Genomic DNA, 72,089 nt, shown 5'->3' on the forward strand with positions numbered 1-72,089 from the left:
TGGTGCTGCCCACAGGGGACATTGGGACATATCACTTGGCCTTGCACCTAGGTAATGTATGTTTTCTGCCTTGCATTAGTGCTACTCACAGGGGTGTTGTGATGTATTGCTGGGTCCCACATCCATGTTATGTGACTCTTCTGCCTGTGCCCAGTCCACAATGGCCATTTTGACATATTGTTGCATCCAAAACCTAGATGATTTACCTCTCCTTCCTGAGCTTTGCCTAAGGGGACATTGTGAAATATCTATGAGCCCATCACCCATGTGGCGTGATTTTCTTCTCCTGCCTAGTCCCTGCTTAAAGAAAGGATTGTGACATATCACTGTGCCCAGCACCTATCTCATGTTACTCTTCTTTTGTTTTTTAGGATTTGTTTGGAAGGAGATTGTGATACATTGGTGGGTCCAACTTCTCAGTGACATTACTCTGTTGACTGTGCTCTGCAAGCAGAAAGCACTGTGACACATTATTGGGCCCAACACCAAGGTGAGTCTCCTGCCTGAAGCCTGCCTACAGCAATTTGTAACATATGGCATTGGGACATATCTCTGAGCCCATCAACTATTTGACAAGATTCTCCTTTTTTAACAAAGGCTTTGCCCATAGGAGAGATTGTGACATAATTCTGAGCCCTGAAAATAGGGGATATTTCTTTTGTTTTCTGCTTGAGCCCCACATTGTGATGTATTTCTCCTCCCAACAACTGAGGGAAGGGAAAGTCCTGCCTGGGTCTTGCCTATGGGGAGCCTTGTGAAATCTTTCCGTGTTCATCACCTTAAATATGTGACCCTCATCTTCTGCCATGGCCATGTTTACAGAAGGGAGAGTGGGTTATTCCTAGACCCAGCACACAGGTCATGTGATTCTGCATCCTGGTGTCTCCAGAGGGGTCATTTTGACATATCTCTAGACTCATCAACTAGATAATGTAATGCTCCTCTTCCCCCTGAAACCTATCCATAGTGGAGATTGTGAAATACAGCCTGGCACAGCACCTACATGATGGTACTCTCTTCTCATGCTTGGGTGCTGGCCACAGGGGTGATTAAGACTTATAGCTGGGTACAGTCTTCAGGTGATGTAACTCTCCTCTATTTTTGGGCCCACACACACAGGGAACTACCATATAGCTCTGCTCCTCAGTCTTAGGTGATGTGACTCTGCTGTCTGTTACCTCCTCTTAGGGGGAATTGTGATATATTGCTGGGCCCAGAACCGAGGTGATGTGGCCTTTTCTCTTGCCTGGGCCCTGCATACATGGTGTACAGTAACATATATCTGGGTTGAACACATAGGTGATGTGACTCTTCTGCATAGGTCTTGCCAACAGGGGTATTATGACATACTCTTCTATTCATTGCCTAGGCGATGTGACTCTCCACTCTTACCTGGGCCCTTCCAAAAGAGGGGATTGTGACATATCACTGACCCTAACACCAAGGTAATGTGACTGTTCTCTTTTGCCTGGGTTTGCATATTTTGGGTATTGTGACATATCCCTGGGCCCAACACTTAGGGAATAAGAGGTTTATTCCTCTACCTTACGTGCAGTGAAGCTTGTGACATATTTCTGCATTCATCACCAAGAAGATGTGACTCTTCTGCCTGCATCCTGACCACAGAGAGGATTGTGAAATATTGCTAGATCCAGCATGCAGGTGATGTGTCTCTGCTGCCTCGTTCCTAATGTGAGGAGTGGATTGCAACATACCAATGCCTGAACATTCAGGTAATGTGACTGTTGACTGGTCCCTGTCCTCAGGGAAGCGACATATCACTGACCCAGCATCCAACTGATTTTACTCTCCTGCTCTCTTCCTATATGCAGGTGTAATTGTTACATATATCTTGGAACACAACACACAGGTGCAATGATGACATTCATATGTCAAACCAGCCAATAGAAGAGATACTGCTTCTCCTAGCTACACTTAGGGAAATGAAAAAAAACCCTGGGTCTCCTCGCTAAGATCATCCACTCTCTCATATATTACAGAAAGTCCTCAGGTGGTAGAGAGTCTTATCACAGGGCCCAGCACACAGGTGAAATTTGTTACTCCTATGCGCACCCTGAACCCTCCTGACCATTATGATTTTCACCCTCACATATAAACAGAACCCACTGGTGAGGTCCTGAATTTCACACATGAATGCAGTTTATAGTTGGAATTGCGAATCTCATATGTAAAGATCTGGCCAGAGTTGGAATGGGAACTTCGTTATAAACCCAGCGCATAGAAAGCTGATGACTCTCTTATCTGGACCCCGCCAATTGTAAAGATGTTGACTCATATATAGGCTTAGGGCCACAGGTTTGATCATGGGTCCATACCAGCATGAAAATCTCTGAAAGAATTGAGACTGTCATGCATACAACATAAAGCCGTCAGGTGCAACACAGAAAGTCCTAATAGGGCTCAGCACACAGTAATATAATGACATTGGGATGCACACCCAGCCAACATTAAAGATTGTCGTTCTTTCACATGATCATAGTTCACTTTTGAGGCTCTGAATCCCATACCCAAAGGCAGATTGAAAAGTTGAAAAATTGACTCTCATATTTGAGAGTCACAGATGTGTTGATGACTCTCAGATCATGAGTCAGCACACCTAGGAAGCTGTGATTTCAATTAGGGGACAAAGTACGCAAGAGAAAATGGGGCTGCCATGCACAAATTTAGTCCACTATTGAGATAGTGACTTGTGTACTTAGATCAAACATACAGAAGGTGTTCACTCTCATGCATAAAACCAGAATATGTGCGGGATTCATCCCATATCTGGACTTTCCTGCAGGTGTCATTGTGACAAGCATACACATTTGTCCAGCACCTGAGTGATTAGACTCTTCTGTTTAAGCCCAGCTCACAAATAAAATTGGGACATATCATTGGACCTAGAACATAGGTGATGTGGCTCTATTCTCTTGACTTCGTGCTGCCCACAGGGAGCATTGTAACGTATCACTGAACTTAACACCTAGGAGATTAGAGGCTCCTGCCTGAACTCTGTCCACAGTGAGCCTTGTAGCATATTTCTGCTTCCAACACCAGATGATGTGACTCTCCTTTCTGCCTGCACCTTGCCCACAGGAAAGATTCTGACATATCACTGGGCCCAGTAATCAGTAATCAGGTGATGTTTCTCTCCTGCTATGGCCTTGCCCACAGGGAGTGTGGTGACATATCACTGAGCTCAATATTCAGGTGATTTGACTCTGCTGCTTGTACTCTGATTTCAGGAGGGGATTGTAACATATCCCCTGTGAGCACACAAGTGATGGGACTCCCCTCCTAGCCTCTGACCTCAGAAAACATTGTTACATATCCCTGGCCCAGCCTTAGGTATGTGACTCTCCTACCTGTTCCCTGCCATCAGGGAAGATATTGACAGATCTCAGGCCAAGCATCCCGGTGACGTGACTCTCCTGCTCACTCCCTTCCCACAGAAGAGATTGAAACATATATCTTGGCCAGCTCACAGGTGTAATAATGACTCTCATACCTCAAACCTGCCACTAAGAGAAATACTGTTTTTCATAGGGAGGCTTTGGAAAACCGGTAGGTCTTAACTCTTCGTTTTGTATGAAGGTCTTAGAGGAATACAACTCTCTCATATTATATAAAGCTCTTAAATGGTACAAAGAGTGTTATCACAGGGATATGTTGCATAACCTATGGGAGGGGCCCAGTTATATGTCACAATTAACCCAGGGGGCAGGGCACAGGCATGAAAAGAGAGTCACACCACATATGTGCTGGCCTAAGTGATACATCATCATCCCCACTGTGGACAGGTCGCAGTAAGAACAGGAGAGTCACATCATTCTAATAATGGTCTCAGAGATACATCACAATGACTCCCCTGGGCAGAAACAAGGGATAAGGTTCACATCACCTGTGGGCTAGGCCCAGAGATGTCACTCTTACTTCTGTGGGCATGTCTCAGGCTGGAGAGGAGAATCACATTACCTAAGCACTGGACCAAGAAATACTTCACAATCTTTCTCATGGCGAAAGCCCAGGTAAGAGAATAGAGCCATATCAAATAGTTCATGGGCTCAGAGATATGTCACAATGCTCCCTGTGGGCAGGGTTCAGGTAGGACAATCACATTACCTTGGTGCTTGTTCAGCAATATATCCCAAAGCCTTCTGAGGGCAGAGCCAAGATAAAAGAGTAAAATCATTTTGGTGTTTTACAAATCGATATGTCACAATCTCCCCCGAGGGCAGAACCTGAAAAAAGGGAAGAGTCACATTAGCTAAATGCTGCGCCGGGTGATAAGTCACAATTCACCCTGTAGGCAGAGACTAGACAGAAGATAGAGTCACATCATCTAGTGGCTGGTGCAGAGATATGCCACCATGCCCTCTCTAGGCAGAGTTCAGACAGGAGAGTTATGTCACCTGTGTTTTGGACCCAGAAATATGTCACAAAAGCCCATGGACAGAGCACAGGAAAGACAGGCACATAACCTGAATATCAGCTTCAGTGGTATGACCCAATGCCTCCTGTGAGCGTTCCAAGGCAGGAGAGGAGACTCACATTACCTGTGTGCAAGGCCCAGTGATACGTCACACGGAGGAGTACCACTGTCTTGCATATTGTGTAAACTATGGTAGAGAAATTGTCACCACAGGGCTCGCCACACTGGTGAGATTATACTTCTCAGATGCACACCACACCAATATTCAGGATGGTCTCTATCACACGTGGAGAGAGCCCACTCTTGAGGTCCTGAATTACACATGCAGACACAGTCCACAACTGGGATTGTGACTTTCATATGTGAACATCCAGCCACAGGTGGGATGGTGACTCATTTTTAAACGCAGCTCATAGGCAGTTAAGAACTCTTATTTGGACCCATCCAAGTAGAAAGATGTTGACTGTCATACCAGGGCTTAAAGCTAAAGGTACAAGGAGGGGTCCGTGCCTGCTTAAGGTTTCAGAGAGAATTGTTACACTCATGCATACTCTATAAAGGCTGCATATGGTGAAGAGAGTGTCCTGACAGGGCCCAGAACAAAAGTAGATTGTGACACTCATATCTACGCTGAGCCAAGAGTAAAAATTGTCATCTTTTCACATGAACACAGCCCATTGTTGAGGTTCCAAATCTCACACCTGGAGGCGGTTGAGAGATGAATAATTGACTCTCATAAGTGGATGCGATCCATGTTTGAGTCAGTGACTCTAAAACCAACATTCAGCAAACACGTGAGGCTGTGACTCCATTAAGGGGCCACGGTCCTCGGGAAAGACTGAAGCTGCCATGCACAGATCCAGTGCACCATTGAGACTGTGACTTCTACACTTAGACCCAACAAACACAATGTGTTTGCTCTCACACCTAGATATGGGACATGTGCAGGATTGTCAGTCTCAGCCCTGGACTTTCCTGGAGGTATAACTGTGAAATATATCTCGGCCCAGCTCGTGAGTGACTTGACTCTTCTGCGTAGCCCAGCCCATGATAAAATTGTGACATTATTGAACCCAGCACCTATGACCCCCCTCTTCTGCCTGGGTCCTGTCAAAAAGAGAGATTGTAACAAATCACTGGGACAAGCACCCACATGATGTGACTCTCCTCTTTTCCCTGGGCCCTGCATATTTTGTATATTGTGACATACTGCTGGGCATAATACCTAGGGAATTGATGGCTACTGCCTGAGCCCTGTTCACAGGGGGCCTTGGGACATCTCTCTGCATTCACCACCTAAAAAAAGTGTGTGCACCCTGCCTACAAAGAAGATTGTAGCAGATCACTTGTCTTAGCAACCAAGTGATGCGAGTCTCCTGTCCTGCCTTGGTGCTGCTCACAGGGGACATTATAACATATACTTGGTGCTGCACCCATGTTTTGTAATTTTTCTGCCAGGGGTCTACCATATAAGCTATATTGCTGGGTCCAACACCCAGGTTATGCAGCTCTCCTTTCTGTGCTCTGCCTACAGGGGACATTGTGACTTATCTCTGCACCCATCACTCAGGTGATGTGACTTGCTTCTGCTGACTGATTCCTGTTCAAGTGGAGATTGTGACATATCAATGGTGGCACCATCTAGCTGATGTAACTATTCTCTTCTGCCTAGGTTCTTCCTGCAGTGGAAATTGTGATGTATCACTGGGCTTAACACCAAAGTGACATTAATTTTTTGCCTTGGTTCTTCCCTCAGAAGACATTGTAATATATTGCTGGGCTCAGCACCAAAACGATGTGGATTTCCTGTCTGGACCCTGCATACAGGAGTCCCTGTGACATATCTCTTGACTCATCAACTATTTGATGTGACTCTCCTCTGTTCCCTGAGCTTTGCCTATAGGAAAGCGTCAGCCTGGACTCCAGAGTCAGCCACCCACCCCTGCACAGACAAGGAGAGGTCTCATTAAGCTTCAGCACAGTCTGGGACCATAGCTTTTTTTGTAACGATTTGTTCGGCATGAGGCCCACTCACAAGGGCCCTTCGTGACTGGACTCAAGGAAAACGAAAAGGCCTACTTGTTTTTGCGATTTTCTGTTGTTTTTCAATAACTATTTCTCAGAAACAGTGCTGGATGAATTCCACAAGGGGTTCACACAACCTGTTCCAGGACTTAGTGACCATTGTTTCTGTCCATGTTCATTGAGTTCAAATTTAATATTTAACTTTTCCTCCTCATTCAGCCTCAATTTGACACTGAATCATAGGAAAATATTTTTACAGTTATACGGGGAAGTCACAACTGGTATAGATTACAGATAGAGCAGAGGAGAATTAAAAGCACAATTAATAGAAACCACACCCACCACGGCCAACGCCAATGCTAGTTTGACAGCCAGTCCATGATGGGGTCCTGATGGTTAGATTCTAACTGTTTTACTTGTCCTTGCATGTCTTCGGCAAGGAGAGTAATACTGCGAGAACTGTCAGGGATACACACAACATTCAGAATGCAGCAAGACTCAAACCCCTCCTTGGGCTGCGGTAAACATACCTAATGCCATTCGATTTTGCAACACAACAGTACACAGCTGAACAAGTTCTTCTGATAACAACAGAAGTCCAGTGCTACTATCTTAGGAGCTTTTACTATATGTGGACTTAATATTTTAATTTGTTGCTGAAGCAGGATTGTACGAGGGGCAAGGGAGAATACTGTGATAGTTTTCCACCACCAGGGAGTCTGGCACGTTCATAACCAGCTACCTTTGTAAGCATCTAGATTATTGGGGAAGGGAATATTATCCCGGATGGTGAATGGAATTAATGGCACCCCCAAGTGAATCTCCCCATCCAATAAGGGGGCAGATAGGCCACCCATAGGGTCTGCATACCCAGAGGGCCCCCCAGGGGACAGCAATGGTTATACTACAATTATAGTGTATTAAGATGTTATTAAAGTAGCAAAGGAAGTCCAGGTTGGATTGCAAGTGTTGTTGTTTTGGCCCCATTTGTAGTGACAGAGCCATTCAGAAATATTGGCAAGGACAACTCTGCAAGGCAGTCCATTTCCTGTGGCCTCTGGCAATTTGATGCATAGCCAGCATTGACTGCGGTTAGCTTCTGTCGCAGTGGTTGCTGCCCAGTTGATGAATTCACTCTCCACCTCAGACCTGATGACCCAGGTACTGATTACTAGTAGACAGGTTATTCTCTGTAACAACAAAACTGAAGGGGAACATAATATTGTTTTTCATTTTTAGGAAACTGTACTACCCTTTTATTTTCTGCTCCCATACCTACAAGGTCACAGCCTTAGGGGCGGGATCTGATGGAGGCTGTATCCATATTTTCGTTCCAGGATTTAAGCTACCTATACCAGTGGATCTTAATTTCCCAGTTCTGTACGTAGCCTCTGTTGGGGCAGAGATTTCCTCAGGGGTTAATTGTTAACAAGGTACCAGGTACCACTGACAATTGAGCAACCCGAATCTGCGGTCTTGTAACAAAAGAATGTGGAGTGGTATTGTGTAAAGTGAACTTTAACTGTTCCTGGTAATCATTATCAATTATACCACCATACATTATAATGTGTCTCATCGCCAGGCTTGAATGTGTTGTAATCCATTCACCCACATTCAAGTTTGCATTTATGCTGGAAATTTTGGCCTGTTGATCTACCTGCTGTTTAGTCTGTCAAGAGAATGCAGAGATGCATGAGAATCAATATGAAAAACAGCAATAATAGTAATGTGCATCAGGATTCAGGTATCTTCCTAGTATTGTTTTCTCCAAACCTCTTTATTCATTATTCACTATTTGTTTCATTGCCATTCGGGCAACTAGGTAGTAAGACCATTTTCTGCTGACCAACAGTCGGTATACAAGCAACAAATTGCTCTGGCCTCCTCCTGAATAGTTCGGAGGATGGCTTCTAGTTCAGCCAGCTGGCTGCTCACACCCCTCCCTTCATCAGAAACGCTTATGTTTTTAACAGGATTATAAGCCACGGCCTCCCAGCATCAGGTCCCATCAATGTATTTGGTGGAACTATCAGTAACCAAGCGTGTTTCTGATCCTCTGGGCTTAGTTCTTTAAAGGATTTGCCCCATTGGGCAGGGGAGGTTTCCTTCCCTATATGCAGGACTTGCCCTGTGGTTTCCTGAGTTGGCAAGTTTTGCACATCTTCAAGTAAAAATGATACCGCTTTTAGTTCTGGCTTATCCTGGTCTTGTATGTACCATTTCCATTTTATGATACTACATTCTTGAGTGTACCCTATCCAATGGGTTTTGAGGGAGCTCATGACCCAAGTCATAATAGGAATTTGGGGCCTCATAAAAACATCATGATTAAAACAAAGGTGTTCTGCTTCCTTCAAGCGCAGTAGAAGGCCAACAGCTGCTTCTCAAAGAGTATAAGCTTTGCCAGCCTCTGGCAGCTTCTGGGTCTAAAACTCCAAAGGTATCTTCTTCCCATCTTGTTTCTACCTAAGGCTCCAATTAGCATGTTGATGTAGGACAGTTACTTGCAGTTCTGTTGACTCATCCTATAAGGGCCATAGATCCAGGGCCAGTTGCTCAGCTTGTTTTGCTTGTTGAAAAGCCAGGCTGTCTTTCTCTCTCCAGTGATATTCATAGTGTTTTCTAGTGACTGCATGCAGAGGTTGTAATATGTTACCCAAGTGGGGAATATGATGTCTCCAGAATCCAAACAAGCCAATACAATTTTGGACCTCCTTTTCAGTGGTAGGGCTGCAAATTCTAGTATTTTAGCGTTAGCCTTTGGTAAAATGGACTGTTTCCCTGCAGTCCATAGGATGCCAAGGAACTTTACACTTTGTGCAGGCCATTGAATTTTATTAGAGTTAACTTCCCATCCTTGAGATAGGATTTGGGTTTTTACCCTCTTCTGCCCTGAAAACTGACTAGTTATTCAGTTTTACCCTGACTGGGCAACTCGGACAGCTGCTTTTTCAGCAATAGGCTGATAGCTTTGAGCCTGATCAGTCAAGACAGGCCTGGCATGGTACCAGGGTCAGTCTGGAAGTCAGATTAAAATTTTCCTTTTCCAGCTTACATTTCTCTTGTAACAACCAGTCCCTACATTGACACTTTAACTTATAAGAAGTAAGCAAGCATCATCAATGCTGGGAAATTCCCTCAGCATTACAATTACCAACTGGGACTCCCTGCTGCACCTCACGCACAGCCAGTGATTCAAACAAACTTTATCCCACTTAAATGGCAATGCAGATATAATAAGCAAATATATAAGCAAGTTGCAATGGGACGGGGAGAAGGGAAAAGATATATATATATATTTAAACTCACCAAACTATGGAGGATTCACCACAAGACTGTGAAGCAACAGCCTGGGCTCCAGATTGGCCACTCATCCGTCCACAGACAACGTGAGATCTCATGAAGCTTTGGCGCAGTCTGGAACCCCAGCTCTTTTTGTAATGAGTTATTTGGCATGAAGTCCGGTCAGGAAGGCTATTCACAACGGGGCTCAAGGAACACAAAAAGGTCAACTTGTTTTTTTGATTGTCTATTGTTTTTCAATAACTAAGATATAGGAATAAATTGAAATAGAGATTTATCTGAAACAGCGCTGGATGAGGGCTTCAAGGGGCTCACACAACCTGTTCCGGGACTTGGTGACCATTGTTTGAGTCCATGTCCAATTTAGTTCAAATTTAATATTTACCTTTTACTCCAAAAAGTGTCAAAAGTAATTCCTTCAAATGCAGGAAATTATGTAGCTACTCACAAACTAAACTTCTCAAACAAAAGTCATAAATAGAGTACAGAGATAAAAAATAAAATAAAATCTAACTACATCTGTCTACAGGGGATTCAATTTATTTATTTATTTATTTATTTTAGAGACATGGTATTGCTTTGTTTCCCAGGCTGGTCTCAAACTTCTGGGCTCAAGTTAACCTCCCACCTCAATCTCCTAAAATGCTCGGATGACAGATATGAGCCATCTTACTATATAGTAACAAAAACAGACTAAAAGTGGCAAGATGCATCAAAACAATTTTATGCAAATCGTAATGAAATGAAGACAACGTCACGAGCACATTATGCAAAATACTTTTTAAATAACTGTCTTAGTTTATAAAATAAATTATAAGTTAAAACTGTCAAAGAAAACAAAGGACAAAATAATAAAAAAGTTTATTCACTGGAAACCTAGGAAAATTATATACATTTATATAATATACATTTATATAATTGTGTGTATTTATCTAATTATGTATACAGACACACATATATATGAACCTCACATGAAGATTTTAAAATAAATCAATAATATTTTGTCAGAACATAAACAAAAAACTGCAATATACTGAGAACAATATTTTAATACACCAGTTCTGTAATTAATAATAAAGCCAGAGAGAATGTTAAGAAGAAAACAGAGGACATGAAAATACTGTAAAACAGTTAGATGTAACAGATGCATAGAGATCACTCTACACAACAACAAAACTCACAGTCTTGTCAAAAGCTCATAAAACATTGTCCTAAAAATAAATATAAGGAAAAAAATTTTTTAACAGAATTAAAAAAAATTGAATGTTACAGAAAACACTTCAAAAAATCAATCAACCCAGGAGCCGGTTTTTTGAAAAGATTAACAAAATAGATAGACCACTAGTAAGACAAATAAAGGAGAAAAGAGAGAAGAATCAAAGAGACGCAATAAAAAACGACAAAGGGGATATCACCACGAAACCCACAGAAATACAAACTACCATCAGAGAATACTATAAACACCTCTACGGAAATAAAGTGGAAAACCTAGAAGAAATTGATAAATTCCTGGAAACATCCACACCTCCAAGACTAAACGAGGAAGAAGTTGAATCTCTGAGTAGACCAATAGCAGGTTCTGAAATTGAGGCAATAATTAATAGCTTATGAACCAAAAAAAGTCCATGACCAGACGAATTCACAACGGAATTCTACCAGAGGTACAAAGAGGAGCTGCTACCATCCCTTCTGAAACTATTCGAATCAAGAGAAAAAGAGGGAATCTTCCTTAACTCATTTTATGAGGTCAGCATCATCCTGATACCAAAGCCTGGCAGAAGCACAACAAAAAAACAATATCCCTGATGAACATCAATGCAAACATCCTCAATAAAATGCTGACAAACCAAATCCAGCAGCACATCCAAAAGCTTACCCACCACGATCAATTCAGCTTCATCCCTGGGATGCAAGCCTGGTTCAACATATGCAAATCAATAAACATAATTCATCACATAAACAGAACCAATGACAAAAATCTCATGACTATCTCAATAGATGCAGAAAAGGCCTTCAACAAAACTCAACAGCCTTTCATGATAAAAACTCTAAATAAACTAGGTATTGATGGAACACATCTGAAAATAATAAGAGCTATTTATGACAAACCCACAGCCAATATCATGCAGAATGGGCAAAACCTGGAAGCATTCCCTTTGAAAACCAGCACAAGACAACGATGCCCTCTCTCACCACTCCCACTCAACATAGTATTGGAAGTTCTGGCCAGGGCCATCAGGCAAGAGAAAGAAATAAAGGACATTCGATTAGGAAAAAGAGGAAGCCAAATTGTCTCTGTTTGCAGATGACATGATTGTATATTTAGAAAACCCCATTGTCTCAGCCCAAAATCTCCTTAAATCTGATAAGCAACTTCAGCAAAGTCTCAGGATACAAAATAATGTGCAAAAATCACAAGTATTTCCATACACCAATAACAGATGAACAGAGAGCCAAATTATGAGTGAACTCCCACTCAACAATTGCTACAAAGAGAATAAAATACCTAGGAATCCAACTTACAAGGGATGTGAAGGACATTTTCAAGGAGAACTACAAACCACTGCTCCATGAAATAAAAGCGGACACAAACAAATGGAAGAACATTCCATGCTCCTGGAAAGGAAGAATCAATATCATGAAAATGACCATGCTGCCCAAGATAACTTACAGATTCAATGCTATCCCCATCAAGCTACCACTGACTTTCTTCACAGAATTGGAAAAAACTACTTTGAAGTTCACATGGAACCAAAAAACAGCCTGCATAGGCAAGAAAATCCTACACAAAAAGAGAAAAGCTGCAGGTATCACACTACCTGACTTCAATCTATACTACAGGTCTACAGTAACAAAAACAGCATGGTACTGGTACCAAAACAGATATATAGAGCAATGGAAAAAAACAGAGGCCTCAGAAATACCATCACACATCTACAACCATTGGATCTTCGACAAATGTGACAAAAACAAACAATGGGGAAAGGATTTCTTATTTAATAAATGTTGCTGGGAAAAATGGCGAGCCATATGCAGAAAACTGAAACTGGATTTCTTCCTTACACCCTATACATAAATTGACTCAAGATGGATTAAAGACTTAAATGTAAGACCCAAAACCATAAAAACCTAAGAGAAAACCTGGGCAATACCATTCAGGACATAGGCATGGGCAAAGACTTCATGACTAAAACACCAAAAACAATGGCAACAAAAGCCAAAATAGACAAATGAAATCTAATTAAACTTAAAAGCTTCTACACAGCAAACGAAACTATCATTAGAGTGAACAGGCAACCTACAGAATGGGAGAAAATTTTTGCAATCTACCCATCTGACAAAGGACTCACATCCAGAATCTACAAAGAATTTAAACAAATTTACAAGAAAAAAACGAGCAATCCCATCAAAAAGTGGGCAAAGGATATGAACAGACACTTCTCAAAAGAAGACATTTATGTAACCAACAGACATGAAAAATTGCTCATCATCACTGGTCATCAGAGAAATGCAAATGAAAACCACAATGAGATACCATCTTACGCTAGTTAGAATGGGGATCATTAAAATGTCAGGAAACAACAGATGCTGGAGAGGACGTGGAAAAACAAAAACGCTTTTACACTGTGGGTTGGAGTGTAAATTAGTTCAAACACTGTGGAAGACAGTGTGGTAATTCCTCAAGTATCTACAACCAGAAATACCATTTGACCCAGCAATCCCATTACTGGGTATATATCCAAAGGATTATGAATCATGCTACTATAAAAACACATGCACACGTATGTTTATTGTGGCACTGTTCAGAATAGCAAAGTCTTGGAACCAACCCAAATGTCCATCAATGATAGACTGGATTAAGAAATTGTGACACATATACCCCATGGAATACTACGCAGCCTTAAAAAAGGATGAGTTCATGTCATTTGCAGGGACATGGATGAAGCTGGAAACCATCATTCTCAGCAAACTATCACAAGGACAGAAAAACAAACACTGCATGTTTTCACTCATAGGTAGGAGTTAAACAATGAGAACATGTGGACACAGGACAGGGAACATCAAACGCTAGTGCCTGTTTGGGGGTGGGGGGCTATGAAAGGGATAGCATTAGGAGAACACTTAATGTAAATGTTGAGTTGATGGGTGCAGCAAACCAACATAACACATGTATACCTGTATAACAAACCTGTACGTTCTGCACATGTATCCTAGAACTTAAAGTATAATAAAAACTGAAGGCTACAGACTATAATTTCTGACCAAAATGGATTAAAACTAGAAATCAATAACCGAAGAAAATTCATAAAATTCACAAATACATGATAATTAAACAATTTATTCTTCAACATGTTTTTGTTCAAGAGTTAAAAATTTAATATTTTGAACGTGTCTATAATGCCCAAAGTGAGCTGCAGATTTAATACAATCCCTATGAAATTCTTAATATTATTTTTGACAGAAACAGAGAATGTGACTCCCCAAAGTATACGGAATTTCAGGGGACCACATAAAAAAAGTTGGAAGCATTACAATTCCTGATTTCAAGACATGTTAGAAATCTACAGTAATCAAAATCTTATGTTACTAGCATAAAGACAGACAATTAGACTAATAAAAAAATCTTTGCCACTGCTGCAGACAGTGCCTGCATCATCCTGCAGACTGACAATGATCATTTTGCTGCTGATGACTTTAAAGTGTGAGACAGACCTGGCCATGTGCCAGTTTGTGGAGTGCGACATTACTGATAACACCAGTGTCAGTCAGCCTCTGCTGGAGACAGAGATGGAGGCCCTCAAGGAAGAGCTGCTCTTCATGAAGAATCATGAGGAGGAAGTTAAAGGTCTATAATACCTGATTTCCAGCTCTTGGTTGACCATGGAGGTAGATGTCCCCAAGTCTCAGGACCTTGGCAAGATCATGACAGGCATCTGGGCCCAATATGACGAGATGGCTGAGAACAGCTGAGAGGAGCTGGACAAGTACTGGTCCCAGCAGACTGAGGAGAGCACCAGAGTAGTCACCATGCAGTCCGCTGAGATCGGAGCTGCTGAGAGGATGCTCAGGGGGTTGAGATGTACAGTCCAGTCCTTGGATATCGAACTGGACTCAATGAGATATCTGAAAGTCAGCTTGGAGAACAGCCTAAGGGAGGTAGACGCAGATGGAGCAGCTCAACAGGATCCTGCTGCACCTGGAGTCAGAGCTATCCCAAAACCGGGAAGAGAGGTACCACGCCCAAGAGCACGAGGACCTGTGGAACATCAAGGTCGAGCTGGAGGCTGAGATTGCCACTTACTGCCGCCTGCTAGAAGACGGGGAGGATTTCAATCTCCTGGATGCTCTGGACAGCAGTAAATACCTGCAAGCTATCCAAAAGAACAGCCCCCGCAGGATAGTGGACGGGAAAGTGGTGTCTGAGACCAACAATACAGACTTTTTGTTGTGCTAAGCCATCAGAAGCAAGGTCCCTTTGGGGAGCAGGAGGCCAGTAAAAAGTTCAGAGGTAAAAAAAAATTAACTTCAAATCACAGAAGTGTTTCCTTCAACACAAAAGTAATATAGATTCATTAATATATAGAAGTGGAAATTAAGACAATTTCCACAACTACTCACCCAGAGAGGATTAAAAAAATAATTGACCACCAACTAATTAAACAAATACACAAGTCATAAATAAAGTATGAGTAATGTTTATACAAGCAAATGAACAGAGAATTATGTTGGCAATAGACGTGTGGTTGATTCATATTTGACTGATTCATATTCAACTGTACACAGTTGAATATAGTCATACAAAATTATAATATATAGGCAGAATCTAAAAACACAATTAAATAATGTAAGGCAGCCTATCCTAACAAGGAAATACAAGAATATATAATATTAGAAAATAAAATTAAATAAACATTAGCCTGTGAAATACCGAATAAACAAAGCATGCAACGGAAGAAGACTCTTTCCAGATAACTAGCATGTTCAACCATAACTGGGCTCCCATAAAGAGCAGATTTTGAATTCTTAGCATATGGTTAGAGTAACAAAATTGCACAACAAATACATTATAATCTCCCATAAAGAGCATTTAGAAGAAAATTTTAATAAAGATTTCAATGATATTAGAGACACTTTTTATTATGTTCTTAATATATTACTCCTCTTTTTATACAAATGGAAAGGCTATAATTTATTTATTTTTTTTAATTTTTTGAGATGGAGTCTCGCTTTGTCACCCAAGCTGGAGTGTAGTGGCGAGACCTCGGCTCACTGCAACCTCCACCTCCCTGGTTCACGCCATTCTCCTGCCTCAGCCTCCTGAGTAGCTGGGACTACAGGCGCCCACCATCACGCCCGGCTAATTTTTGTGTATTTTTAGTATACACGGGGTTTCACCGTGTTAGCCAGGAAGGTCTTGATCTTCTGACCTCGTGATCCACCCGTCTCGGCCTCCCAAAGTACTGGGATTACAGGCTTGAGTCACCGCTCCTCGCCGGCGATATTTTTTGTAGTTTTAGTAGAGACAGGATTTCACCATGTTGGCCAGGCTGGTCTTGAACTCCTGACCTCATGATCCACCTATCTCGACCTTTTAATGTGCTGTGATTACAAGCATGAAACACAGCACTGGCCTATAATTTATTATTTTTAAAACAAAGAAAAGCCTTACATTTTTACATATGGGAACAACATGAATATTGTAAAATATGCTGTGGAAAACTACAATATAATAAGCAATTAGAAATAAATTATACTATCATTCAGATAAATGTTGAGGAAAGTAAATGGAAACACTAATGATAAGTTTTTCTATGCAGTGAACTTAGACACAAACTAAAACTTTTCTTAATGTGATGTGCATATCATCCAATTCACTTTTTATATAACACATAAATTCAAGTATGTTTTCTGAAACCCCTGAAGCTAAAGTTATAGGCTAATTTGACATACGTAAAAACAGGACAGGGAAAACATACAGATCACAGTCCCACTAAGCTTTATATAAGATTAATTAATAAAATAACTCATTAAGAAATAATGTAACAGTTAAGAATTTGTTCTATTCCTGGCATGTTTCTAAGTTTTTCTATGGATTAAGGTCCTTAAAAATTCTTTGAGATGAGTAGATACAATAAACTATTCCATAGGTGATATGTTTGGCATAGAGAGTTCACATTTCTAAGTTAGTTTCTACTAAGGGAAAGAAAACTTTTTGACCTACATTACCAGAGATGAAAAAAAGAATAAAGTGAAATAGAAGATTCAACTTTATCATATCTGCTGAGGTGCTTTGGGCTCTGATAAATTTTTTTTCTGATTTTTTTGCAGGAACACATTTGAAATAATAGGACTGAAAATTATGAGGAGGAAACATTTGTCCTTGGTGTTTCTGAAATATGTGAACCAAACCCCAATGCCTGCACTTTTGCTCTCACAAACTTCTGACATGAGGCACAGATTTTTACAAAACAGCTTAACATAGAAGTCTCACAAAATGTGCAGATTTCCTCAGATCCCAAAAACAATGGAAAAGCACTCAGACCACAAGAGCTTCATGGGAATAGCAGAAAGAAGAGGTGAACTTTGGCTGTCACTGTGAATGCCCTGGAATGTTAGTGGATGAACAGAGAAGCCTTAGAAGATTTAAGAGCATAATAAGCATAGGGTAGGAAATTTCCACCTGTGGCAGCAAAAGAAGTAAATTTAGAATTTTCCAGAACCAATTTCTTTGAAGCAGAACTTCCAACACCACATTTTTAAGGTTTTCTCCTTGGCCTTTGCACCTCTCATCTTTGTTATTTGTTTATTCTTCCCTATTGGGGTGTTGCCTATTATTCTCTCTCTTTTTACATTCCAAAGACATTTCCTTTACTGTAGGACAGGGGCATCCACGGGAGACTACAGCCATGAGTTCTTAGTTTCTGTTTCTGGTTGAGCCAGTAAGGCCCTTTCCTCATCCCCCTTTTCCACTTATCACTAGACACAGAACCCAAAAACCATTGCTGCAGGCTGCTAAAAACCTAAAACAAAACAGAGCCATAACAAAAACAAAACAAGGCGGGTTGGAAAAGCTTGCTGTACGAGGCAACCAGGTCTGGCTTATATTCACCACATCCCTTCTTCTTTCCCAGAACAGCAATTGGGCTCAAGAGAAAACGTCCAACTTTTAGTATATCCCTCAGTATAGAATGAGAACAGTGGAACATATGTTCAAAGGTTTGGCTTTGTGGGCTACCGCTGATGACTAGATTCTGTCTCCCCAAACAGGGAATGCTAAAGGAAATGGCAGAGTAATGAGAATGATAACTTATGACTGCTGAGAAGAGAAGTTACATGCTTACCACAGCCTCAGAGAAACAAACACTACAATCAACTGCGGAAGCAAAGGACCACAGTGTCTGGAAAACAATGGGAAAAAATATCTTTACCTTAAAAATCCACACACAAGCCCAGAGAAGACACATTGAAGACACTGTTAATGAAGAACCAGGATGTACAGCCTCACTGATTGTTGTATTATCTTGTAGTAAGCAAGTTTGTACATACTACATTACACAGTTGTTTTATAAATTTCTGAATCTCATCAAAAGATTGCAGGGCATACAGAAAAGGACGAAAACATGTCCCAATTGAAGAAATAAAATAAACCTACAAATATTGATCTTTAAAAATCTTTGTTGACTTTTAAAGGTCAAAATTTGTAGGTTTATTCTTTGTTGTTGTTGTTTTTGCATTATATAATTTTGAAAATCAAAATAATTATCAAAGCTCCTTAATGATATGAACACTCCTCCAGTCCGCAGGGCTCCGGCAAGGGAGGAGCTTAGACACCATGCGGGACACCCGGGTGGACCCCCAACCCACGCCCGAGGCTCAGAGCAGGAGCAAGGACCTGGCTGCACCAGGCCGAAGCCGCCTCCACCCCCAGCGGTCGCGGACTCCAGGAGCTCCAGACCTGGGGTCGTGGTGAGATTCGTTGATTGACTGCGCGATGGTGGCTGAGTTGCAACCAAATGGGTTTCATCACCTTAAATGGTTTTGAACCAATGAAGCTATATTCCCTTAAAGAGACGGACAGCCCATCGTGTGAACTATAGAGTTTGTGAACAAATTTATATTGGGTTCATAGTGGCATCATGCACACAGACTCCTGCGAGTTCCCCTAAGTTCTTAGAGGACTGCTTTACCTTTTGATCTGAGAGTTGCAAAGTTCCGTAAAGAATGGCCCTGTGGATAAGCGCTAAGTCAAGAGACAGCGATTGGACAGAATTTGTGAAGGAATTCGCCGCCAGATCACGAAAGACCCCCTAAGCCCCCGCTCACTGGCAGCGTTCCTGGTCGGCCGTGACTGCACTGTGGACATGCCCATCCTGAAGGCCACCGTGGCCTTCTATGATGCAGTCCACGCAGGAAATCCACGAGAAAGTTCTAAACAGAGCCGTGGGCCCCATGATGCACCACACAATCACCTCACCAGGGAGGTTCTGGCAAATTTCAAGTCCTTGAGAGTGATCGTGGGGGTGGGCAGTGGCTATGACAACGTGGACATCAAGGCTGCCAGCGAGCTCGGAATTGCTGTGTGAAACATCCCGTCCGCAGCCGTGGAAGAGACAGCCAATTCCACCAACTGCCACATTCTCAACATGTACCGGAGGAACACATGGCTGTACCAGGCACTGTGGGAAGGCAAGCGGGTTCAGAGCATGGAGCAGATCTGCGAGGTGGCCTCGGGAGTGGCCCGCATTCGTGGGAAGACGCTGGGCCTCATCGGCTAGGGTCGCACGCAGCAGGCTTTTGCAGTTCCAGCCACAGCCTTTGGATTCAGCGTCATGTTTTATTACCCCTACTTGCAGGATGGGATCGAGCAGTCCCTGGGCATGCAGAGGGTCTACACCCTGCAGGATTGGCTGTATCAGAGCGACTGCATCTCCTTGCACTGCAGTCTCAACGAACTTAAGCACCACCTCATCAATGACTTTACCATAAAGCAGATGAGGCAGGGAGCATTCCTTGTGAACGCAGCCCGTGGTGGCCTGGTGGACGAGAGAGCCTTAGCACAGGCCCTCAAGGAAGGCAGGATACGAAGGGCAGTCGTCGACGTGAACGAGTCGCAGCCCTTTAGCTTTGCTCAGGGTCCGTTGAAAGATGCCCCCAATCTCATCTGCACTCCTCTCACTGCCTGCTACAGCCAGCAGGTGTCACTGGAGATGAGGGAGACAGCTGCCACCGAGCTCCGCCGAGCCATCACAGGTCGCATCCCAGGAAGCTTAAGAAACTGTGTGAACGAGGAATTCTTTGTCACATCTGTGCTTTGGTGGGAAATAGACCAGCAAGAAATTCATCCAGGCATCTTGGGCGTGGGTCCAGGAGGACTTCCTGCATCCATGGAAGGGACATTCCCTGGAGGCATCCCGGTGACTCACAAACTCCCCACAGTGGCACATCCTTCCCAAGCACCCTCTCCCAACCAGCCCTCAAACACGGGGACAATCGAGAGCACCCCAACGAGTAATAACAGAGAATGCCGGAAGGTAATCATTCAGATACACTTTTGAAGAAGAGACAGTGAAAAATAGACAAACTAAGAGAAAAAGAATCTGACGCTCTTTTTAGCTGATTCTGGACATATGCTCATTGGTTTTGCACTGTTAAAACTGCAAGACCTAGAAAACTGCAGATGTCGTCTGCTTACGGAAGCTCTGAAAGACTAGGATGTGATTTATTAACCACCAACTTCCGTTATTATGTGTTTAGTTTTTCATCTGTGCATCAAATCACAAAGAATGAATACAATTTTTTCCTTTATCAGTCCCTTGGGCACAGCAGGTCTGGAACACCCTGCTCAGAATGTTGCATCAAGACTTCAAACATCAAAATAAAAACCATGAGGAGGAAATCCCCATCTTGTGACTTGAGTCCCTTCAGTCTACAGGGACTGGTTACAGCATTTTGTTAATAGGAAGATCACATTACTAGAAAATATGGAGTAAACTGTTTGCCTATGGTAGACATCCTCACACATAAGATTGAAGACAGTACCGGCTCCTGTACAGAGAAGCGTCTCTCACATCTGAACTGCATACTGAGCGGGCAAGTTGGTTGTAAGTTCAGTAAAAGCCTCTGATAATGCAAAAAAAAAAAAAAAAGTATTAAGTTTCACACGCTGTTTGTAATCAAGTATATTTTCTCAGTTTCAGATCCTCTGCTATTTTATTTAGTGGGAAGTCTTGCACTAAAAGGGTTCAAGAAAAATAGTGTTGCATTTTCTTATGTCACAGGAAACACTTTTAATGGTAACTTGTCAGATTGTCTATGAACAAACCCACTTTTTAAGACATTGATAAAGTCTTCTTTTCTTCACGTTGTGTTTTATACAAGAACACTTCAGCTGTATTGGATGTGACTGATTTTAACAAATTATATTAGATTTGCATCAATTAGTTACATGTTCTATTTATAGTCTTTTGTGAATATAGTCTTTTTGTTTAAAAAGATGGCCTGTTTTGATCCTTTGATTAGGTACATTCCCGTTTTTGTAAGAAAAGAGAAATTTTTAAGACTGTCCCAAACAGAAAAATAATGGCTATCAGAAGTACGTTTTGTTTTAGTGTAGTGCGAATTACCGTTACTGTAGTTGTTTATTGTAAAGATGGACATTTAGCATTCAGTGCAGTTTTCAATAAAATGTGATTAGAAAAAACTGCTTAATGAACAAAAACAGAACATAGACAACAAAAGAATATTAGAAGAAGTGATACATAAAGAAAATGAGATATCAATAAAAAGATTTTTAAAAACCAACAATTGTGAATCTGAAGAACATAATAGCTATATTAAAAATTTAATCAACAGTCACAAAAGCAGACTAATAAAGGAGAAAAAATTACACAATTGATGACATTGTAGTTATAAATATTGAGTGATGAAAACAAATTTTTTAAGCAGAATGGAGGAAAAAGTATGGGAAGTACTGCACATGGTCAAGTGGACCATTATATTTATGAAAGGAGTCTTACAAAAACAATATAGGAGAAAAGTAATAAAGAGGTTATTTTTAAAAAGTAGCTGAGAAATCCCCACATGGCAAGATAATTAAACAAGAAGAAATACTTCCAAACAAAAACCTTCAACTGGAGTAATATCACTTCAGAAATAAAAAAACTAAACCTTTCCAAATAAATAAAAGTTGATTGTGTTACTAACCACTAGAACAGTCCTAAAGGAAGTGTAAAAGAGTCTATCACGTCCAAAAATGAAATGATGCTGCAGAGCATCATAACAGCACATGAAAATAGAAAGCTCTCTATTAAAGGTAAATATATAAACAGGTAAAGAAATCTCTACTGTCATAATCATGGTGCACAAAACTTTCAAAATATTGCCATGGAGTTTAAAACATGAGGCAGAAATCTGCATAAATTTGTGATCATAGACCATAAGGAAAGATAATATGCGATATTAATAAAACAGTGGGGGTGTCAAGAGGTACAACTTTGCATTCAGTTGAAATATAGTTGTTCTATACTGTCATAACTTTAAGATGATTTATGAAGTCTTTATTTCTCAGGATGATTACCAAAAAAAACCTGTAGAATGTATGCAAAGGCAAATGAGAAAGAAATTCAATCACGTCACTACAAAATCAACAAACAGAAATAAAGCAGTAAGAGAAAAAATGATAAATAACACATCTACAAGAAACACAGAAGACAATTACAAATAATAAAGTAACTTCATTAAATGCAGTAATTACTTCAAATATAAAAAGTTAAATACCTTAAAGAAAATTAATAAATAATTTAATGGATTAAGAACAAAGAAGATCCAGCAATTTGCTCTCTACAAGAGTCACTTCAGCTCTAAGGACTCAAATAAGTTGAAAGTAACAGTATAAAGAAAATATATTTTATTCAAAGAGTAGCTAAAATTGGAGGGCCATGGTCATAATTATACTAAACAAAATATATTTTAAATCAAAAATATGAACAAGAGACAGATTGGTATTGTGTTTTTGTTTTTGTTTTTGGAGACAGAGTCTCATTCTGTCACCAGGCTGGAGTGCAGTGGCACGATCTCGGCTCACTGCAACCACAACCTCCCTGGTTCAATCGATTCTCCTGCTTCAGCTTCCCGAGTAGCTGGGACTACAGGCACACGCCGCCACCTCACCCAGCTAATTTTTGTACTTTTTAGTAGAGATGGGGTTTCACCTTGTTGGCCAGGATGGTCTCGATCTCTGGACCTCATGATTCACCCGCCTCGGCCTCCCAAATTGCTGAGACTACAGGCGTCAGCCACTGCGCCCGGCCGAGAGAGATTGGTATTATGTAATGGTGAGATGGATTAACTTTCCAGGAATCTATAACAATAATTTATAAATCATATATATATAATTTGAAAAATCTGCAAAAATATACCACTGAGATTTTGACAAAAATTACATTAAATTTTTGTATTACTATAAATAGCACTGACATCTTTCTTTCTTTTTTTTTTTTTAGAGACAGAGTTTCTTTCTCTCTGGCTGGAGGGCAGTGGCATGATCTCTCGATAGGCTCACTTCAACCTCCTCCTCCCAGGTTCAACTGATTCTCGTCTTTCAAATATGTAAAACAAATATTGACAGAAGTCAAGCAAGAAATACATAGCAACACAACAATGGTGGACTTCAAGACTCCACTTTCAGTAATGACTAGAATAGTCAGAAGTAATATCAGTAAGAAAGCCAAACCTGAACATTATAGACCCAACCAGCATTTACAGAACTCTCCAATTTAAAGGAGCAAAATCTGCAATATTCTAAATCACACATGGTACATTCTGTTAGGATACATGTCTTATTAAATTTAAGAAAACTGAAGCCATACAATGTAAATGAAACTAGAATTCAAAAGCAAGAAAATGTGGCAAATATGTAAATAAGAGGAAATTAAGCAAAATCTTTCATATAGTCTTGCTCAAGTGTCAGGTGATTTAATATTGTTAAGATGTCAGGGCCGGCATGAGGCTCATGCCTGTAATCCTAGGACTTTGGGAGGCCAAAGTGGGTGGATCACTTGAGATCAGAAGTTTGAGACTAGCCTAGTGAATATGGCAAAACCCTATCTCTACTAAAAATACAAAAGTTAGCTAGACGTGATGGTGCACGACTGCAATCCCAGCTACTCTGGTGGCTGAGACTGGAGAATTGCTTGAACCTGGGAAGCGGAGCCTGCAGTGAGCACATCTCGCACCCCTGCCCTTCAGCCTGAGTGACTCACTAAAACTCCATCTCCAAAAAAAAAAAAAAAAAAAATGTTGTCAGTACTACTCATGATGATATAAAAATGTAAGGTAATTTTTGTCAAAATCCCAATGGTATTTTTTTTGCAGAATTTTTGTGTATAATTCTAAACGTTGCTTAGGACAGGTGACTAGCCAAACACCCTTTAAAAAGAACAAAGAGGTATTACATTTTCTGATTCAAAATCATGATACAAAGCTACAAAAATAAAAACAATGTGGTATTGCCACAAAAACAGATACATAGATGACGAAACAGAATAGAGATCCCAGAAATAAACCCTTGCATATGTGATAAAATAATCTTCCGTAAGCTTTCCATGACCACACAATAGAAAAATAAGAATCCATTTAACAAAGAGTTTTCCAAATTGAATATTTACAGAGAAAAAAATAAAGTTGGATGCTTCCTTTGTATCATATATAAAAAGAAAAGTTTTTAAAATGAATTCAATACTTAAACATAAAACCTAATAAAATTCTTAGAAGTAAACATAAGGGAAAAGTTTATGACATAAGTCTTAAAACTCTTTCCTTAAGTTTGACATCAAATTCATAAGCAACAAGGAAAAGAACAACGACCAAGAAAAGGGACTACATTAAGCTTCAACTATTCTACACATCAAATAAAACATTTAGTGCCATACAAACGTCACCTAATAAGTGGGTGAAAGCTAGGCATGGTGTCTCATGCCTTTAATTCTACAACTTTAGGAGGCCAAGGCAGAACAATCACTTGAGACCAAAAGTTTGAGACTAGCCATGAAAACATAGCAAGACCCTGTCTTGTATAGGGTTATATATATGCATACATACATACATATAACTAAAAAGAGTAAAAATATTTTCTAATCACATATTTGGTAGGTGTTAATTTTCAAAATATATAAATTCCTAAAACTCAACAACAAAAAAAGTTAATAACTTGATTTAGAATGGCACATGTTTGAAATGACTTTCTCCAAAGAAGACATAGAAATGACTAGGCATTTAAAAGGATACTCGACAACTCTCTTCTAGAAAAATACAAAGAAAAGTCACAATAATCTATCACATCAAACCTATTTTTAAAATAGTATGAAAGCTCTTCAAAAAATTTAAAATGAGATTATTATACAATCCAGCAAACCCCATTCTGGCTATGTATTTAAAATATACAACACATGATCCGGAAGAGATATTTGCACACCCAAATTTATTGCAGCATTACTAACACAAGCCAAAAGGCAGAAACAACCCAGCTGTCCCTTGACCAATGAAGAGATTAACAACAAGTGGCACATACACAAAGTCGAATATTATTCAGTCTTTAAAAAGTCACATTATATGATTATTCTTGAGAATATCACGTTAACTGAAATAAGCCAGGAACAAAGTGACAGTCTATGATTCCATTCATAATCAGGTATCTTAAGTAGACAAACTCATAGAAAAAAAAAGTTAGAATGGTGTTTGTCAAGGACTGAAGAGATGGTAAAATGGGCAATTGTCTTAAAAGACATTTAATGTTAGTTTTGCAAGACATAGAAGTTCTACAGATCTTTTGCATAACTATGTGAATGTACTTAACGCTAATGAAATATACACTTAAAAAGAATTAAAATGGTAAATTTTACATTATGTGTTTTTACCACAATCGCAATTTTTAAAAGGAAAAATATGGACTTATAAAGCTTTCCAAAAATTAAATTTTGTTCACAAAAGATTTTCTCTCACACAAAGGAAGTATAGATTTATAATTAAACACATTGTGAAATTAAGATTATTTCAATGACTATTCATCCACACAAGATAAGACAACCACTGAAAATCAGCCAAAAAATATGGAAGATAAGCCATGAGCAAAGTTGGGGACATATTTATAGAGACAAACACATATATAATTTAATTTTGAAAACGTATGACCGATTTATATTTTAATTAAACCCAACATTAGTTTCCTGAGTGAAATTTGGTTTTCAGTTTGGGCAAATGAAGACCTTTCTGTGGTTAAAAGGATTCTTTCTTCTCCGTTTCTTCATATGGACCTGTGCTGGGGATTGGTCAGCTGTTCAAGTGCAATGCACTCAGTTTTGGTTCTGTGCCAGGATTAAACCTACGATATTTCACATTTCATATATAAACCCCGATGAAGTGTTTCTAGGAGATGGCTGCCTCATAACCTATATTTTGCCAAATGTTTACTATGAATTTCACCACCATCCTCTTGAAGGTGGTATTGTAACTAAAACTCTTCAGGACATTCTACTTAAAACTAAAATCACGTATATCTCAAGAAACTCCTTTCTGATTTGAAATGCCTCTGTCATGTATTGTCTGCAATCAGCCTCCTCTTTAAAAGAAAGTAGAAAGGACAGATGAGGAAACTGATAGTGTTACTGCATGGGAGACAGAGGTGAGGATACACATGGCGGATGAAAACATGGAAGTTATTTCTACAGCACGATCTTGTAAGTGTCTGACTGCTATGCTCCCTTGTATATCAAATGATGTACCTTTATTGCAAGAGAAGATAGTGCGCTGTTTACCTTGACATTGAGAGGCAATTTTGAATCTCTGTCGTGATTGTTTAGGACTGAGGATTTAATGTGCTATTTTGTGGAAATCTTAGAAGCAGTAATGGGATTTAATGATCTTAACTATCATCCTTCTGAAAAATCTAACGCGATTTTAAATAAAATGGCCGGCTGCTTCCACCGTTCCCTTTTTAAACCAGGAGCTGCCGTTGCTTTTAACATTACGAAGTTGAATCTATGAATAGTTTGTACTATTAACATTTTTTTAAAAATCCACATTGACTTGAAGTGTACAGGCAGAGTTGGAAATTATAACATCCAAAGTTATAATACATAAGTAAAACCCAAAATAAAATCAACTGCTGCCCTGGAACCTATTATAAATAATCGAGACAGTAATATGGAATTGTAAAGAAAAATAAGAAACATATTTACTCATAAAATCTTGCAAGCAAAGTTTTTTTCTTTTTTTGAGACAGAGTCTCACTCTGTCACCCAAGCTGAAGTGCAGTGGCGAGACGACGGCTCATTTCAACCTCCGCCTCCTGAGTTCAAACCATTCTCCTGCCTCAGCCTTCACTGAGATTACAAGCACCTGCTACCAGACCAGGCTACCTTGCATATAAACTTGATATATCATTTATGAAAATACTTTTTAGATAACTAAAATATTCTACTGTGACTGTGCATTCATGAAGTTCGGGTATCTTGAATCATTGGCATGCAGTGTGTGACAGTAAAATTTCACAGAAAATACACTGTAACCATTAATAAAAGGCCCTAATAAGAGAATTTTAATGCATAAGAATTGAAAAGACACCATAAATAATTTCCGTTGTATTTTTAATACACTGATGCTATTCTTACACAAAGTAAAAAGGCTGGGTAAGTTGTGGTGGCTCACACCTGTAATTCCAGCAATTTGGGAGGCCGAGGTAGCAGATTGCTTAAGCACAAGAGTTCACAACATGCCTGGGCAGGATAGGGAGACCCTGTCTCTGCAAATAATAATAAACAGCCAAGTGTGTTAATACACATTTGTGGTCCCATCTGCTCAGGAGGCTGAGGCAGGAGAATTGCCTGAGCCTGAGTGGTCAAGGCTAGAGTGAGCTGTGATTATGCATTGCATTCCAGCCCAGGTGACACAGTGAGACCCTGTTTAAAGAAAAAAACAAACAAAAACTAAAAATTAACCAGGAGTAGTGGCATGCACCTGTACTCCCAGCTACTTCAGAAGCTGAAGTTAGAAAATCATTTGAGCCTGAGAGTTTGAGTCTGCAGTGAGCCATAATTGAGCTACTGAACTCCAGTCTGTGTGACAGAGCAAGGCCTTGTCATAGATAGATAGATGATAGATGATAGATAGATAGATAGATAGATGGAATACACCTGGAGAAAGAGTAAATTTTAATGTAGTGTGATGTAATTTTTAAAATAAACTTTATGTGTGTATCACTTAGAAATTTATAGAACAGGCCGGGGGCGGTGGCTCACGCCTCTAATCCCAGCACTCTGAGAAGACGAAGTGGGCAGATCAGGGGGCCGGATATCGAGACCAAGACCATCCTGGCTAACACGGTGAAACCCTGTCTCTACTAAAAATACAAAAAATTAGCCGGGTGTGGTGGCGGGCAACTCTAGTCTCAGCTACTCGGGAGGCTGAGGCAGGAGAATGGCGTGAAACCGGGAGGCAGAGCTTGCAGTGAGCCGGGATCGCGCCGCTGCACTCCAGCCTGGACAACAGAGCGAGAGTCTGTCTCGAAAAAAAAAGAAATTTATACAACTTAGCCAGAAGAATAAAAAACAACCTCTTAACAGTTTTTTCAAATAAAAAAAGTGAGTTTGAAGAGAAGGGAATAAAGGGGACTTTCAGTTTAATGTGTTTTTTATTTTTTGAGTCAGGGTCTCACTTTGTTGCCCACATGGAAGCGCAGTGGTGTGATTTCAGCTCACTGCAAACTTGGCCTCCCAGGCTCAAACAATCCTCCCACCTCAGCCTCCCTAGTAGCTGGGAATACAGGTGTACATCACCACAACTGGTTAATTTTTGTATTTTTGTAGAGAGAGGGTTTTACCATGTTGCTCACACTGGTCTTGAGCTTCTGGGCTCAAACAATTCACCTGCCTTGGGCTCCCAAAGTGCTGGGATTGAGCCACTAGGCCAACCAAGTTTTTTGTTTGGTTTTGTTTTTGAGATGGAGTCTCACTCTGTTGCCCAGGCTAGAGTGCAATGGCACGATCTTGGCTCACTGCACCATTTGCCTCCTGGGTTCAAGTGATTCTCCTGCCTCAGCCTCGTGGGTAGCTGGGATTATAGGCACCCGCCACCGAGACCAGCTAATTTTTGTATTTTTTAGCAGAGATGGGGTTCCACCATGTCAGCTAGGCTGGCCTCAAATTCCTGACCTCATGATCCACCCACCTCGGCCTCACAAAGTGCTGAGATTACAGGCATGAGTCACTGCTCCCGGCGACCAGCCAAGACTTTTACTTTATAAAGATATTTATGATGTTTTCTTTTCTTTTTACAGTACGCATTGCATTTATAATTGGAGATACAAAAAAAGGTGACTGTTACTGTTTGACAGCAAGGCAGTAGTATTATCTTCATCAATATTTGCAACTTAATTCGCAGGAACCTGTAAGAGAAAGCCCAGACAAAACTTTAAGGCAAAGAAGTTACACTTGTAAAAAATGAGAGGACTATTTTTTTATAATAACAAATATTCCAGGTGAGGACTGGTCAGGATCTACCACTGCTCCATCTCACTTGATAAGTCTCATGCCTGCCAGGGTAAGAAGGAGCAGAGAGAAGGACAAATGCCAGTGAGTTTCCTCTCCCACTAAGGATCTGTTTGTCAAGTTTCCTACCATCAAGTGGAAGATGTACTAAAAATAAAATGTACCCTTGCAGATGCTAGCAGAGAGGCACAAAATAGAAAAGGAGGTAAGCCCATATATTGTGGAGAAAGAGATCCAACTTAAGATTCAAAATGCACCAGAAAGCTGTGTAAAGTTAATAAAATTACTCAAAATCTTGGAACATTTGTTTCCTCACCTGTAAAATGGGGATCATGTGCCTACTTCATAAGTTGTTTTGACAGTTAAATTCACAGAGATATTTAATAGAGCCTGCTATGGCAAGTGTTCACATTAACAAAGTAGTATCAAACTTCAAAATATGGGAAAGGTATTTTGAATAATGTCTATGAGGCCAAGGACAACATGCCCAGCTTCACAATCAATCCCAGCCACATTACACTGAGGAGATCTACAGGCAACTATATTTCTTCAACAAATTCCATTAGAGAGGAAGAGTGTGTAGTCTGAAAACATGACACAAATGTGACCAGTGTACAGTGACTTAGGTAGTCGGGGGTGGAATCCCTACATATTCTCTGAATTGCAGCTACACAGTGAGTTCCCAGGAAACAAATGGAATAGAAAAGGTGACACAAAATATACTACCATAAATGGGGTGAGCATAGCAGGTTCACAACCACAAATGTAAGCAGGAGACTCAAATCACCAGGAGCACCTAGATCTGTGAACAGCAGCTTGTGGTGGCATCAGGTTCAACTTTCTGAGACCACCGGTGTGGGCAGTGTCTTTGCAGGCACATACTCGGCAGCAGTGTATCTGAAGACAGATCTCAAGGCTCTTCTCTTCACTAATTATTAAGATGATAGATGATGGATACCCTCACGTTACAACATCCCCACTAACGCTGTGGACAAGTGAATTCAGAAACCCACACCTAAATACACAGTGAAGAGTAGGATGAGAATACTGCAGGATAGGTTAGGAATGCAGGCATTCGACCCCATAGAGTCTATTTAAAATAAGAGAAGGGCCCTAGTATTGTGCTGTGGTCCTCCTATATATAGTTCTTTATTTTTCCAATTTCATAAAGGCCATACAGTTTTTCTTCCTTTCTTCACAAATGTGCTGATGAACCCATGAGTAATTCATCCTGAAGGGGTTAATTCCTCATAAAGTACAGTAACGTGATTCAATTGCTATGATGAGGTTTTTCAGGATTTTTTTATAGTGTCCCATACTCACCGATCACAAGTGAAAATTATAAGAACATGTAATTTGAACAAAGTATTCTTTTCACATAGAGAAATACACAGGTTTATACAGATTAGATGCATCATCAAAGTTGGTAACATCTGGGAACAAAAGGAACTATCCTGAGGACATAAGGAACTTAGGGACGTCGATTATTAAGAGGCTACCTGCAAGTGGAACTTCTGGGTTTTCATTGTCTAGACAGAAAAATTTAACTCATAAGCCCCAGTATATTAAGGTACATCCCCAACGGCTGTGGGGGATCAACTTTCCATCCAAAGCAGAGATGTAAAACATGAATGACTTCAAATGCGGCTCAAGTGCTCTGCACCTTGAAAGTCATCCCCACAAAGCTGGAGCACCACCTGTTCCTGAGGGATGAGGTCACCAACTGCTTTTTTGAGACACTCGTCAGTCAGGACTCAGTTGAGATGAGGCTGGTGATTTCAACTGTAAAATATCTAAACCATCGTCTTTAGGTAGATTCTTATGCCTGGGAATTGTGGTTTTCTCCTCTGCTGTTAGCAGATCCTGAGTAACCCAAGAAATACCCGCTCTCACCCGTCAAGTTCTATATCACAAGAAAGGCGCTGCAGACGGTGACATTTTCACGAAGGAGCCACAGCCCGCATCACCCCCTGAAAGCTCTGAAGTTGCGCACGGGTGGGTCACGCAGCAGGTGGATGTCTCAGTTCCCATAGAGTTTAGCAGAGCAGGCGGCTCCCTGGGCTGGAAGAGGTGCGATGCTCTGGAAACCCCCCGCGGGTGTGTATGTGAGAGGACACCGAGATGTTCAGCGGGCTGTTCAGTGAGGACCAGACCCCTCCGATTTGAGCAAGGGAGGTGCACTTCGCAGGGTCACACCGTCCTCATCGCCCAGCCTAGACCTGCCCCTCAAGTCCTTCTGCGGACTCCCTTGGCGAGGGGGTGGCACAGAATCAGCATGTGGCATCGCTTAGGAAAGGACGAGTCCACACCGCCCTGTCCCTCCCTCCAGGGCTGCGCACCACGGGGTAGGACAGACAGCGCATGCTGGTTTTGTAGTTAGCAGGTCGGCGACCAATGGGCTGGAAACCGTTAAGACACCATAACTCCCAGCACTCCTAGCTAGGGACGCGCCTCCCTATCCTTCGCTTCCATACTACACACCGCCCCCAAACCCAGCGCATGCTGAGATTGTAGTCCGTTAGCCTCGCGACCAATGGGCTGGAAATACTGAAAGGACTATGACTCCCAGGATGCTTTGCGAGGTACCCGCCGTCCCGATCCTTCCTCTAGGGCTGCGCACCGCCCCCAAGCCCAACGCATACTGGGATTGTAGTCAGGTAGTCCTGGGACCAACTGACTGGAAACTGTTAAGAGACCATAACTGCCAGCACGCCTGGCTAAGGACGCACCTCCCTATCCTTCCCTTCAGTGCTACACACCGCCTCGAAGCCCGGTGGCTGCTGGGATTGTAGTCTGCAGGCCGGGGGCCATCGCTGGAAACCGTTAAGAGACCATAACTCCCAGCATCCCTGGCCAGGGACGCGCCTCTCTATCCTTCCCTCCAGCGTTACACACCGCCCCAATCCCGGTGCATGCTGGCATTGTAGTTCGGTAGCCTTGCGATCAACGTGCTGGAAACTGTTTAAGGACTATGACTCCCAGGACGCCTTGCGAGGGACCCACCCTGTTGACCCTTCCTCCAGGGCTGGGAACCTCCCTTAAGCCCAGCGCATGCTGGGATCATAGTCCGACTGCCGCGACAGAAAGGCTGGGAGTGGATCTGAGACTACAGTTCCAACACTACGGGGAAAATTTCATCTTCTCTGAGACTACAGTTCCAACACTGAGGGGATAATTTCATCTTCTCCTCCGCCCCTCCATGTTTCCAGTGCAATTCCGCCCTGCTGAGGGGAGCCTATCTGTTCCCAAACTTCTGCGTGCGAGGAGACAGCGTGGCCAGGGCAGGTGGTCTCACTTGTAATTGTGGCACAGTCTCCCCACGTGCCAGTTGTACGACTATTTGTGCCTGAAGTTTGATTTCTCTCTGACAAGACAGAGCCCGGGAGCCTCCAACAGCCTGCCCAGCGTTGCTGTAACGCTTGCTTTCGGGGAGCTGGGCGCGCCCAGACCTTTGCAGGGCCCCTCCCTCAGCCCCGACCCTTCTCCTCGCCCCTCCCCTGCCACGCCCCTTTCGACATGCTGGAAAGTCATCTACCTTTAATAACAGTCATCTTTGCAAAAAAAAAAAAAAAAAAAACTCTGAGAATAACCTATCTCCCATTCTATTTAGTATTTATTTCCATAGTATCCATAAATAGTAGCAATTAGATATCACAGCAAGTCAAGCAAAAGCCCTGCCTTGCCTGTTTCATAAACCACGATATGGCCTTGCTGTGGTTTTATTTGTATTTTGTTTTGTATTTATTGACCTTTTGGATATAAATATTTAGGTATTTGGACAGTTTTTGGAAGTATTCCGCTATTAGTTGTTGATTTACTTCTGTTCCCTATTTAATTATTTTTTGTCTCTCCCTTCTCCTTAGACTCAGTCATTCCACAGGTCTCGAGAGTTCTGTTCATTTCCTTTAAACTTTTTGTACTTTTTTTTTTCCAGACTGGATAATTTCTATTGCTGTGTCTTCTGTTTTAAATCTATGGCTAAACTCAAAAGATTTTTTTCATTTCCTTATCTATAATTTTTTTATATATATGTTCATTTCTCTGCTGAAGTTCCACATCTGTTTGTTTATGAATAGAATATTTTCTTTTTTCCCCATGAACATATTCATAAAAACTGCCTTCAAATTCTTGTCTGCTGATTGCAACATCCTGGGATAGCTTCTACTGCCTGCTTTTGATATTGTGTATGGATGACATTTTCACGTTTCTTTACAAGTCTTATGAATTTTAAAATTGTGCACTAGAAACTATAAATGATAATTATAGAATAGAAACTCTGGATTTTGCTGTTTTACCTTGAAGACTTTTGTTTTATAAACAGGGTTCATTGGGCTAGTGTCAAACCAATGCTTATGTCCGCTACAGTGGGTATAGCTGAAATCTTCATTCAGTTGTTAAACACACATATCATATATGTATTATGCATAGGCGTTTTTCTATAATAATATATTTTATTCAAGTTTCATCATTGTTATTTGTGAGAGTTCAACAAGCTAGTCCACACTTAGTGGAAGTCAGAACCTCAGTTTTATTTGATTGTAGCATTTTATATAAACAAAATTATATAGTATGTATACTTGTACATCTGTTTTCTTTATTTCCTTTTCTGTTTTCTTTCTTTCTTTCCTTTTCTGTCTTCTTTCTTTCTCTCTTTCTTTCCTTCTTTCTTTCTCTCTTCTTTTTTCTTTCTTTCTTTTCCCCAGGTTGGTGTGCAGTGGCATGATCTCACTGCAACCTCTGCCTACCAGGCTTAAGATATCCTTCCACTTCAGCCTTTTGAGTCACTGGGACCGCAGCCTTGCACCACCATGCCCGGCTAATTGTTTTGTATTTTTGGTAGAGACAGGGTTTCACTATGTTGCCCAAACTGGCATGTCTGCTTTCTTTTATGCAACATTACATTTGTGATATTCACCCACCAGTTGCAAATAGCTATAGTCTGTTCATTTTAGAAAGTAGTTTTTACCTTTTAGTAAAATATAAAAATACATGAAATTAACCATTTTATTATTTTTTTTGTGTGCAGTTTAAAGAAATTAAATACATTCACATTGTTTTGCAACCATTGTCCAAGTTCATAAGGAACTGTTTTTCAATCTTTTAAAAGTGAAACTCTGTACCCAGTAAACAACACTCCCCTTCCATTGCCCTTTGTGTAGTCCCTGGAAACTACTCTTCTACTTCGTGTTTCTATGAACTTAACTGCTGTAAATATCTCATATGAGTGGAAAGAGACAATATAGCAAAAAAATCATGAGGAAGAATAATATATACTATATAACATATGTTTATCCATTTTAAGAAAAATGCTAGCAGAGATCAGGTCATGGTGTTTATAGAGAAAGGTAGGTAACAGTGAAAAAGGGATTGGTTGCATTAAATTTACGACGTGATGCCTCAAGTGCCAGAGTAGTGAGCTTTCTGCCCCACTCGCAGGGCTGGTCAATGGTGTGGCTGGAACCCTACTTGAGCTGCCTGACTGCCAGAGCCCATGCTTAGTACAAACTTCAATGAGCCATGAAAGCAATTCCAACAACAGGCACTTAATGGCTCTGAGATTTTATCACAGCCTGTTCTTCATGGCTAGCAACTTCAGAGAAGAGTGACAGCTGTGAGGTTCCAGAAGCCACACCTCAGGTCCCCCAGTTCCTCCCCAGCAGCTGGAGTCCAGGTGCAACAGGACCTGATGCCGGCCAGGGAACCATGGCCACACGCTGTGTGAGGCTGGCGGCAAGACAGTCTCCCCTCCTACCCTCTGCTCATCTGCTAGGTCTTTGCCTTTTATTCTGATTGTGCTGCTCCAGGCTTGGAACAAAGCCCGAAATTCCTCTTGAGTCTGAAGATGATGATGGTTTCCAGCTGTGTGGAACTGCTGCATCTCCTGGAGGACTTTAATCTTCTGGAAACAGAGGGAAAGACAGGATGCTGACAGGGCCTGGGTGAAAGACTCTGTAGGGGCCTTATAAAAGAAGGGAGGAGGGCTGGTCTCTGAGGTGTTTCTTTTAAGGGGCTCTCACCTCCCCTCCAATATCATGCAGCCCTAACTGGTTCTCAGAGTTGAATGTAAACGGCCCTTCCTCTAGGAAGTTGTCATCAACTTCACTCCCCTGATTGCACCCTGCATTAGGATAGGTCTCCTCCTTCTCTGTGTATTACTCCCTTTCAATAAATCTTAGATGCGGAAGAAGGGACCAGGGAATGTCCTGCCCAGGGTGATTTCTCATTTCCACCTCCACCCTCCCTCAAAGTGAGGACTTCAGCTACTGCTCACCTTTCTGTTTTTCTGGGTTTTGATCACATTTCTCTGGAAGACAGAAAGCCAAAGACCATCAGAAAGGTCCGCTGGTCCATAACTAGCCTCCATTTCCAGCGATTTCCAAGCTTCACCACTACCAGAGCCACCAGGGTCAGGGAATGTGCACAAAAGAGGTCTTGCAGCTCTGCAGCTTCACTACTCAGGGAGTGGGACTGATGGCTGCTGTGGAGCCTCCATCACTCATGAGTAAAATACCCTGTTTACGGGATGGGGAGGGCTGCGAGGCCCTCGCAAAAAATTTTGGCAAGGACTGAGATCTAGGAGCTCAGTTCAAGACTCTCTTCTCCCAGGCCTCAGGATCCTGGTCCCTGACCTGTCTTCTCCAGGCTCACTCACATCCACACACTCCTTCATGGCAATGTCCAGCATCACCACATCAGTGAGGAATGTCCCCAGAGAGGGCATGACTTGGGAGGTGCCCACCCAAGTCCTGTCCGCTGAACTCTTATAAACCCCTGCCTCCTGGCGCCCTCTACCTAGGTTACCCACTTGGAGTAGCTGAGAACCCTCAGCTGCCTTTTCCCAATTCTCTATGTCTTCCCATTAGCTGGCCTCTATTGCCACCAACCTCACCATAATTACCTCCTTGGTGGGATTTTAACAAGCCACAAGGTCATGTGGTCCCTGGCTCCACCTGTTTTAAAAGCCACACGGAGCCCAGCTCTCCCAGGCCTTGCTCTGGTCTGTCTAATGAAGGTGTTTTAGGCACTGCAGCCCCAGGAGAAAAGGGCTGGAGTAGAAAGGCCCTCTGCTTTTTTGATTTGGAGGTTTCCAGCTGGGAGAAGTAAGCTCTGTTCTCTGAAACCCTGGAGCCCTTCCCCATCACAGACACATTCACCTTCTGCTGTCACAGCCTCATCTAAGCTCTCTGAGGCTCCGCTACAGGGTAGACAACTTGTACGGTGTTCACCTGCTAGGATGAGGGACAAGGTCAGTGAAAATATGCTTCTTTCAGTTACGCCTCAGCCACACTAACCTTGGACACGGATAAGTGGCCTGAGTCAGCTTGTCCAATGCTCTGACCATCTCCAGTAAGCTCTGACTCTAGACTCACTCCCAGGTCCAACACTCCCTGGATGTGTCATTTTGGGCATGCAGTCGGGTTTCCCTGAGCTGTTTCCTCAACTGGAAAGTGTGGTGGGAACCAACCACCTCACAAGGCCTCTTACCACCTCGGTTTCATGTGGTTGTCATGATTGCTGTCACCATCTTCCCTCTCAGGATGAGCCAGACACAAGCACCCTCAGATTCTCTGTCTCCCTGAGCCCCATCACCACCTTGTGAGGCCTGCCCAACAGGCTCATCATTCCTACATTTTCCACATAAGAAAACAGAGGCCCAAAGCGGCAATGACATGCCAAGGACCCCACAAGAGAGGCCAGCTCCTCCCTCAACCTAGAGGGACTGTCCCGGCTGCCTTCACCTAACACCCTAGCATCATCACTGACCAGCATTCCATCTTCTAAACTCTATGAGTGACAATATTCCCAGCCAGGCCCTGTGGCAGTGGACATGGTTCTGAGAATTGGGAATCTAATGTGGAGGAAAAGTTAAATATTTAATATGAACTCAATTGAACATGGGCACAAACAATGGTCACGAAGTCCTGGAACAGGTTGCATGAACCCCTTGAGGTGTTCATCCAGCGCTGTTTCAGAGAAATCTTTCAATCCATTCCTATACATTAGTTATTGAAAAAACAACAGACAATTGCAAAAACAAGTTGATCTTTTGTGTTCCTTGAGCCCAGTTGTGAAGGGCACCTGTGACTGCGCCTCATGCCAAACAACACATTACAAAAAGAGCTAGGGTCCCAGACTGTGCTGAAGTTTCATGAGACCTCTCCTCATCTGTGCATGGACACGTGGCTGACTCTGGAGCCCAGGCTGTTGCTTCCCAGTCTGGTAATGAATCCTCCATAGTCTGGTGCGTGTAAATATACATATACATATATGTATATTTATATACATGTATATGTATATAAATATACATATATATATTTTCTTTCTGTCCTTCCCATTGCAATTTGCTTATTATATTATTTGCTTATCAAGTCTGTATTGCCATACACTTGGGATAAAGGCTATTTATCCTTAAAACTATTGTGGGTGCCTTTTCTTTTCCCCTCGTTCATTTCCCGCACCGGAGCCCAGGTGATGGAATCTCGAAGTGACCTCACTTCCTTAGTTACAAACTCAAAGAAAGTTTAGAACTCTGGTAACCTGGAGCCCTAATTCTAGAGACAGCTTTGTATTTACTAAGGAGACTCTGAAGACAGCAAGATGTTCTCCTGCTATGTCTTGAATTTCTGAGGCTCTCATCTCAGGAAGGCTTGAACAGAGAGACTTTTTTTTATGATGGAGACAGTGCTCATTCTGCACTGCTGGCTCTTCTGGCCATTTGGAAAGGGTTACCCATAGATAACACAAGGCCACCCATGGCAGGCCTATCCAGGCCAGGCCTCACCTTTGATATCATCTCGGCAGGCACACACCCCTCCTCATCTCCACGTCTCGTGGGAAAGAAAGAGATAATGGGTCCTTTCTTGGCAGGAGCAGGTTTCCAGGTATTGGGAGGCTAAAAGCCTGTCAAATTTATACCGCAGGTTACAGTTGGCAGGAGGGGAAGGTGAGTGCTGGGGGTCACCTTTGTTTGTTCAGACATTTATTCTAAGGCTTCAAGCTGTCCTCTTGTTTTCTCCCTGGCTGGAGGTCTGCGCAAATGCTCCTATGTGCCTGATCTGGGGAGTAGACTTTCTAACTGGAATTTCCCCTGTGGGGAAAGCCAGGATGCCATTGATGCCTCTTGGCCAGGCTTCCAGGCACTCTCTTTGCAGAACTCTATTGAGGAGATCCCTGAGGAGCTGTTTGATGAGTCCAACTACTCCATCTCATTGAACAAAAGGCAGGTGCATCATGCCAACAACCATGGCCCGTGCTAGTCTGGAGTCAAGGTGGGCACAGAGAGGTCTCCAAATGGAAAAGACCAGGGAAGCCCAGGACCCTGACCCAAATGTGAGGATTCCCCAGAAACCGTTTTAGGGCTTTCTCCATTAAGGACCCACAGTTCCTTCCCAGAGGAATTTGGCCTCCATTAGTCCATAATGGCAACTTAGGTGCACAGTCCCTGGTCATATGCTTGCAGGAATGTCAAAAGAAACACTTTTGTGTTGTTATTACTTTACATTAAGTTGTGAGTATCTTTGCATTTTGCTATTATTTTTATTGTTATATCTACCTACCCCACATACTTCCTGGAGCAGGCAGCTTCGCTGCCTTGCCAGACCTTCTCTAAGTCTTAGAAGTTCACACTGTTACTAGAGAGAGGTTTCACCCAAAAAGTGGGAGTTATGCAAAAGGGTCTTATATGACTCTTTACATATGTGTCCCAGAGCCCACCTCTATAGCCCCATCAGGACAGGAGCTGTGTCCTCATATGTCTTTATAAGATTCCATAAGTGGGGCCTTTCCCTCAGTAATTTAGGCTTTTAATACTGGTGGAGCCTGACATAATAAATTCTATTTCCACTTCAGCCATGCTACAGGGAATATCTTTTTTTTTTTTTTTTTTTTTTTGAGACGGAGTCTCGCTCTGTCGCCCAGGTGGGAGTGCAGTGGTGCAGTCTCGGCTCACTGCACTCTGCCTCCTGGGTTCACGCCATCTTCCTGCTTCAGCCTCCTGAGTAGCTGGGACTACAGGCGCCTGTCACCACGCCCGGCTAATTTTTTTTCTCTGTGTGTGTGTGGTTTTTTTTTTAGTAGAGACAGAGTTTCACCGTGTTAGCTAGGATGGTCTCGATCTCCTGACCTCGTGATCCACTCGCCTCGGCCTCCCAAAGTGCTAGGATTACAGGTGTAAGCCACCGCGCCCAGCCGCTACAGGGAACATCTTATCTGTGTCCTAATAGGCTGTAACGCTTTGCTATGACTTCCCTAATACAGTACCACAGGCTGAAGTTCTTTAACAACAAAAACTGAATGTCGCACAATTCTGGAAGTTAGAAATCCAACCTCAAGCTACTGGCTGTGTGGTTTCTCTGAGGTCTCCATCCTTGGCTTGTAGATCGTCATCTACTATATCTGTGTTCACAAGATCTTCTCTTGTGCTTTTCTGTCCTTCCTGCCTCTTCTAATAAGGGCTCCAGTCATCTGGAATTAGGATACACCCCAATTAATTCACTTAAACCTAACTACATTTGCAGAGGCTATATGTTCAAATATAGTCATGTTCTGAGGCACTAGGTGTTAGGACATGAACATATAATTTTTAGGAAGGGAATGCAATCTAGCTCACAACATTTACTAATCCCTTGTAGATTATAGTCTCCCAGGAAAATGATTACTCAGTGAAACAGTAGGAAAGTGTAAAGGTTTAATAGGAGAAGCCGGAATATATTCCAAAAGGGTTGTGAAAGCCGTACTGTAAATAGTAGTTTCTGAATTTATCTGCTTTTATGTATCCAGAACCTCTTGGTTGTCAACATTCTTTTAATTTTTTTGTCAATCTGCTATCTATGTGGCAAAAAAACATGTTTCTATTTCAATTTTTCAACTGATATATTTGAGTTACCTTTCAGTTGATTTATACTTATTTGAGTTTTCTGTTCCCTCAGTTAATCCGCTCAATTCCTTGGCCCTGTGAGGGGTTTCTCTCACCTTGGAGTCCCCAAGCACTGACACCTTTGTCAGGTGTGGGGTTGCTGTAGTTATTTCTCAACACTCCCTTTAAGGTTTTAAAAGACCCAGTTCAGTTGCTTTAAGTCAAAAGGGTTGTCTTAGGGTATCTTATCCTGTGCCCTGTCTCTAAAACAGAAAGAAAGTGAGCCTTCCCCATGCCCTTCCCCCTAAGTCAGGGACAGACATAGAGCCTCAGGTAGCTTAAAGGGAATTTCATGCAACCCCCACCGTGGAAGATTCTCTTTCTTACTTGTGTTTTTCTGAGCAGCCATTTGACATCACAAAGCTTTATTTTCTCATTTGTAGGCTGAGTATGTTTTTTTGGGAATTCTCTGGGATAATGCTCTTCATAAAGATTATTAATACAAGTGGGTGCTGTTGTCTTACAGCTGATATGATATCGTGAAGGCCTTGACTGTATTCATGGATTAATTATTCTCTACCTCCACATTAAATTTGATATCAGAGGCCTAAAACCTTTTTCACCATAAACACCCATGTCCTCCACATGCCCAAGTCTCTGAAGGATGGAGATTTCCTCATCCAAGCTCCACATTCCAAGCCTCTGGTGTTTCATGGTCTTGCCATGAAAAGTCTTGTCCCCTCCCCAAGAGGAAATGAGTCTATTCTTAACCTAGAGGTGTGAATGATGCCAATGCGCCAAACCAGGCACAACGGAGAAGCTGACGAAGTCCCTGACAGCAGCCTTCCAGGGTCAAACTCTCTTCTTTTTATCATTTTTCTCAAGTTTTACCAGGACTTCCTCACCACTCTGTAGTTCCTGGACCAGCTGTCTAGTAGTTGAGCATATGTCTTCTCCAAGGCACAGTGGTGACTCTGCCAGCTACTAACTGTGTCTTAGCATACCAGTGCATCTTTATCAGCCTCAATTTGCATCTTTATAGAGAATTGTAAAATGAACCTCTGTTCTGTACGAGAGACATGCAAGGGGAGAAGAAAACACACCCAAAAAAACCTTTAAGGGTAAACAAGCTTTATCTGACGTAAATGGCAGTGCAGCTATAATAAGCAAATTGCAATGGGAAGGGGAGAAGGGAAACATATATACATATTTACGCCCACCAGACTGCGGAGGATTCATTACCAGACCGGGAAGCAACAGCCTCGACTCCAGAGTAGGTCACCCATCCCTGCACAGACAAGAAGAGGTCTTAGGAAGTTTCAGCGTGGCCTAGAGCCCTAGTTCTTTTTGTAATGAGTTGTTTGGCATGAGGCCCAGTCACGAGGGCTCTTCACAACTGGGCTCAAGGAACTTGAAAAGGTTATCTTGTTTTTGCAATTGTCTGTGGTTTTTCAATAACTAACACATAGGAATAGATTGAAATAGATATTTCTCCAAAACAGTGCCAGATGAATGCTTCAAGCGGCTCATGCAACCTGTCTGAGACTTAATGACCATTGCTTTTGTCCATGTTCAATTGAATTCAAATTTAATATTTAACTTTCCCCCACAACCTTATATGTTTTTTGTGAGAAATGAATGGCATACAATATGAAAAGTGGTTTCCTAATGCTCGGCTTTGTGGAAAGCCTGCTGGGGCATGCTCTGATTGTTCGTATTTATTACTTTTTTCTCTTCTTTCACCCCAGAAGGTCTTTCATGTCACAGTGACTCATGTCCCTCTATAATTAGACAATCATATAGAAAACAAACATGTTCTTACATTTGTAAAGGGCACTTGAGCTTCCTGTTAGCTGGACTTTGTCCTTGAAACAGAGAGATCCTGTAGGAAAGAGTCCCCAGGCACACTCAGACATAGCTAAAAAGGTTGTAGTTAGGGCTTATTTATTCATCACATATATATAACGCAGTTTTCCAGACACTTGGCCTAATTCAGTGAAGACAACAGATGACAGTTCCTGGGCCACAATTTACTTCAGGGAGTCAGACACTCAGAGTGGACATTATAAGCAGGTCATGATCACAGAATGTGAGAACTGATGTTCTCATGCTCTCCTCTAGGAATGGATGCACCTGTCAGCTTCTGATCAGAACGACAGACCCAGGATCAAGCATAACATTTAAATAGACGAATAAAACTTTTTTCCAAAAAGGAACATCGCTTTATGATAAAAACTCTCAACAAATTAGGTGTAAAGTAAATTCACTTCAAAGCATTAAAGGCCATGTATTACAAATGAATAGCTGGGCGGGCAGATCTGCCATAAGGCAAGGGCATCCGCTTCCCTAGATACATATCCAGGGGCACAGAGAATGAGCAGTTCCAGGGTTGTGTCTCACATGGGGTCCTCTCCAGGTCGGTTTCAAGAGGACAGGACTGGGGTTCTGTATCCACTTCTGTGGAGAGCTGGAAGTAAAATGAGCTATGCTCCACCTCAGCCTAATGTAGACAATGGCTACAGAGAAGACTGTTTTCTTCCTCATAAATAGGGGTGCTCGAAGTGGGTAACCTTGATTGTTTCACATACTCATAAGTGTCTGCCAGCCTTGATTCTTCATTGGTGAACTAAGACTCTTTGCTCTGAAACTCTGCAGAAATGCTTCTACTCCCTGGAGGCCCTTCAAATCAGAGAGAGGCATGGCCACTCCAGAGGCATTTTGGGTAGATAAAGATGGGATAGAGCTAAACGTGTCAGAACACTGGACCCTGAGTCTGAAGTCATGGGAAAATGCCAGTTCCTGTTGGGTTTTTGAGCTCCTCATTTGAAAGTCGTATTAAATAATTTCCCTGGATAAGGGGAGGGTGCCTCATGAGTAAATGGCACACTCCAAATGGTGGAGGCAAAGAGAGGGCAATGGAGGATTCCAAGGTCACTCAGTGTACTTGGAGCCTTCAGATTCTGCTCCTTTGTCCTCTGGAACTCCAAAGAGTCAGTGTCTTGAGGACACAAAACAATGGTACCTGATTTGTTCCATAATGTTCCTGCATGGGGCTGCAGTGTTAGTGATGGCCTGGAGGTGGTTACAGCCTGCTGTGTTTCTGGTGCCTATTGAGCTTTGCTGGAGCAGCTGGAGCAAGTAAGAGTCACACACCTCATGTTATTATCAACAATTTCCACATTGCCCACTTAGCCAATCTTTTTTCCCTTGCACTCACCCTTTGCCAGCTACCCTGGTGGGTCCAACATGTGGCACAGAAAATGATTACATCATGCCTGCATACCCCTCCAAGGACAGAACAGTCTGAAGTCAGCTCGACAAAAGCACTAAAGCAAGTATATATAAAAGAAAAGAGCAAGGACTATTATATAAAGTAGAATGTTGAGAAGAAGAGCTGCAAAGTCATTGAATGGGGGGACCCAAAGTCCTCACTGAGGTGATCTTTAATCCATGATGAGAATGATAACAGGGAGGCATCTCTGCACAAGAATGTGTCAGTGAGAAGCCACCCTTGGTGAAGAGTCTTACAGGTGTGAGTTTGGCAGAGATTAGAAAGGGACCAATTTGGTACAGACAGCCTGAGGAAGAGATAAGCAGAGGCATGGAGAATCCTGGGGCTTGGGAGATGAGGCTAGATATCTGCTCCTTTCTGACAACATTGCCCTAAAACTTAGCACCTTTCAATAGTATATAGTATCTCACAATTTGTGTGGACCAGAATCTGGACACAGTTTAGTTAGCTGCCTCTGCCTTCAGGTCTCTTATGAGATTGGGGCTGTGGTCTCAACTGAATGTGGACCGGAAAAGCATCAACCTTTAAGCTCATGCTTGTGAAAATTGGCAGGGTTCAGGGTAGACTGAGAGCATGACTTTACTTCTGTCTACTGCCTGAGCACTCCCTCCGTTCTTTGTTATGTGCGTCTGTACATAGAGCATCTCATAGCATTGGAGCTTGCTTCCTCTGTTTGAGGAATACAATTGAGAGACAGAATTAGGCAAACAGTTTCACACAAAGAGACATAAAGAAATGGAAAGACTGAGGAAGCAAATAGGAAAAACCCAGTAGGAGGAATAATGACAGCTTTAAAAAAACTTGAGAGTTACAATAATTTGTATTAAAATTGTAACCCCCAGTGTAATGCTATAAGGAGATAGGTTGTAATTAACTCCTGAGGTTGAGGCCATCATGATTGAGATTACTGGCTTTACACAGGAAACCCCAGAGGGATGTCTGTCTCCTTCTACCAAATGAGAATAAAATTTGATGTGTGCAGTCTGAAATTCAGAAGAGTCATCACCAGAGCTCAACCATGCTGATACCCTGATCTCAAATTTCCAACCTCTAGGAGTGTGAGAAATTAAATCCTGTTGTCTATAAGCTGTCTAGTTCATGGTTCTTTGGTATAGCAGCCTGAACTAATACAAAAGTCATACACTATTCTGTATTCCATTTGACAGAAGCTGAATTTGTGCCTTCAAACTGTTAAAAAAAAAAGACTTAAAAATTGGATATTCAGAATGAAAGATAAGAAACAGCTTGTTGAAACACTTAAATCTCCTCTGCTTATAAGATTTTAAAAAATTGGCTGAAATATGTTGGAAGCAATATGGCCAACTGAAGTCCATGGAGAATGAGTTTGCTGATGTTAGAGCCCAAATTTCCGTTGCATGTTTCATATTAACACTCCCTGAATATTCATGTGACCTGTGAGGAAACAAGAGGAGATGACTGTGCATGTCTCATGACTTTCCATATTACTACTTTCCTTCCAGCAATCCCCTCCTAATCCAGAGCCCACTTCTTAAGCATTTTTTAATCAACACCTTAAAGCCTATATAAGGAAACTGATTTCAGCTGGACTCCTGTCTCCTGTTGGCCAACCTACAACAAGATGCCATTTTTCTCAAAACCCAAGTGCCATACTACTGGCATCGAGCAGTAGGTCATTTTGTTCAATAACAAACTGAGTCACTAACCACCTAGTGCTGGGAGACTTTGTGAAGGCTTTCCCCAACTTAGGTGAGATAAGGCACATGGATATAATTCTATATATAATAAGAAGTCACTAGAAAGTTTAATAGTTGTATTAGTCCATTTTTATACCGCAATGATGGAATACCTGGGACTGGGTAATTTATAAAGAAAAGAGGTTTAATTGACTCACAGTTCCACAAGATTGGGTGGGGGAGGCTCAGAAACCTTCCAATTATGGTGGCCAACAAGTGAAGTGAGTGAGAGCAGGGGATACACCAGAAGCTTATGAAACCATCAGATCTCTTGAGAACTCACTCACTATCACAAGAACAGCATAAGAAAAACCCGTCCCCATAATCCAATCAACTCCCCTCAGGTTTCTCCCTTAACACCTGGAGGTTATAATACAAAATGAGGTTTGGGTGGGGACACACAGCTAAACCACATCAGTGCCAGAGGATGATATCTACATTTAATTTCAACCTCGTACTGCAGCAGAATGAAACTGAAGCCCAGTGGGGAAGTGACTTTCCCAAGATTACACTGCTGGACCCCAGGCCTACCTGAGTTGTGGCCCATGCTACCTCCCACCTATTCTCCTAATGCTTCCATCTCTAAGTGTGTGCATTATTTACATGTGAAACTACACCACGATTTTTACATTTTATCTTATATACATCTGATACATTCCCTAGGAAGTAGATAACATTATCCCCACTGTGCACGCTAGGAGGCTGGGGAAGCCTCAAATACACAGTGACTTTTATTAGGTCCCAGAGATGGTAAGAAAAACAAGGTTATTTTCCAGCTGTCTCTTATATCCTGGAACCCAGGATGCATTTAGGTCTTTCCAGGGAATTAAGGGGAAGTTGTGTTTGCATAATTGTGTACAAATAAAGAGTTGACATGGAAGAGGAGACTGAGCAATCAATAGCATAGTGGGGCCTTTGGGTAGGTCTTATAGAAATAAGGGGCCCAGTAGATGGAACCTTGAAGAGTTTAACACACTTTCCTGGTGACAGAACCCCACAGCAGTTAAGAAACCAGGAACCCACATTCTTGAGACAGCTCTGTATCCACCTCTGTTGGTGAGAGATGCTCAAGAGAGTGAGATGTCCTTTCATTGTGCCTTGATATTTCTGAGTTCTAGCCTTACAAAGCCTCAATGTAAAAGCCTTCTCTGATAACACAGATATCAACTCAGCCCTCATTCCTGATACCCCTGGCCATTGGCCAAGTGCACCTACAGATAACACAGAGCAGCCCAGGACATGTCCATCGAGGCCAGGCCTCTCTCATCATCTCATCTGGGCAGCCCCACACCACTTCTTTGTACCATGAGTTGCAGGATGGACAAAAGAGAGGGCACACTTCTTGGGCAGAAGCCGATTGTCAGGTGTTGGAACTCTTGTGTGTTTGTTATGTTCATATTCAGGTCAGAGCTGGCAGAATAAAAATAAGAGAGTTGGGGAGTGAGTCTGTATACTCAGATGTGAATAGCAAGACTCCAACCTGATCTCTGGTTTCCTTCCTTGCTGGAGATTTATTTATTTATTTATACTTTAAGTTCTGGGATACATGTGCAGAATGTGCAGACTTGTTACATAGTTTTATATTTGCCATGGTGGTTTGCTGCATCTATCAAACTGTCAGCTAGGTTTTAAGCCCCACATATATTAGATATTTGTCCTAGTGCTCTCCTTCACTTTGCCCCCTGACAAGCCCTGATGTGTGATGTTCCCCTCCCTGTGTCCATGTGTTTTCATTGTTCAAATTTCACTTATGAGTGAGAACATGTGGTGTTTGGTTTTCTGTTCCTGTTAGTTTGCTGAGAATGATGGCTTCCAGCTTCCTCCATATCCCTGCAATCTGAGGTCTCTGTTCTGTTCCCTCTGTCTATATATCTGTTTTGGTACCAATATGACTTCCTCTCTTCCTATTTGCATACCCTTTATTTCTTTCACTTGCCTGATTACCCTGGCCAGAACTTCCAATACTATCTTGAATAGGAGTGCTGAGGGAGGACATCCTTGTCTTGTGCTGGTTTTCAAAGGGAATGCTTCCGGCACTTGCCTATTAAGTATGATATTGGCTAGGGGTTTGTCATAAACAGCTCTGATTATTTCGAGACTTTTTCCGTCAATACGTAGTTTATTTAGAGCTTTTAACATGAAGGGATATTAAATTTAATCTAAGGCCTTTTGTGCATCTATTGAGAAAATCCTGTGGTTTCTGTCATTGGTTCTGTTTATGTGATGGATTACATTTATTAATTTGCATACGTTGAACCAGCCTTGAATCCCAGGGATGAAGCTGACGTGATCATGGTGGATAACATTTTCGATGTGCTGCTGGTTTCAGTTTGCCAGTATTTTATTGAGGATTTTTACATCGATGTTCATGAGGGATATTGGCCTGAAATTTTTGTTGCGGTTGTGTCTTTGCGAGGTTTTGGTATCATTATGATGGTGACCTCATAAAATGAATTAGGGAGGAGTCCCTCCTTTTCAATTGTTTAGAATAGTTTAAGAAGAAATGTTACCAGCTGCTCTTTATGCTTCTGGTAAAATTCGGCTGTGAATCCATCTGGTTCTGAGCGTTTTTTTATTGGTAGGCTATTAATTACTGCCTCAATTTCAGAACTTTTTATTGGTCTATTCAGGGATTCAACTTCTTCCTGGCTTAGTCTTGGGAAAGTGTATGTGTCCAGAAATTTATCCATTTCTTCTATATTTTCTAGTTGATTTGTGTGGAGATGTCTATAGTATTCTCTCATGGTAGTTTTTATTTCTGTGGAATCAGTGGTGATATCCTGTTTATCATTTTTTAATGTGTCTATTTGTTTCTTCTTTCTTTTCTTCTTTATTAATCTAGCTAGTGGTCCGTCTCTTTTGTTAATCTTTTCAAAAAACCAGCTAGTGGAGTCATTGATTTTGAACAGTTTTTCTTGTCTCTATCTCCTTCAGTTCTGCTCTGATCTTAGTTGTTTCTTTCCTTCAGCTAGTTTTTGAATTTGTTTCCTCTTGATTCTCTAGTTGTTTTAATTGTGATGTTAGGGTGTCGATTTCAGATCATTCCAGCTTTCTGTTGTGGGCATTTAGTGCTAGCATATCCCCTCTTAAAACTGCTTTAGCTGTGTCCAAGAGATTCTGGTACATTGTCTCTTTGTTCTCATTTGTTTCAAAAAAAACTTAATTTCTCTCTTAATTTTGTCATTTACTCAGTAGTCGTTCAGGAGCAGGTTGTTCAATTTCCATGTATTTATGTGGTTTTGAGTGAGTTTCTTAATCCTGAGTTCTGATTTGATTGCACTGTGGTCTGAGAGACAGTTTGTTATGGTTGCCATTTTTTCCATTTGTTGAGGAGTGTTTTGCTTCCAATTATGTGGTCAATTTTAGAATATGTGCTATGTGGCATGGAGAAGAATGTATATTCTGTTCTTCTGGCATGGAGAGTTCTGTAGTTGTCTATTAGGTCCGCTTAGTCCAGAGCTGATTTCAAATCCTGAATATCCTTGTTAATTTTCTGTCTCATTGATCTGTCTAATATTGGCAGTGGGGTGTTAAAACTTCCCAGTGTTATTGTGTGGGAGTCTACGTCTCTTTATAGGTCTGTAAGAACTTGTTTTATGAATCTCAGTGCTCCTCTGTTGGGTAGGTATATATATAGGATAGTTAGCTCTTCTTGTTGCATTGATCCCTTTACCTTTATGTAGTGCCCTTCTTTGTCTTTTTTCATCTTGGTTTAAAGTCTGTTTTACAAGAAACTAGGATTGAAACCTTGCTTTTTTTGTTGTTGTTGTTGCTTTTTTTGCTTTCCATTTGCCATTTCTCCTTCCCTTTATTTTAAGCCTATGTGTGTCTTTGCATGTGAGATGTGTCTCCTGAATATAGCACACCAAAGATTCTTGACTGTTTAACCAATTTGCCAGGCTCTGTCTCTTAATTGAGGTATTTAGCCCACTTATATTTATGGTTAATATTGTTATGTGTGAATTTGATCCTGTTATCATGATGCTAGCTGGTTATTTTGCACATTCGTTGATGCAGTTTTTTCATAGTATCGATTGGTCTTTATATTTTGGTGTGGTTTTGCAGTGGTGAACCATATTTTCCTTTCCATATTTAGTGTTTCCTTCAGGAGATTTTGTAAGGCATGCCTGGTGGTGACATAATCCCTCAGCATTTGCTTGTCTGTGAAGGACTTTATTTCCCCTTTGCTTTTGAAGATTAGTTTGGCTGGATATGAAATTCTGAGTTGAAAATTATTTTATTTAAGAATGTTGAATATTGGCCCCCACTCTCTTCTGGCTTCTAGAGTTTCTGCAAAGAGATCTGCTGTTAGTCTGATGGGCCTCCATTTGTAGGTAACCTGACTTCTCTCTCTGTCTGCCCTTAACATTATTTCCTTCATTTCAACCTTGGAGAGTCTGGCGATTATGTGTCTTGGAGTTGCTCTTCTCGAGGAGTATCTTAGTGATGTTCTCTGTATTTCCTGAATTTGAATGTTGGCCTGTCTTGCTAGGTTGAGGAAGTTCTCCTGGATAATATCCTAAAGTTTGTTTTCTAGCTTGGATCCATTCTTCCCGTCACTTTGAGGTATACCAATCAATCGTAGGTTTGGTCTTTTCACATAGTCCCATATAACTTAAAGGCATTGTTTAGCTCCATCAGGCCATTTATGTTTCTCTCTAAGCTGGTTATTCTAGTTAGCAGTTCCCATAACCTTTTATCAAGATACTTAGCTTCTTTGCATTGTGTTAGAACATACTTCTTTAGCTCAGAGGAGTTTATTATTACCCACCTTCTGAAGACTACTTCTGTCAATTCTTCAATCTCATTCTCCATCCAGTTTTGTGTCATTACTGGAGAGGTGTTGTGATCATTTGGAGGAGAAAAGGCATTCTTGTTTCTGGAATTTTTGGCATTTTTGTGCTGTTTTTTCCTCATCTTCATGGATTTATCTACTTTCAATCTTTGGGGCTGATGACATTTGGATGGGGTTTTTTTTGGGTGGGTCCTTTCTGTTGATGTTGATGTTGTTGCTTTCTGCTTGTTAGTTTTTCTTCTAACAGCAAGGTTCTTCTGCAGGTCCAGTGCAGTTTGCTGGAGTTCCAATCCAGACCCTGTTCACCTGGGTGTCACCAGTAAAGGCTGCAGAACAGCAAAGATTGCTGCCTTCTCCTTCTTCTGGAAACTTCATCCCAGGAGGATACCCGCCCAATGCCAACTGGAGCCCTTTTGTATGAGGTGTCTGTCAACCCCTGTTAGGAGGTTTCTCCCAGTCAGGAGTCACGGGGAACCCACTTGAGGAGACAGTCTGTCTCTTAGCAGAGCTGGTGCACTGTGCTGGCAGAATCCCTCTAGTCAAAATCAGCTGCTCTCTTCAGAGCCAGCAGGCAGGAATGATGAAATCCACTGAAGCTGCACCCACAGCCTCCCCTTCCCCCATGTGCTCTGTCCCAGGGAGATAGAGGTTTTCTGTGTAAGCCTCTGACTAGGGCTGTTACCTTTCCTTCAAATATGACCTGCCCAATGAGGAGGACTCTAAAGAAGCAGTCTGCCACAGCCACTTTGCTGCACCCAACCCGGACCTTCCAGCCTCCTTGGCACCGTCAGGGGAAAACTGTCTACTAAAGCCTCAGTAATGGTGGACTCCACTCCCTCCAACTGACCTCAATTGGCCCAGGTCAACTTCAGACTGCTGTGCTGGCAGCGAGAATTTCAGGATGAGGAACGCATTAGCTGTTTGTGATTTTCATGTCTGTTGCAGGGATTTGACCCATTGTTAGTGCTAGATTTGGAGTCTTAAAAAACAGATTTATCTTACTGAACTCAAAGTACAACTTGAAGATGTACTCAGCTGTTTACTTAAATTAAAGCGGGAGAAAATGTATCTTTGCAGATCTATTTTTATGTCACTTGCTTTTAGACACGAGATTGTCTCTGGCACAGTAATTCAACTTAGTCTATGTCAAAAACATAGCCTGAAAATGCTCAAAAAAAATTATGAATAGCGGATTGTATTCTATGTGTTCTCAAATTTCTTCTATGATGTAAAATATATAACATAATGTTTTACCTTGGATTTCTAACCTCAGCCCTCAGCCATTTTCCCAATTTTTTTTTTTTTGTTTTGAGACGGAGTCTTGCTCTGTCTCTCAGGCTGGAGTGCAGTGGAGCTATCTCGGCTCACTGCAAGCTCCACCTCCCGTGTTCATGCCATTCTCCTGCCTCAGCCTCCCAAGTAGCTGGGACTACAGGCACCTGCCACCACGCCCGACTACTTTTTTGTATTTTTAGTAGAGACAGGGTTTCACCGTATTATCCAGGATGGTCTGGATCTCCTGACCTCATGATTCACCCATCTCAGCCTCCCAAAGTGCTGGGATTACAGGCATGAGCCACCTTGCCATGCCCCACTTTCCCAAACTATTAAAAGACCTTCCAAGGTGGGTCAAAAGCATTTTTCAGAGAAGATTATTCCTAACAGTAAAGGATAATAACAGATGGATAAAAATCTCAAATAAATTATGCCTCTATTTGCAGAAGCGTCACTCTCCAGAGTCTCCAAGATCCAGAGAATTTCCATGAGGTAGAGTAGTTTATGGACATTTAGCAAAGTTGGTCCTGACTGCTGTCTCAGCCTCTTAATAGATGTGCAGCTATAGACAATTTACTGGACTTAGAACAGTTATATAAACCTGGGCTGCAAGAAAACGGATAACACTGATTGCAAGAATGGCAACCACTTCTCATTCCTCTCTGATCTGGGCCCTCTGCAATGTACACTTGAGGCTGCTTCCATGGAGGGAAAGATTTTCTTTTCCCAAATCTTGGATCTGGCTGGCCTTATTTGCTCTGCCTCATTCATACTTTTTGTTCTAATAAAATAATTAAGATGTTTAGCGTCTCATCCCAGCCTTTATCTTGTTAAAACTATATCTTATGATATGTCATCTCTCTTTACTATATTTGGTTATATTCATTCTATTCAATACTCAGGTAATTTTTTATCTCTGTTTAATTTAGTGTTTCACCTATACCTTGTCCTAATTTTTTTATTCTTTACATTCTACCGAGCTGTGATTCAAATATGATATTTGAATATGGAAAATGGTGGCCTAGTTTTTCTTCAGAAATTTCTTTTTATTTACTTGTGTTCTTTAGTTTTTAACTTGGTTCCAATATTTGGGAAATATCACATTTGAGATGTCTGTAGTCATGTTATTTCTGTGCTTATTCCATTTTCCCTTGGAGGAAGGTGGACAGCATACAGACTTGACATCCTTGTGATCTATCAGTATCTGAAGGGACCACTTTTTTTCAGTTTGATTACTTCTCTGGCTTATTCTCTTGATTTACTTTAGCTTTCATCAAGTGCTTCTATATTTTTAAACTGTATTCATTATTTTCATAGTTCTTGTAGCTTCTTGAGAACTTTTACTTGTCTACACTAAAATATTTAAAAATATGTAGCCTTTTCTTCTGAAAGCACAAATATGCAGTGTACACATGAGTAGAATATTTCATAGGCATTGGGCAGCATACAACCACATCTTATGAGATATTCCGTTTCTTCATTCAAAACATCTCTCTCAAATATGTAGTAATAGTCACTTGTAAGGGGTAGTTCTTTTGATACTTAAAATTTTCTTTTATGTGCCTTTATGAAAATATATACTTAACTACAGAGAACAGAACTCTGTGCTTCCTTTTAGTATGTCCTTGACCTCACAAAAATAATTCATGAAATCTTATATTTATTTTATAAATTAATTTAATGAAACAAAATTTGTGCATGGCTAAATATTACTTGTTGAGTACAATTTAGAATTTCTACTGTCATTTTAGTGTCCTAAAAGATATGAGCTGTTGAATTTCTGCTCTCATAAAATGAATGATATTGTTAGGCCTAAACCCTTGCCATTTATTTTCCCCCTCTGTCATACAGTGTGTATCTTTGGTTCACTGCTGAAAAATTTTATTAATTTTTCTCTCTTGCTAGTAGTCATACTTTCTAATAAAGTTATCATTACTTGTGTTTATTTAGTTACTGTATGTTAAACATTTGATTTCTGATGGTCTTAATGTCATTTAATATAATTGTAAATATTTCAATTTGTCATTATTAACAAATTTCTGTATTATATGTTTTAGACTCAGCTATTAAGTATATGTGGGTAAATGACTTAGAATAATTTCTAAAACATTGTAGGGGCTACTAAGTACTAATAACCCTGATTCATTAAATTTTTATTCCTTATAATATTCTTTATTGACTAAATTATTTTGTAATCTTATTTAAATTTATTCTTTTCTTTTCTAAATATTTGTGAAAAAGGGGTTAGGCTAATGTGTCATTTTGATAAAACTTCATGTCAAATGATATGTTTCACTGGTTTCTTTTAGATGTAATAGCTTTTTTGACTCAGGCAATACATGCAAGTATGAAGTATAAAAATTATAGTCTCAATCCTTAAGCTGAGTAAAAACTTGGCTATTTATTGATTTTAACAAAGCTACATTATCCCACATAATACGTAAAACTTTCACAAAGCTACATTATCCCACATAACAGGCATACCAGCTGCCTATATCTGGAAACATGGATTGTTACAAATTAGAAGTAAATAACTTGATAGGCCCAATTTAACAAATGAAGCTCAAGAAGTGGGAGATATGAGACCTATAATGAAAGATTAAATTATTTTAAAAATCTTACCACAAAGAAAAATCAGAGTCAAATACTTTAACTGTTAAATTATACAAAATATTTCATAAAAATACCAATCCTTTACAAATACACACCATACATAGATAAGAGATAAACAACCCCTAACTACTTTATGAGGCCAATATTACTATACCAAAGCCAGACAAACCCATCATGTGTTAGGATTAATATGGGTACATACGGCTGATAAATAAAGACACATAATTCTCAAAAAGTACTAATAAGTTAAATACAGAAACACGTAAAAGTAATTATACACCATGGCCAAGTACAATCTTTTTACAAATGAAGTGGCTTAATATCTAAAAACCAATAATTTAATACACAACATTGATAAAGTGAAGAACATAAAATGATCCTTTTAATAGACACAGAAAAGCTTGTGATACAAACAACACTGATTCATTATAAAATCCTTAACATACTAGGAAGGAAAAACTTACTGGAACTACTAAAAAGGATTCATAAAAATTTCCCACTAATATTACACTTGCTGATGAAAGACTAGGCTCTTTGCCTCACAGTTGTGGGAAACAGATAAGCATGGCTACTTTCGCTACTCTACTAAATTGAACTAAAGGTGTTAGGCAGAGAAATTATATAATAAAAACAAATAAAACTTCTAAATTTATAAAATAAACTTTTATTGTAAATGGCATCAACTTATATTCAAGAATTTTTAAAGAGTTTACAAAAATCAACTGGAACTAATAAATGAGTTCAGCAGGTCACAAGATACAAGATAAATGCACAATATTAAATTGCACTTTTATACAGTAACTAAGGGCAATCAGTAAATAAAATTAGAAAAAATAATTCTACTCATTAGCTCAATGTGTAGTGGCTTAAAATTCCAAATATGCATTATGTCTTATTTTCTGTTGGCTACAAATACTGACACAGCTTAGTTGAATGGGTCTACCACAATGTCCTCATGTGTCCGGAATTGGTCGGTTCTTGGTCTCACTGACTTCAAGAATGAAGCCGCGGACCCTCACGGTGAGTGTTACAGTTCTTAAAGGCAGCGTGCCTGGAGTTTTTCCCTTCTAATGTCAGCATGTGTTTGGAGTTTCTTTCTTCTGGTGGGTTCGTGGTCTTTCTGGCTCAGGAGTGAAGCTGCAGACCTTTGTGGTGAGTGTTACAGCTCATAAAGGCAGTGTGGACGCAAAGAGTGAGCAGCAGCAGGATTTATTGCAAAGAGCGAAAGAACAAAGCTTCCACAGTGTGGATGGGGACCCGAGAGGGTTGCCACTGCTGGCTCGGGCAGCTGCTTTTATTCTCTTATCTGGCCCCACCCACATCCTGCTGATTGGTCCATTTTACAGGGAGCCAATTGGTCTGTTTTACAGAGAGCTGATTGGTCCCTTTTCACAGGGTGCTGATTGATGCATTTACAATCCTTGAGCTAGACACAAAGTTCACCACGTCTCTACTAGATTAGCTAGATACAGAGTGTTGATTGGTGTATTTACAAACCCTGAGCTAGACACGGGGTGCTCATTTGTGTGTTTATAAACCTTGAGCTAGATACAAAGTGTCGATTGGTGTATTTACAATCCCTTATCTAGACATAAAGTTTCTCCAAGTCCCCACCAGACTCAGGAGCCCAGCTGGCTTCACCCAGTGGATCCCGCACCAGGGCCGCAGGTGGAGCTGCCTGCCTGCCAGTCACACGCTGTGCTCCCGAACTCCTCAGCCCTTGGGTTGTCGATGGGACTGGGTGCCATGGAACAGGGGGTGGAGCTCGTTGGGGAGGCTCGGGCCGCACAGGAGCCCTTGGCAGGAGTGGGGGAGAGGCTCAGGCAAGGTGGGCTGCAGTTCCCGAGCCCTGCCCCGTGGGGAGGCAGCTAAGGCCTGGCGAGAAGTCGAGCACAGCAGCTGCTGGCCCAGGTGCTAAGCCCCTCACTGCCTGGGGCTGGCGGGGCCAGCTGGCCGCTCCAAGTGCGGGGCCGCCAAGCCCACGCCCACCCGGAACTCGCGCTGGCCCGGAAGCACCGCGGGCAGCCGCGGTTCCTGCCCGCTCCCCGCAAGATAAGGGAGCCGGCTCCGGCATTGGCCTGCTGAGAAAGGGGCTCCCACAGTGCAGCGGTGAGCTGAAGGGCTCCTCAAGCGCGGCCAGAGTGGGCACCAAGGCTGAGGAGGCACCAAGAGTGAGCGAGGGCTGTGAGGGCTGCCAGCATGCTGTCACCTCTCACTCATGAGACTGAAGCTGTGTCTCAACTGAAGCTTGACTGGGAAGGATGCACTTCTGAGCTCAATCTGGTTAGTTGTGCATTATTGTTTTGACTCAGTTCTTAGTTTCTTTCTGTCTTTGGTCAGGGCACTCTCTCTATTCTCTGTCACACAAGCCTGTAAAAATGAAAGCTTAAAACACTGAAGCTCGCTTCTCCAGAGCAAAGTATGCGACAGACAGAGAGAAAGACAGGAAAAAAGGAAGTAAACAATATCACAAGAGAGAGAAAGTAAGAAGCAAGTGACAATCTTTTCATAATCAAATATTGGCAGTGACATTCCCTATTTTCCAATGTATTCTACTGCCATGAAGTGAGTCACTAACCACTTACTGTTTACATTTGGGTGTGTATAGTTGGAAATAAAAATTATTATGAGCCATCATGAAGGCTGTGCACTACGTATGCCAAGGTGAGACAAATGGGCCTGATTCTAAATATAACGAGAAGGTACTACAATGTGTGTTGTTGTTATTGTTGTTGTTCTGGCCAAAGAATAACAACATCTAAATTTTATTCAATTTCAATGTTTTCATGGTGGAGTTTGAAAAATAAATTCAAGAGGGGACATGACTTTCTCAAGATTCAAGTTATAAAACCCAGGCATGTTTGAGAGATATTCAAGCAATGTCCCATCCCTTGTAGTTTCTTTCTCTAAGTTTATGCAGTAGCTGTGTTTAATATCAAACCCAACAGTCATGCGTATCATTTTATACATATCTCATGAGATCCCTTGCAGCTGGATGCCACCATAATCCCCACTGTGCAGGCTGTGAGACTATGGAGCCCCTGAGAGGCACAATGACATACTTGGCATCACATAATTAATACATTAAACATAAAGACTTTAACTCAGCTTGTATCCTCAAACTTGTGGCTCTGGCTGCATTCCATTTCCTCCGGCACTGGTGCAGGAGGTGCTGTATTTGCATAATTGTGCACAAGTAATCAGATGACTTGGGAGAGAATGGTGAGCAGTCAGCAGTGCAGAAAAGCCTTTGAGTAGGTCTTATTGAAGGAAGATAGGTCTTATTGAAAGAAGAATAATACCTTCAAGAAGTGACCTCATTTCTTTGGTGAAAGGTCCTAACAGTACTAAGTATTCTGGTAACCAAAAACTCACATTCTAAAGACAGTCCACCATGCAGCACTGTTGGCCAGAATCTCTCAAGAGAGAAAGATGTTCTGCTGTATAACAACTTTCTGAGGCTCTTTCTTGTGAGGTTCTGTTCCTCACAAGTAGCACCTTCTAGCTATGTCTTCACACGACAGAAGGGGCATGAATATTCCTTTCAACCTCCGTCACACGGGCACTATTATTTTCTCGTTAACATGCAGCCCTCCTGACTTAATAACTTTCTCAAAGTTCCAATAACTAATAGTATCACACTGAATCCACGTGTGGATTAAGTTTTTAAATATGAATGTGGAGAGTGAGGAACACAAATATCCAGACCATAGCAAAAAGTTAATAAGCAATAACAATTGCAGTGGACAGTATTATTAATGCTTGGGATATGGGAATTTGATGTTTCTATCACAAAGGTTAAACAATGGTTTATCCTTGGCCGGGCATGATGGCTCAAGCCTGTAATCCAAGCACTTTGGGATGTCAAGGCAGGCGGATCACAAGGTCAGGAGATCGAGACCATCCTGGCTAATACGGTGAAACCCCGTCTCTACTAAAAGTCCAAAAACATTGCTGGGTGTGGTGGCGGGCGCCTGTAGTCCCCGCTACTAGGGAAGCTGAGGCAGGAAAAAGGTGTGAACCCAGGAGGTGGAGCTTTCAGTGAGCTGAGATCACACCAGTGCACTACAGCCTCGGAGACACAGCAAGACTCCATCAAAAAAATAAAATTAAATTAAAACATATAACAAAATTAAGGTCCAATTAAAGGTAAATATATATAGCAAAAAAAAAATTCAAGCTCTGATAAGGTTAATTGTAACAGATTGTGCCAGAATTTTGAGATTTCTGGAGATGGACAGAGCCCAAGAGTTTCCTTCTATAACAATTTCTGTGAAGTTTCTTACACTCTTATTCAATTTGAACGTGGATAAATGGGTTTTCTCTGTTTTGTTATTTAAGAGATTCATGATAAGGAAGGCCTATTTATGCATGATTCTTAAACAATTATTGAGTCAGTGGTGTCTGCTGAGGAAGGGCACAGAATCTCATGCCCACAGAAGCATGATGTTCTGTCAGATAGGAGACTTCTCCCAGAGCCAGAACTTCATCTTTCAAATGGAATTAGAGATTTTCACAGGCATACATTGCTCTGAAGCCCTATCAGAGGCTTAGCACTGAGAATATGACCAAAGAAGGTGACTAATAAACATATGACCTAGTACTCTGATCTACAGTGATTCTACCCTCTCAAATAGCTCTTCCCTGGCTCTGGAATCTTTTCTGGATTCATCTACCAGAAACAGATACACTGAAAGATTGAGAAGAAGCTTTTATTCTCACTGTGAGTCTTGCCCTGTCTCACCATCTTCTCTAGAAGTGCAATGTTCTAACTATTCCTGAGAGACTTCATCTCAGGTAGCTCTCTCTGACAACATAATTGAGAAGAGAAACGAGCAAGACTCAGATTATTTTGAAGGCTTGTCTAGGGTTCTTACATGATTTATGTCTCCAATTTATGTCAATATTGACAAATATAGATTCATCTCTAGATGGTAGAAAAACAGAAGGAGGAGCCTCTGCTCACAGAGAAAATAAAAGATGAATTCAATGTTTTGTAGAGCCAGCTTATTTTAAACCATGGGGCATTTAATCTTTTTAGAAAAAAACAAAAGCAATAGGGTTTTTTGTTTTTGTTTTTGCTTTTGCTTTTGTGTTTTCGTTTTGGTTTTTTTTTGTTTGTTTGTTTTTTCCCTGAAGCAACTCAACTGTGGCCTCAGACAACTGGGCACTGAGAACGCATGCTCCTCACTAGAATTTCATTACTACATTGCAGAGAAATGGGATAATTACAAAGGATTTTTTTTTTTTTGAGATGGAGTCTTCCTCTGTCATCCAAGATGGAGTGCAGTGGCATCATCTCAGCTCACAGCAACCTTGGTCTCTCAGGTTGAAGCAATTCTCCTGCCTCAGCCTCCCAAATAGCTGGGACTACAGGCATGTGCCACCTTGCCTGGGTAATTTTTATATTTTTAGTACAGACTGGGTTCCACCATGTTGGCCAGATGGTCTCGATTTCCTGACCTCGTTATCCACCCTCCTTGGTCACCTAAAGTGCTGGGTGTGAGCTGCTGTGCCCAGCCCAAAGGATTCTTAAGGGTGATATGGGGGATGGAATGGAAAAAATAAACTTAGTCTTTGCACTTCCACCTGGTCTAACTAACCCTACTCTCATCCTATCCCAAAATTATTGCCAGACTTTTCTGGAGTGTGCCAGGGGCAATTCAGAAGGAAAAGAGGTTATTCATGCCTATCCATTTCCCATAGCTCCTGAGATCTAAGTCGTTCACTCCCCTGGTTTCAGGTTGTTGCTCCCCTTCTATATCCTCAGAATTAATGTGATCCATTCCAATACTTATAATTGTACCTTTATCTGATCCCCTCCTATTTTGCTGTAGACATTTTATGTAGTAGATCCAGTTGTAATAGAGACAAGAATGTTTATATACACCATAATCAGAACTAAATTGGAGTTCCATAACCCCTTTTTTGACTGGGCTGCTACTCAGAAATCATACAAACCAGGCTGCCTGGAGGTTGCAGTTAGGAGAAATCACATCTTGCCCAGGAATGTCAGTGTGGAAACTCAGATTTGGAAAATAGATTCCTATAGCCCCAATCATTTTGCAACACTTCTGCAGAGTTAAAAGAAAGCCAGTATCTAACAGAAAATCTTGAGCTTGCAGAATAACAGAAAAGAAAAAAAAAACAAAAACACAACTTGCCAAAACACTGAAACTCCCTCTACTTATGAAATAAACAAACTGGCTTAAATTGGTGGAATCATTATGGCCAAATGGTGTTTTGGCAGAATCACCTTGCTGAGGTCACCGTCTGAATTTTCACTGCCTGTTTCATCACAACTCCCCTTCAGTTTGCCCATGACATCCATGAGGAGGCAATGAGCTTGAGAGTAACGTTTCAGTATAAAATTGCTTTCTCTTAAAAACCTGATGTCATAGTATTGGCTTCTAGCACTTCAAGAAGTGAGCTCCTTTTACTCAATAACAATGTTATCTATATCTTAGAGACAGTCAACAGGAGATAATCTCTTCTGGGACCAAAGAAGGTGACTAATAAACCATTTAATCAACACATTACCTAACCAAAAGCTGTGGACCCTGATGAGGAAAATAAGTTAAAATGAGACTATTGGCTCATTTTAATAGATATGGTGATAAAAGCAAAAAAAAAAAAAAAAAAAGAGAGAATTTAAGCGGTCTCAAATACCTAAAAGATGACATGGATTAGCTTCAAGTAACACATAATGTGGCTGGAGTCAGCTGATCTTTATGCTGAAAGTGTCAACAGTAGTGACAAATACTTCAAGTAACGGGTCAAAAGTCTAAGACAGTCATTCTGCCAGAAATGGTCTGGGACTTCCCCATACATGGGACACGTAGATCAACTTTCTCCAAGAACCACCAACCTGGCATGCAGTGATGACCTCTGCAGTAGACAGGGATTTAGGCTTGATTGTTGTTCATCTCTTTGGAGACATAACCCTAATTGTGAACTTCTAAATTAATGGCCTGACAATTAGATCAGCAGCTAAGATAAATTTCAGTTTGCAGCCCCAAAGAAGATGTTCTTAATTAGACAGTTAATCATTTTCAATATGGAAGCCTAAACACGTAGAATGTGGCAATAACCCGGAACTCTCAGTTCTGACAATTGAGTGAAGTAATCACCCCAGATTCAGGTTCCTCATTGGCTGACAATGAGATCAAACACCCACACCAGCCCAGTGAACACCATGAGGTGTCATCTTCCCTGGCCCATTAGTGAACCAGGAACAGATATTTAGAAAATATTCAGTAAATTGGGGAGTCCCACAGAGTCAGAAAGTTTGCTTGAGATAGTAGAGGGTGGCATAAAATTTCTACCGAATATGAATTTTAATTTTTACTTTAGTGCCGTTTCTATTTTAGTCTAATTTCCTTCTAGAATATGTTATTTCTATTTACCAAGTGGCCTCCTGTGGTCTTTTTCATAGAGTTCAAATCGACCCATCTAAAAACAGAAAGATCAAGCTAACGACCTCCCTCAGGGGTCAGAATTCAGTTTCACAGCTCTGTAGCAAGCTCATTGTTGACTTACAAATTAGTGTAACCAATAGTAACGTCATGGTGACCATAACTCCAACATCCCAAAAAGTACCTCAAGTTAGAGGCTGACTTCATTTATCAGAGGATTCAAATGGCAAAATCAAGCTTTACTAGATCACTGGATTACTGGAAGAAGTGAGCAATGCGAATCTGCAATATAGTTTCACTAAACTTTAATAGGACAGCAAGACTGTAGATATTTTAGCCCTCTCAAAATATGAATCTTCTGATCCTTTCATCTAGAATCTCTATGTGTGCCATAAAGTCCTAACTCTGCTTGTGCCTATACTTTCTGTTCATGCAGAGATTAAAAGACAAACAGGTGGGAGCTTAGTGTTTTAGCGTTTTTCCTGAGAATCTGTCTAGCCTAGAGCATCCCCATTTTTTTCTAGATTCCAAGGAGTACTATCACTATCCTAATTCTCAGTGTCTTGTTTCCAAGTATTTCCTCCTACGATTGTCAGCGTGACTACCTTTTTACCCCACTGATAGTGTTTGCTCCAGGTGAACTGGGTAGTTCATTTTTATTTAAATGCTTCCATAAGCGTTAAGCTATTAATTTAAGATTTCTTTGTTTTTTATAAAGTAATTCTGCTGTTTCCCTCAGAGCTCAACTTTCACTAAGTCTCATAAATTTTATTATGTTTTGTCTAAATGTCTATTTATGTTAAAATATTCTCTGACACTATTTGTACATTTTTTATTCATTAATTATTTAAGATTGTGTCATTTAATGCACACATGTTTGCATTTCCCAAATTTCTTGCTTTTTTGGTCTCTAATTTTCTCTTTTGTGATTAGAAAACATTCATTTTATTATTTCAATCTTTCAATTTTATTGATTTTTTTTATGATGCAGCATATTCTCCATTCTAGAGAATGTTCTATGTGCATTTGGGAAGAATATACATTCTGATTTGGGGTGAAGAGTTCTCCATATATCTCTAGTTTTATTTGGTTTATGTTATTCATGTCTTCTATTTCCTTGTTTCTCTTATGTCTAGTTCTTCTACCCAATAGTGTAAGTGGGGAAGTGAAGCTTGCAATTTTTATTGTTGAAACTATTGTTGCAACTATTTCTGCCTTTATTTCTATCAGTTTTGCTTTATGTACTTCTGTGAACTTTTGTTACATTCATATATGTTAATTTATTTTCCTCATGAATTTATCCTTCTAATTATAATCTATCTTCATCTCTAGTAATAGTATTTGTTGTCTTAAAGTATATCCTAATTTTTTTATTTTTGGTTTTTCTGGGTGCATAGTAGGTGTATACCTTTATGAAGTATATAGAATATTTTGATACCGTCATACAATGTGTAATAATTACATCAGAGTCAATGGGGTATTCATCACATGAAGTATTACTATTGGATTTCAAATAACCAAATTATACAATTTCTGTTATTTTAAAATGTACACTTAAATTATTCTTAACTAGAGTCACCTTGTGCTGTCAAATGCTAGAACTGATTCATTCTTTCTAACTATATTTTTATACCCATTAACCATTCCCACCTCCCCGCCCTCAACCTTCTACTACTTCTCTCAGCCTCTGGAGACCATCATTCTACTCTTTATCTCCATTAATTCTTTGGTTTTAATTTTTAGCTTTAACAAATAAGTGAGAACGTGTGAAGTTTGTCTTTCTATACCTGGCTTATTTCACTTAATAAAATGACCTTCAGTTTAACCCATGTTTTTACAAATGACAGAATCTCATTCATTTTTATGTCTGAATAGTACTACATTGTGTATATGTACCACTTTTTTGTTTATTCATCTGTCGATAAACACCTATGTTACTTCCAAATCTTGGCTATTGTGAATAGTGTTGCAGTAAACACAGGAGTACAGCTATCACTTCAATACACAGATTTTTCTCTCTTTTGGATATATACCTAACAGTGAAATTGCTGGATTGTACAGAAGCTCTATTTTTAGTTTTCTGATGAACCTTCAAGCTGTTCTCCATAGTGGTTCCACCAACTTACATTCCCACCAACAGCATATGAGGGTTCCCTTTTCTCCGCATGCTTGTCAGCATTTGTTATTGCCTTTTAGCTAAAACCCACTTTAACTGGGGTGAGGTAATAGCTCATTGTAATTTTGATTTGCATTTCTCTGATGATTCATGATGTTGATCATCTTTTCATATACCTATTTGCCATTTGCGTGTCTTTATTGGAGTAATGTCTGTTTACATATTTTGCCTATTTTTTAAAATAGGATTATTAGATTTTATTTTCTATAGAGTTATTTGAGCGCCTTCTATGTTTTGGTTACAAATCCATTTTCAGATAGGTAGTTTGAAAATATTTTCTTTCATTCTGTGGGTTGTTTTCTGACTTTGTTGATTCTTTTCTGTGCCATGCAAAATTTTATAACTTGGTGTGATACCAATTTTCCATTTTGCTTTGGTTGCCTGTGCTTGTGAGGTGTTACTCAAGAAATCTTTGCTTAATCCAAGGTTTTTTAGAATTTCCCCAATGTTTTCTTTCAGAAGTTTCATAGTTTGCAGTTTTACATTTAAATATTTAATCCATTTTGATTTAGTTTTTGCACATGGCAAAAGATAGAGGTCTAGTTTTATTCCTCTGCATATGGATATCCAGATTTACCATCACTGTTTATTGAAGAGACTGAGTTTTTATTCTTAATATATTTTCTTGGTGCCTATGTAAAAAATGAGTTCACTGTAGATGGATGGTTTGGTTCTGGGTTCTCTATTCTGCTCCATTTTCCTGTGTGTCTGTTTTTATGCCAGTACTATGCTGTTTTGGTTACTACACATCGGTAGTATAATTTTGTGTAATGTAATAATGTATGCTATGTAATGGGATTCCTCCAGTTTTATTCTTTTTGCTCAGGATAGCTTTAGCTATTCTAGGTCTTTTGTGATTATATATAAATTTAAGATTTTTTAGAGCTGTTGTATTTATTTGTGTGAGGAATGTCAATGGTATTTTTACAGAAATTGCGTTGAATCTGTAGCTTGCTTTGTGTAGCATGGACATTTTAATATTGATTCTTCCAATCCATAAACACAGAACACTGACTAATACAATCTGCAAATGGGTAGTTTGACTTCCTCTCCTCTTATTTGAATGCCTTTATTTTTTTCTCTTGTCTGATTGCTCTGGCCAGGATTTTCAATACTATGTTGAACAGGGCTGGTAAGAGAGGGCATCTTTGTCTTGTGCCAGTTTCCAAGAAAAATGCTTCCAGTTTCACCCATTCAGTATAAAGTTGGCTGTGGGTTTGTCATAGATGACTTTTATTATTTCAAAGCATGTTTCCTCAATACCTAGTATATGGAGAGTTTTAACATAAAGTGGTTTTGAATTTTAATGAAAGCTCTTTCTGCATCTATTACAATAATCATGAGGTTTTTGTCTTTCGTTCTGTTTGTATTATGAATCACATTTATTGATTTGCATATGTTGAACCAACCTTGCATCCCAGGGAAAAAGCCTACTTGATTGTGGTGGATAGGCTTTTTGGTGTGCTGCTGGATTTGGTTTGCCAGTATTTTATGGAGAATTTTTGCATCAATATTCATCAAAGATATGAAATTTTTCTTTCTTTTGCTTTTCTTCCAGGTTTTGATATCAGAAGGGTGCTGGCCTCATAGGATGAGTGAGGAAGATGATCCTCCTCAAATTTTTGGGAGTTTCAGTAGGAATGATACCAAATTCTTCTTTGCATATCCAGTAGAATTTGGCTGGGAATTCGTCTTTTCCTGGGCTTTTTAAAATTGATAGTCTATTTATTACAGATTCAATTTTGGAGCATGTTATTGGTCTGTTCAGGGATTCAATTTCTTCCTGGTTCAGTCTTGGAAAGGTGTACATGTCCAGGAATTTATCTATTTGTTCTAGGTGTTGTAGTTTTTTTGCATAAAGGTGTTCATCATATTCTCCGATGTTTATTTCTATTTCTGAGGAGCCAGTGGTAATATCCCCTTTGTTGTTTCTGATTGTCTTTGTTTGGATCTTCTCTCTTTTCCTCTATATTAGTCTAGCTAGTAGTCCACATTTAAAACAAAACCTACTCCTGGATTCATTAATCTTTTAGTTTCTTTGTGTGTGTCCTAATCTCAGTTTATCTCTGATTTTGGTTATTTCTGTCTTCTTCCAGCTTTGGGGTTGGATAGCTCTTCATTCTCTAGATGTTTTAGTTGTGATATTGAGTGGTTAAATTGAGATCTTTGTTACTTTTTGTGGTGGGTGTTCAGCAACATCAGTTTTTTTCTCAACACTGATTTAGTTGCATCTCAGGGATTCTGGTAGGTTGTGTCTTTGTTCTCATTACTTTCAAATAACTTTTTGATTGATGCCTTAATTTCATTATTCACACAAAAGTCATTCAGGAGTGAGTTATTTAATTTTTATGTAATCATATGGTATTGAGTATTGGTTTTCTCAACTTTTACCTCCAATTTTACTGTACTCTGGTCTCGGAGAGTGGTTGTCATAATTTGAATTCTTTTATAATTTCTGAGAACAGTTTTATGTCGATTAAGTGGTTGATTTTAGAGTATGTGCCATGTGGCAATGAGAACGTATATGTTGTTGTTTTTGGTGGAGAGTTCTGAAAGTGTCTGTTACATCCATTTGATCCAGTGCTGCATTCAGATCTTGAATATCTTGTTAATTTTCTGCCTTAATAATCTAATATTGTCAATGGGTTGTTGAAGTTTTTCACTATAATTGTGTAGGAATCTAAGTCTTTTTAAAGACCTCTAAGAACTTGCTTTATGAATTTGGGTGTTCCTGTGTTGGGTGTGTATATATTTAAAATGTATATATTTAAATATGAATACATATATTCTTGTTGAATTTAACCCTTTAGCATTTTGTAATGCCTTTTTGCCTTTTTAAATCTTTGTTGTTTTAAAGTCTGTTTGTCTAAACTTAGGGTTGCAACCCATTCTTTCTGCTGTTTTCCATTTGCTTGGTAGATTTTTATCCCGTCATTTTCAGCCTATGAAACTGATTGCATGTGAAATGAGTCTTGATGACAGCATATCATTGGTTCTTTGTTCTTTATCCAGTTTCCCACTGTTTGCCTTTTAATTGGAACATTCAGCCCATTTACATTCATAGTTAGTGTTGATATGTGTGCATTTGATGCTGCCATTATAATGGTAGCTGCTTATTATGCAGACTTGTTTGTGCGCAACTGGTCTGTATACCTCAGTGTGTTTTTTTAGTGGCTAATAAAGGTTTTTTTCACCTATATTTAGTTCTTCCTTCAGGAGCTCTTGTAAGGCATGTCTTGTAGTAATGAATTTCCTCAGCATTTGCCTGTTTAAAAAGAACTTTATTTCTCCTTTACTTATGAAGCTTAGTTTGGCCAAATACGAGATTGTTGATTGGAATTTATTTTCTTCAAGGAGGTTAAATATTGGTATTGGTCTCTTCTGGCTTGTAGGATTTCTGCTAAAAGGCGTACTTTTACACTGATAATCTTTCCTTTGTGGTTGACCTCCCTTTCCTCTCTAGCTGCATTTGACATTTTTTCTTTTATTTCATGCTTGAACAATCTGATAACTATGTGTTTTGGTGATTATTATATTATGAAGTATCTTACTGGAGTTTTCTGCATTTCCTAAATTTGAATGCTGGCCTCTCTAGCCAGCATTCCCCAGGTTGGGGAAGTTCTCATGAATGATATCCTAAAATATGTTTTTCAAATGGCTTCCATTCTCCCCACCTGTTTCATGAACACCAGTGGGTCATACCTTTGGTCTCTTTACATAATCTTATATTTTTCAGAGGCTTGGGGGTTTTTATTACTCTTTTTTATTTCTGTCTGTATGTCTTACTTCACATAAACAGTCTTCAAACTCTGAGATTCTTCCTTAGCTTTGTCTATTCTACTATTAATAGTTGTGAATTTCTTATAAAAAAATTTAGTGTGATTTTTTTAGCTCTCTCAGGTTAGTTATGCTCTTAATACTGGCTCTTTTGTCTCTCAGCTCCTGTATCATTTCATTATGATTCTTAACGTTTTTGAATTGAGTTTCAAGTTACTTCTGCATTTTAATGATCTTTATTTCTATTCATATTCTGAATTTGATTTCTGTAATTTTAGCTATCTTGGACTGATTTATAACCTTACTGGAGAGGTACTGTGACCATTTGAAGGAAAAGAGGAACTCAGGTTTTTTGAGTTGTCAGAGGTTTTGTGCTTGTTCTTTCTTATCTTTCTGGGGTGATATTTCTTTAATATTTGAAGTTGTCAACTTTTGGATTTTTCCTTTTATTCTGCTTGATGACCTTAAGGGTTTAATTGTGTTATAAGGTTGGCTCAGTCAAGTGGTTTTGTGTGTATTCATGCAGGCGAAGGTGGCTGCTCAGGGCTGAGGAGAGTATGCTGTTTTTTGTGCTTAGTTGTACTCAAATGACAGTGTTGACAAAGGAGCAGGGTGCTGGTGTTGTGGGGCAGATGGCCTCTGTTTCCCCCAAGATTCTGTCTGCAGTGGTGGTATAGCAGGAGAGGGGGCCTGGAGTACACTCCTACCAACAGCAGTGCCAGGGCAGAATGCATATGCACATGTGCACTGACAGGACAGGGAAAGCAAGATCCTTCCATGCACACACACACACACACACACACACACCAGCATAGTGATGTGTGGGGTGGCAATGGGCCTTGGGGGGAAGCTGCAGTGAGGAGAGGCAGCAGGCAGGCTGATGCCTGGATGGGGTCACCCCACTGGAGCTGTCTACTAGTCAGACATGATCTGCCAGTTCAGGATCTATGATGCAGGCCCCCAGGGTACTCAAGGCTGCACTGCAAGCATGCAGGGCCGAATTGGGGTCGCAGGAGAGGCCAGCACACCAACGCAAGCTCAGGTCAAAACAGCCCCATCTGATGGGCCACCACCCTGCAGACTTTTTGTCCAAAATTTCCCCTAGGGCTAACGTCTCTTATGGGAGCAAGTTAAGCTTATTGGTGTGGGCATCCCTGGACATGCTTCACTACACATGTTCCCACAATAAACCCTCTTGGCTGTGCACTGGCTGGTGTGCTGCCCCTGTCACTTCTCTAAGCAGCTCTTCCTTTCAACTCATTTTCCATGATGGTCAGAGGGTCTCTGCCAGTGGGATTCCAGAGGCCAGTCAGGAAAGCAGGTAGCTCCTTGCCACTTAAACTCACCTGTTTTTCTCAGAGTCACTGGGGGCCAGAAATCAGTTCCACTGTGCTTTAGCCCTGTGCAGGGTTCCCAGCTTCTGAATCTTAAGTTCAGATGTTGTGTCTTTCCTCCATCACTATCAGTACCTGCCCTCGGTTAAGAGTGTGCCAGTCATCCTGGTCCCTTGGTGTCAGCTGTTCCACCTTGGTTTGTCTATTCAGCCATCTTGCTCAAATACACAAAGTCTTATAAATCAATAATAAATAGACAATTGACTACTTGAAAAATGTGCAAGGAATTTGAATTAAAAATTTCTACAGATAAGAAGCAAAATTTGTCATTAAATTTAAAATATGTGACATTATTAGTTTAGAGAAATGCAAATCAAAAGCTCAATGACATACTTACTAGAAGACCTGTAAAAGGCAATAAAAAAGGTTGCCAAAGATATCAAAAATATGAAAGCCTCACACATTGTATGTGGGAGTGTAAAAAACAACCGATTTAAAGAACAATTTGGCAATTATTCAAAATGCTATAAATAGTATCACCATATGACTGAGACATTTTACTCTGTTACGTACTCAAAAGAAATGAAAACCTATGACTACACAAAGAATCAGATGTAAATGATCAAAGGAGCAGTATTTGTAATAGCCCAAAGGGGATAAAACCAAAATATCCATCAAATAATAACAGAAAAAATAACGTGTGGTGTGTCCATACAATAAAATACTATGTGCCAAACAAAGAAAATGAAGTAATAATACCTGCTATGTCAGGAAAAAACCTCAAAATCACTAAAGTAAGTAAAATAAACCAAATGCAAAAGGGCAGATAATTTATGATTTCACTTAAAATAACTTTTAATAAAAGGCTTATATATAAAAACAGGCTAATGATTGCCTATGACCAGGGTAATGAAATCAGTAAGTACAAAAGAGATTAATTTCTTTTTCCATAGTGATAAGGTGATTTCAAAATTAGATTGTGGTTATGGGTGTCTGTAAATACACTTTAAGAACTTGGAATTGTACACTTAAAACATGTGATGGTTTTGTTATAAGATTATATCCCTCTAAAATGTTTCCAAATGAAACTGTTGACTTTTGGAGAACTAAGTCACAGACTGTAAAACCAAACCCATTTATTGTTCATCTCAAGGCATGTTAAATAAAGAGGAAAAGACAAAGATATAGTTATAACATTAAAATCTTCATGGCAAATAGTTATAAGAAAAAAATTACAATTGTAAAATGTATTAATAGACATAAATTACCTGCTTAGATTTACCAGGCCAGAAATGTAAATTAAATAATAGTACACTATTGAAGACCACTCTGAGTCACTGATTATTAGAAACTTGTTATGATGTCATCATAAGGTTAAAATATTCCTTATCAAAAATGACTCACAGCAAAAATGTTAAATAAAGTGTGTTAGTGGCACCCCTGTCCACAGTTGCTGGTACTTTTAGTGTATGGCCAATTAGAAAGCTGCTCTTTTGTCCCTCATTTGTAACCAATTTCAACACTCAAATTCAATATTGAACTCCTAAATTTATTGATAAAACATGTGAGAAGATGTTTAAATTATATATTTAAAAGATATTATGAAAATAAAAAATCTTAGCAAACATAGGGAGAATTATAAACTAACATTTATCATACATACCCACCACAAGGCTTCAGCAATTCTCACATTTTTTATCTTTCATTTTTAATTATCAACTTCAATTATTCTGGTAATATTTTCAAGTAAGCATATTATGTTGTCAGTTTGTAGAAATTTGAGTACCTATATCTAAGAAATAAAAAGAAAAATAAAAATAGTACTATAAAATCTAAGTAAATACAAGTATTTTCTAATATTGTACTAAAGAGTTTCTTGATTCTTTACGTGCAAAACAGTAGAACTTAGCAACCTCCAAGACTTTATGAGAAATAACAATTTAAGACTAATATTTATCCTGGAGACTCAAAGTGACTATAAATAAATATATCTTTAGTTAATAAAGCTTAAAAATAAAGTATTAATAAAAACACATTTTGAAGATGGCTGACACCTTTGTTACTAGACATGGGGCTTGTGCTGTAAATAACTAGTTTAAAAGTCCATGGAAAAGGGATTTTCAACCAAAAAGTCTATAGAAAACAAAAAATTTTGGTTTTTCTGAACTCAGGATGTGAGGCCAGCTTTTAAAGCACTGAATTTAAAAAGCCCTCAAGACCCTAAGCTTGATAAGCACGTCACCAGCAGGTCTCATTTTTCAGCTCTGTGCACCAGGTGGCATGTCTAGCAAAATGTCCCCTCTCATGTCAGGTTTTTTCTATGAACTCAGAATGACCACTGTCCCTTAGTATGCAGCCCTGCAGTGGACCCAAAAATGACAATCAATCAGGTCCAGAGTTGCTCATTATGGCCTTTCCAGAATGTAATTATCTAAGGACAATTCTCCCCCTTGTAAAATTAAGAAAGTATCAGAATATTTGCCTAATTTTTGATAACATCATACTGTGAGCCACAAAAAAGCAAGAATTTAAAATGTAAGGGATTATCTGGATCCTAGGGCACAGAAATACACCTCAAATAGAATAGTTTCACACACGATTTTATATGTGGACTTCCTGTGTGGAAGAAAAGAATGTGGGGGTCAATAGTAGAGAAGTCTGTATGTAGTGGAATTTTAAGAAATCAGAGAGGCCGATGGGGTTCAGGAGGGTATTTATTAATTATTTAGGTGCACTGGTCCAGTGGATTAACATCCAAAGAATGAGTCCTGAACAAAGAGTTAAGTTACCTTTTAAGCATTTCATGGGTGGGGAGAGATTTGTGCAGGGAGAATCATACTACAGAAGCAAGAAACAAAGACAGTTATTCAATTGAGACATGCATTACATTATTTCTTACTTTTCAAGGAAAAACCTGTTTTGTGACTTGAATTTATCTGTCTAGTGACCTTGCAGCTTCACAGCTTGGGAAACAGGGTCTTCACAATCCCTGGGAAAGGAGGAGAGATAAGGATCACTAGCCACAGAAAAACAGGCAGTTAGTTTTTAAAGGACTCCAGCTCTTACTCTTTCTCAACAGAAGTTGGGTTTTCTTACACACAAGTGAGTTTCTGCTTACACACTCTTTAATCTCTTATAATTCCTGTTCCATTCTCCCCATTGGTGCTTTTTATAACAGAGGTGTTAATAGAAAGCACCATTATTTGCCAAGTCTTCATGGAGCTGAGCTTTTTCTTCTTCTGGCGGTGGCTGATATCTGGTTAATGCATCAACTGTACAGACTGTACAGTAGTGTTTTGGGCTACCATTGCCTCCATAGTTGACTGAATACTCCTAATAAACAGAGACAAAAGGCAAGGGAGGATAAGGCAGATGCAAAGAATAAGCAAGAACCTACTAATGAGGGTTTAGAATTTTTCAAATGCTGAGAACCATCCTCCAAACAAGGAATCCGGGGACTACCTGGATCAAGTCTGAAGTGGAACCTGGGCCAACTTGTGCATTCTAGCTGTAATTTTTATGACCACTAATATTGATT

General features: G+C 40.4%; 1 long non-coding RNA gene and 1 pseudogene across 1 annotated transcript; one reads left to right on the top strand and one right to left on the bottom strand.

Annotated features, from left to right (window-relative positions):
• Nucleotides 1–17,123: 17,123 nt before the first annotated feature.
• CTBP2P11 (CTBP2 pseudogene 11) lies at nucleotides 17,124–23,792 on the top strand (annotated as a pseudogene).
• A 1,728-nt stretch (nucleotides 23,793–25,520) lies between these two features.
• On the bottom strand, nucleotides 25,521–32,216 carry LOC124904990 (uncharacterized). Its single transcript, XR_007067799.1, has 2 exons — nucleotides 30,031–32,216; nucleotides 25,521–29,201 (listed from the first exon to the last, which is right to left on the bottom strand). It is a non-coding gene; the product is annotated as an uncharacterized LOC124904990 (long non-coding RNA).
• Nucleotides 32,217–72,089: the final 39,873 nt, after the last annotated feature.

Source organism: Homo sapiens, chromosome 21 (genome assembly GCF_000001405.40).
Source record: "Homo sapiens chromosome 21, GRCh38.p14 Primary Assembly".
Lineage (NCBI taxonomy): Eukaryota > Metazoa > Chordata > Mammalia > Primates > Hominidae > Homo > Homo sapiens.